Source organism: Cimex lectularius, unplaced genomic scaffold (assembly GCF_000648675.2).
Source record: "Cimex lectularius strain Harlan isolate CLEC.00 unplaced genomic scaffold, Clec_2.1 scaffold177, whole genome shotgun sequence".
Taxonomy (NCBI): Eukaryota; Metazoa; Arthropoda; class Insecta; order Hemiptera; family Cimicidae; genus Cimex; species Cimex lectularius.
Window position 1 is genome coordinate 215,599 of NW_019392787.1, and position 61,232 is coordinate 276,830.

General features: G+C 33.6%; 7 protein-coding genes across 13 annotated transcripts; 4 read left to right on the plus strand and 3 right to left on the minus strand.

Moving 5' to 3' along the window:
* Positions 1–4,194: 4,194 nt before the first annotated feature.
* Positions 4,195–10,161, minus strand: LOC106660822 (ubiquitin carboxyl-terminal hydrolase MINDY-3 homolog). Its single transcript, XM_014383782.2, has 9 exons — positions 9,847–10,161; positions 7,259–7,398; positions 6,999–7,189; positions 5,665–5,779; positions 5,437–5,590; positions 5,237–5,374; positions 4,982–5,141; positions 4,758–4,917; positions 4,195–4,690 (listed from the first exon to the last, which is right to left on the minus strand). Exons 1-9 carry the CDS (start codon positions 9,953–9,955, stop codon positions 4,544–4,546), a joined length of 1,314 nt encoding a protein of 437 aa, XP_014239268.1. The 5' UTR covers positions 9,956–10,161; the 3' UTR covers positions 4,195–4,543.
* A 1,382-nt stretch (positions 10,162–11,543) lies between these two features.
* LOC106660821 (rapamycin-insensitive companion of mTOR) lies at positions 11,544–26,277 on the plus strand. Of its 6 annotated transcripts, none has more exons than XM_014383780.2 (28): positions 16,594–17,192; positions 17,255–17,326; positions 18,043–18,337; positions 18,402–18,559; positions 18,626–18,833; positions 18,891–19,041; positions 19,160–19,671; positions 19,729–19,915; positions 19,986–20,084; positions 20,162–20,353; positions 20,410–20,627; positions 20,683–20,772; positions 20,842–21,052; positions 21,113–21,282; positions 22,116–22,266; positions 22,332–22,554; positions 22,609–22,715; positions 22,794–22,878; positions 22,941–23,073; positions 23,135–23,248; positions 23,330–23,433; positions 23,492–23,612; positions 25,183–25,289; positions 25,355–25,489; positions 25,555–25,644; positions 25,701–25,796; positions 25,866–25,992; positions 26,059–26,277. In XM_014383780.2, exons 3-28 carry the CDS (start codon positions 18,054–18,056, stop codon positions 26,240–26,242), a joined length of 4,257 nt encoding a protein of 1,418 aa, XP_014239266.1. In that variant the 5' UTR covers positions 16,594–17,192; positions 17,255–17,326; positions 18,043–18,053; the 3' UTR covers positions 26,243–26,277. The 6 variants fall into 6 exon arrangements, with proteins under 6 accessions (XP_014239263.1, XP_014239261.1, XP_014239267.1 ...); XM_014383778.2 differs by having other exon boundaries at positions 16,594–17,001; positions 17,096–17,326; XM_014383777.2 differs by lacking the exons at positions 16,594–17,192; positions 17,255–17,326 and adding an exon at positions 11,544–11,761.
* A 149-nt stretch (positions 26,278–26,426) lies between these two features.
* Positions 26,427–31,401, minus strand: LOC106660895 (protein CLP1 homolog). The gene is made up of 8 exons (XM_014383924.2): positions 31,132–31,401; positions 29,330–29,491; positions 29,035–29,260; positions 28,637–28,807; positions 28,378–28,568; positions 28,095–28,314; positions 26,707–26,800; positions 26,427–26,645 (listed from the first exon to the last, which is right to left on the minus strand). The coding sequence occupies exons 1-8, from the start codon at positions 31,231–31,233 to the stop codon at positions 26,534–26,536; spliced, it is 1,278 nt and encodes a 425-aa protein (XP_014239410.1). The 5' UTR covers positions 31,234–31,401; the 3' UTR covers positions 26,427–26,533.
* Positions 31,402–32,727: 1,326 nt separating this feature from the next.
* On the plus strand, positions 32,728–34,245 carry LOC106660896 (retinal rod rhodopsin-sensitive cGMP 3',5'-cyclic phosphodiesterase subunit delta). The gene is made up of 5 exons (XM_014383925.2): positions 32,728–32,950; positions 33,570–33,632; positions 33,694–33,829; positions 33,887–34,008; positions 34,074–34,245. Exons 1-5 carry the CDS (start codon positions 32,904–32,906, stop codon positions 34,153–34,155), a joined length of 450 nt encoding a protein of 149 aa, XP_014239411.1. The 5' UTR covers positions 32,728–32,903; the 3' UTR covers positions 34,156–34,245.
* A 1,780-nt stretch (positions 34,246–36,025) lies between these two features.
* On the plus strand, positions 36,026–42,163 carry LOC106660842 (ATP synthase subunit beta, mitochondrial). Its single transcript, XM_014383819.1, has 7 exons — positions 36,026–36,372; positions 39,903–40,208; positions 40,285–40,437; positions 40,519–40,712; positions 40,782–40,918; positions 41,023–41,560; positions 41,735–42,163. The coding sequence occupies exons 1-7, from the start codon at positions 36,255–36,257 to the stop codon at positions 41,852–41,854; spliced, it is 1,566 nt and encodes a 521-aa protein (XP_014239305.1). The 5' UTR covers positions 36,026–36,254; the 3' UTR covers positions 41,855–42,163.
* A 1,195-nt stretch (positions 42,164–43,358) lies between these two features.
* LOC106660856 (venom acid phosphatase Acph-1-like) lies at positions 43,359–54,984 on the minus strand. Of its 2 annotated transcripts, none has more exons than XM_014383851.2 (7): positions 48,951–49,102; positions 45,788–45,886; positions 45,491–45,730; positions 45,240–45,422; positions 45,049–45,172; positions 43,648–43,850; positions 43,359–43,589 (listed from the first exon to the last, which is right to left on the minus strand). In XM_014383851.2, the coding sequence occupies exons 1-7, from the start codon at positions 49,026–49,028 to the stop codon at positions 43,410–43,412; spliced, it is 1,107 nt and encodes a 368-aa protein (XP_014239337.1). In that variant the 5' UTR covers positions 49,029–49,102; the 3' UTR covers positions 43,359–43,409. The 2 variants fall into 2 exon arrangements, with proteins under 2 accessions (XP_014239337.1, XP_014239338.1); XM_014383852.2 differs by lacking the exon at positions 48,951–49,102 and adding an exon at positions 54,890–54,984 and having other exon boundaries at positions 43,380–43,589.
* A 2,446-nt stretch (positions 54,985–57,430) lies between these two features.
* On the plus strand, positions 57,431–60,059 carry LOC106660857 (pre-rRNA-processing protein esf2-like). Its single transcript, XM_014383853.2, has 3 exons — positions 57,431–57,757; positions 59,495–59,660; positions 59,725–60,059. The coding sequence occupies exons 1-3, from the start codon at positions 57,490–57,492 to the stop codon at positions 60,026–60,028; spliced, it is 738 nt and encodes a 245-aa protein (XP_014239339.1). The 5' UTR covers positions 57,431–57,489; the 3' UTR covers positions 60,029–60,059.
* Positions 60,060–61,232: the final 1,173 nt, after the last annotated feature.

Genomic DNA, 61,232 nt, shown 5'->3' on the forward strand with positions numbered 1-61,232 from the left:
ATAAGTTCCTTTGTACTAAGAGAAATCTTAATGCCCTGTAAGGCAAAAAGTGATGTGGTGGTCTACAATATGGAGTCATCAAGTTGATCACAATATCTTTGTGTGAGGGATCCAGTCTAATCACTTTCTTCTTGAGAGCGTATAGTTGAGCATGAGTTCATAAGAAAATAAATATGAAGATCTAAGACTTATGAATACTACTAGTTAATTGTTTAATTGTTACGTTTGATAACTAATTTTACCACGAACAAACTTGCTCTGAGCCTCAAAAAACACAGGCAATAGGACGGTTGAACAGGCAATCGCAATTTTTATCGCTGGATCGCTTGTCGCACAAAATCAGTCTTGGAAGAGAGAGATCGTATTCAGTATGATGCTGATTATGTAGTATACAATTAGACCACCTCAGTCATTTGTCACATTCCATCATGACAGATCACTTTTTACCTTGTCAGAGCCTTAAATATTTATGCAAATTTGATCGTTTTCATTGCCTTTTAACTCACAAATCTTTCTTTGTTCTTAATGTGTTTTTACCTACAAGAAAAAAACAGCATTAATAATCGAAAATAGCTCCCAATGTTAGAGACCAATTGAAATTAAAATTGCCAAATTTATGATAAAATGTAGCAACACATAAAGGAAAAGTATCTTTAAAAATTAGGTGTATACAGATCAGTGTTCTAGTCAATTATTTTTTAAGTTTAAAACACTATTTAATGTTCAATGTCATTCAATTTTCTTAACTTAATTTTGATATACCTGATATATTGATACCTCATCGGTAGTAAAGAACTAAAGCCAGAACTTTCAGAATAGCATCAAGGCCCTGCCAGACATTGGGGAAAACAACAAAATTACCATTGTTTTGCAGAGAGGTAACAAGGAGGCCGATAAATTGTCCAAAGAAAGTTCAATCAGGACATGTATCAACTGAACCATTTTGCGGCTTACAAAATTGCCGAAGACATAGATCCATCAGATAACAGGTTAAGAATAAATCCTTGGTTCAATGGGATTGTATTCCAGGACAGAGGTCTGTGGAAAAGTTCATTTAAGGACCAATCGCAGAACTACTAAACCTAGGATGTGTTAGGGCTAGAATGATTGTAGGACTGCAAACTGGAGGCATGTATAAACTCAGACAAGCAGAAACAAGTCTGAGCATATATTGCCAGGAAGAAAAAACTACAGAACATTTCCTCCATTGGTTTTGGATCTGATAAAAAGCCGTAATGAAGAGCTCTAAATAATAATGGAGACTGCACAATACTGCAATATTGGTTGTGGTGCTTACGGCCATAAGTGGGTCGAATCCTTTTAATGTTAACCATATTTTTTCCAGTAGACCAACATATTTCATCAATAAGTATTCTAGACAAAATACTTTTACTGCAAAATGAGTAAGATTTCTCTGCATGCCCATTTGGATTTTTGAAACATGCAACAGAATGGGTAGTCATGGGGGCCCATGACTGAACGTATAAAGTAACGTGTGGTGTTTAGTGACCGTTAGTTTATTTGGAGATCGTGAAATGCGGTCTGGTGTGATGTAGGTTTAGAAAAACATTTTCTTTATCGTGCGTTTCGATCTTTATTGAGATCATCTTCAGGGCCTGGGATTTATAAACATTTAACAGCTTTCACCCACGCCTACAATTTACACATGACATCGAAAACAAAACAATACCATTTTTAGATACTCTCGTAATAACAACGTAAAGCAACCAGATGGCACATTAATCACAGATTAGTATCAAAAACCAAGAAACAGGTCGCTATCTCAACTTGAACATCACACCAACCTCTTCATACAATGATAAACACGGCCAAAGGCCTACTTCACATAATTATTACCCTAAGCCATGAATCTTTTCACCCCAAGAACATAAAGATATACAAACATATCCTTCATAACAATCACTACCCTAAACACATAATCAATAGTATAATCAACTACAACTCAACACTAACACTATCCACTACATCAAATCTATCAAATACAGACAAACCAATATACATATCCATGTCATTCATTCATGGCCTATCACATCAATTAAGCACATTTCTCTCTTCTGATAACTAAAATAGCTTTTAAAAACTATAAAACAATTCACACACTTTTTTCCTAAATTAAAGATCCCACACCGGTGACGTAATTTACAAAATGAATTGTTTAAACTGTCCGGCAACTTACAACAGAATTACATCCCAATATCTGGATAAGAGAGTAAAGCAATTATGACTGCAAAAAACCTAAACAAAATCTTACAGCACTCGCTACCCACCATTTTAAACACCAACACAGTTTCAACTTCAAAATTCAAAAATATTACACACAGAACAAAACAAACATAACTTTTTAGAAATGGTTTAAATCAATATAGATAAACACGGCATCAATTACAGAACGGACACATGTAAACTCAGTTGCAGTTATGCTAATATCATTAATCATATTCATTATCGATAACACACATATATCATCACATCATACAAAACATATAAAACAATCATTACATTCCTCACATCAAACATTTCTACATGTTCTTCAACGTTCTAATTTTTCAACAATTTGGCTTTCCTTTCCCTAATTATCCCCTTCTATTCAATCCTTCAAGGATAATTGGGCCGAACTATTACCTATTATTTCTCATTGTCAGTTCCTTTCACCTCAAAGAAGCTGACTCCTCAAATAAAAATGTTTTCTATCCCCACACAATCCAATGCATATAAACATAAAATATCAATATCTCACTGGCACTCTCAACACAACTCAAAATAATGACACATCTACACAGAAAGAAAAAAAAACATCAATGAGTACAAATACTTTGATTGAGTCTAAAATTGTGTATAAATTAAACAATGTTTATAAATCCCAGGTCCTAAAGATGATCTCAATAAAGATCAAAACGTTGGCACGATAAAAAAATGTTTTTCTAAACCTACTTCACACCAGACTGCATCTCACGATCTTCAAAAAGTATAAAGTAACTATACACACTTGATCTTGTTTGATGGTTGGCGAGTGATTTTTGCATGACTGGGCTGAGCAAACATATAAAGCCCAGCTTTGAATTTAACTGTCTTAGCAGACTCATAACGCCTTGTAGTTGATAAAAATTAAATTAATATCAAAAACAGCGAAAGGTATATTTTTAAAAAATCTTATAAACAATAGTTGACATTACAATTCCTTTAATATACATATAATTTAATTACAGCTAATGTAAGTAACAATGATTTAACAATAATCATTCATTGGTAATACGCATTTTAACAAAGCAAAAGCCAAAATAATTTAGTGTAAAAGCAATTGCACATATTATTTTTAACTTCAGAAAATATTTTGTATATTTACAAGGAATGGGGGTTGGTTTTGAACTATATGAATCTGAAAAGTCTAGAATTTAAAAACTGTGGGAAATGAAACGATGCAGTGCAAGTTATCAAACAGTATAATTTATCATACATGCAAAGAAAATAAACGGGAAAAATAAAAGTTTAAGGTTTAGCACAATTCAAAATATTTCACAAGCAACAGATTCAGATTTGTTTGGGTAAACTTACCAGCACTATACTTATTTGAAGAAACTTTTTGTTTGTATTTGTGTCATTTCATGATCAAAAGCTTTTAAAAAGCTTTATCAAGTCACATAAATCCATCAATTTTTATTTGTTTATTTTTTTTTTTTAAATAGTAATTGGCCAACATGATGTAGTTATGTTAAAATAAGTAACGTGAACGCTAAACAATTATATTTTAAACATCTCAAAGTACTTATATTTTTTCATACATTTATATATATATATATTTAAAANATATATATATTATTTTTTAAGTCAGATTTTTATAAATTATGTACACATTTATTATTTTAAATTATTTTACAAAAACAAATTGAGACCTTCATTAAATCAAACTTTAATTAGTAAAGTAACTGCAAATTTTCATAATAAATTCAATTAATTAATTACATAAATTGGTCATTGTAAGTTACAAAATCACCCGGAATTTTTCAGTACCATTAAACATCAGGATAATCCTGTTATTTTCAAATAGAATTAAATAGAAAATCAATTCCAGGGCGGCCTTCAATCACAGATTGAAGTTATTTTAAATTATTACAATAAAAAATAAATAAAATTACAAAAATAAAGCATAAAATCTAGAAAGAAAAAAAAAAGAAATCATTCTCAATTCTTTTTAATAAATGCATAAGGTGTTCATTTATGAGATTTGTTGAACGACAAATAAGAGAATTTCCCAATATTATTTTCACACTCTGGACAAAACATTAATCTTCAATAAATAATAGTCGAAATTATATTTACAAAATAAATTATTCAACGCAAAATGAACACCTTTCTCTTTTTCCAATCTACACTTTTTATTAATATTCTTTTTTATTTTTTAATGAATATTGTTAAAATACCAAGTTGGTCTGTACAATGTTTCACAACCTAATTTGTTTTTTGTTTTTTATGTTCAATTTCCCCTTTTCCTATTCCAAAATGTGATTTCCTGTGCAAAAAATTGTTAGTTCAGCGAGGGAGTCGACCCACCCACCCACTGCACCTCGATGTTAGGCCATTTTGTTTGGAGGCACGTCAACATCCCGTTGTTCTCCAAAACGGACAGCACATGTGTCTCAAGAAGTATAGCATTCCCTTTTTGGTAGACAACCTAGAGAATAGTAATAAATTGAATTCATGGTGTTTTATTTTAAAAAACAATTATTAAAAAACAGTACCTTATTGTTAGGGCAAGAACGGAGAAGACCGTTGTAATGGTAAAGGGTGAAAGTATCAGGGAGATGTACATTCTCTTCGGGAAAAAACTCTTCCATGAAACTTGATAAAAGTATAATTCCAAGGTTTTCCGCGTCTAACTTCTTTCTCATAATATCAACACTAAAAATAAAAAGAACAATATATATAAAAAATCTTTATATTTGTATTCTGGTAATTTTCATACTATTCAGGTTCAGAGACTAAATCAAGCATGTTAAGCACGTCTTGAAGTAAGTCGGCAGAAATAAAGTTCCGTCCCTCAGGATCAAAACTTTTAAAAACTCTTTTTGCCACTTCAGTTGGTGTCTCAGCACAGACCAGCCTACTTTCAAACGAGAATAATACTGAAAATACAATCAAATGGATTTAGGATTCAGGTCATTTGTATATTTTTAATAAAATGTAAAGTAGAAAAATAAAGACTGCAACAACTTGTTACCTGTGAGGTGAGTTTCACTTCCAAGAACCCAAACTGGGTTCATAGGATTTTTAAGAAATGAACCTACTTCGCAGTACCTCAGATGCTCAAGCAGGGTTAAGAAGCCAATTTGGCTTTGTTGTTGGATCCCTTTTAATTCTGAACAAAAACAAAAAATTTTCCATTTCAAAAATTTTGAAATCACTATCATGATATCATACTTAAGCCACAAATATCTTGGTCATAGTTCCACACATGAGCCACAGCCTTGCCGGTAATCATAAGATTGATAAGGCTCTGGCTTCCATAGCCAAATTCACTGTCAATAAAAGTCTCTGACGGATCAATTGCTTCAGTATGTAAAGCTTCTATACCCTTAAAAGACCATTAAATATACTCCTATTTTTTATTTTTTGTTTTTAATGTTACTAGTGAAATTAGGTCCTTACTTTGGTACACAAAACAGAATAAAGGAACAACAAGACCCCAAATGTCTCCCCGAGCATGTCTATCCTCTCAAGGTAATAGGCTTCGACCTCTTCAGGGCTCTCAAAACTCAGTGTTCTGCAAACAAATAAACATATTTATTTTTCAATCTAAACAAAGCGTGTGAGATCATGTGGAATAAACAATAAGTAACAAAAATTGTAATTTGATTATTAATTGTTTGTACAATTTAATTTTTAAATTAGTAATTAATAAATACAATTGTCCTAGATTCCATTAGGAATAGTATATAATTTTAATTTTAGACTTTTAAACATGTTTCTTAAGGGGCTTTTGTGATGGATAGCCCACCCAGTAGGGAGCAAAGAAACGTTTGGCAAACCTGGATGGCATAGAAACGCAACAGGCAAATAACTTCAATAAATAGCAAATCTCAAAGGGGCTATTTAATTTGGGAATGTCACAGGTTGTGGATAAAGTTCATCAAGCGAAGGGTCACCGTAAACCAATATAAAAGTGGATCATTCAAAAAGCAAAGACATTCAGTGGAAGGTAGTTGGACAGTCAGCAAGACTAAGGGTGAGGTAGGCACTCAGTTGACTGTCCAGGGCTGACACAAGTCAAATAGAGTCGACAGTCAAAGAGCAGCCCGAAGCAGGACGAGTTGAGTCTCTTTGAAGCAGTGGGCAGGAAGATAGGCTTGTCAGCCAGAGTCAGTGATTCAGTGAGAGCACACAGTCAACCAGAGGACAATGTGAGCAGTGGAGGACTCAGTCAAGCAGCCACATTCAGTAGGGTCTAAGCCAGCAAGAGCCAGAAAGGTACCTAGCAATTGCAGCAAGATGAATAGTCAACTGTGAGGATCTAGGAAGCTGCAGAAAGATCCTGGAAGTCGTTGAAGAATGTGATAGCTGGTGTTGGTGAGCATAAGTTGGACTAAGTCCTCTTCTGAATAATTTCTTCCCCAGAGTTAGAAATCTCTGAGTTGTTCTATTTTGGAACCTTACCTTCCCTCCACATAAAAAATAATTAATCACATGTGCTAAATGTTCTCCTATCACTTAGCAATAAGCAGATATACCAACAGCGCCTACTTACAATTGCCTATAAATTTATTCTTTGCAATGCTAATTTGAAAGCTTGAAATATATCAATTGTGATAAAAATTTTGACTATTGTTTAATTAAAAGCTATTTTGTTTGATGAGCTATTAAGAATGTTAAAACTCATTTTTTCATACTTTCATTTTGACTTATAATTACTGTTTTCTTAATAAAAAGTTTTTGAGTGCTAACACATGGTAACACTTTTTTATTACAATTTTATTTTATTTTACCTGAGTTGTGAATGGAAGTATGAATGATCCTTGGGTTTTTTAGCATCAGGAGATGGGGGTGTTTTCGTTGTCTCCTCGTCCAGTATACTATCAGACATCTGTACAAGTACAAATCTGTTTCCATCATAAGCCTGCCCTAATATTTCACAGAGGGCACGTATCAGCAGTTTCCCCACACATTCGCTCTCCACCTGAAAGAAAAAAAAATTATGCATTGGTAATACTACAAGCCAGATGAAATAAAACACTTTTAAACGGACCTCATTCCAATTAGGTGACTTCCTTTTTTTATCACTGATGAGCGATTTGATAATGTATGCCTGAACAGGAGCAATGACGGCACAGGGGCCGCCTTCATGCTGAATTAGAGCGGTGGGCTCATCTGTGCTAAACCGAAAACCTACAAATATGAGAAATACAATTTAAATGTTTGCTTGATCCACAAAATGGATAAATGAACTGTAAAAATAAATTTAAAGAAATAAGAAATAACTTTTTTTACTGGACACCAGGAACTGGAGGAGTTCCTCCTGAGCACTACAGCTGTAGTGTACAGCTTATTGTACTTCCTTCCTGGAGGAGGAAGTACAATTGGGGGCTTAATAAATTTTTGAGAGCTCACAGCATGAAAGTGAATTTGTGCCCACGGTGGGAGCTCCACTGAAGAAAATCCCGCACCATACCTTCTATTGATGAGTGCCGTGTCTTCCCCCCCCCCAATTGTGGCCACCGAGTGGGTCTGTATAAATTACAAATTTTAGGTTATTCACTTTCTCTAGCTCAGTCAGTGAAACTGATATGGCATCACTTCAGCCGTGTAGATGCTGGCTGTGTTTGTTTCTAGGTCCTTATTAACATAAGTTTTGGCAAAAACAATTCTTTTTTTGTGGTTCACCTCTGATATAAGAGGTTTTCTGCTTTGGACCCTGCCATAATAATTATGTTTGTGAATTACATTTCTTTTTGTCTGTACACAGAAGGTGGTTTTGAAAGGCAATGTGACCTCTTCTGCTAAGCTGGCGGCTTATAAAGTGGGCTCTTTCTCAACAATGCAGTGTATGCTCCTTTGTTCCCTTTCACTAGATTTTGACGGCCATCCTGAATGAGATTTGTTTAAAACCGAACCCTCCACTATAAACTTTTTTGCAATATTTCTAACAGTACTAAAACCAATTTCTAATATATTCGCTATTTGTTGGTAAATACGCCCTTTACAATGTAATTTAATTATCTGATTTTTGAAAATAACACAACATTCACTGGTTTTACCATACCATACCCATATTGATATGGCAAAGATAGAGCTAAGAGTTTTTTTGTTGTCATTGTATTATTGTCAATCCTCATTTCTAATATATTGAAAGAAAATGGATTTATTTGTTATTGCCATCACATCCCGAAACCACCACATTCACATTTGCAGAAGATACAGCAATTCTCTCTAGCAACACCGACTTTGTCATTTCCACTCGAAACCCTTAACAATACCTCACACTACTAGTCTTGGTGTAAAAAGAAAAAGATAAAATTTAACAGACAAATCCACTCACATTACCTTCACTCTTCATTAAAAAAATCTCCCACCCGATTTTCTTAAATAATATTCCCCCCTCAACTGTGGTCAAGGTGTGGTACTTCAGACAGTACATCGACAAACGCCTGATGTGGAATCTTCATAAAATATCATACGACTGAAACGTAAGGAGGTTATGACACGATATAGAGCTCTTGCACGACTTCTTGACAAACATTCTATTTACCTCTCAAAAAAAAAGGCTGTTTTACAACACCGTAGTTAAGCCGGTATGGACTTACAGATTGGAAGTGTCCAGCCAAACATTTCAACATCCACTGCATTCAAACTGTCCAGTCCTTAATACTACGAAAAATACTAGATGCTCTATTTCATATATCGAGCCTAACTACACATACAGACTTACATCCCTTTCATTCAAGATGAAATCCATTCCCATTACCGGAAATTTCATAAAAACCTCCCAACTACCATAAATCAGCACATCAGAAACCTCACATCCCAACGAATCCCCTCGAACCCACCTCGTCGACTGAAGAGACAATGGCCGTGAGATCTCCAAGGAAGTGATAGTGATGATAGTGAAAGTGATAATGACACAAATATCATTTAAACAGACAATATTTGGGTAACATTTGAGTAATACCAATGGGTATTTTCTCCACTCTTGTTTTTAATTTTGTATATATTACCTTGCACATTGTTACTGACCTACTTGAAGTTGTAATGGGAAAAAAATTATTTTGACTGGAGGTAATAATAAACATTTAAACTGTGCCAATTCTTTTTTGACACACAATTTACTCTGTTAAGTTTACTTTAAAATCTTTTTTTAAATAACAAACATTCATTGCTTCTAAAATCTAATTATAAAGGGCCAATTTTAATACAAATATTATTTTTGGAAAATATCTTAATAAATAATAAAATATTGAGATTTGCTGGAAAAGTGGAGTGCCCCAATATTTTTTGATCCACAGTATCCCATGACAATTGATATTTCAACAGCGCTAAAATAACCTACGTTGAAGCCTTCCTTTAATTTTTACTTTTTTTTTATATAAAAACCGATCATAATTATTGAATTAATTGTATTGCAGGTAAAGAATGAACAGAAGGCTTGAAAGAAAGCCTGGACAATTCGTTTTAAAATTTCACCGGCAGGAATGGCCGATTTTGTCGAGTTTTAGTTGATAAATGCTATTCTTGTTAAGAGATTTTCCGAAAGTTTTTAGAAACATCTGCTCCCGATTGATTTTACGAGTAAATGGTAAACTTGGGACAGTACCTCTGGGTAAAATTAAACAAAAATACCTTGTTTCCACCTCTGGAAAACGTCTTCTTTCACCTCATTGCCCCACATGAGCTTTATTATCGCGTCTAAGTCCGAGGGCGAAATCGGGCTGGCCGAATTAGCCGCCATCCTTTCTTTATTCGACGGTACCCCGGTTGTGAAAACTCAGAACATCGCCGGAAAAGGCTTTCGACGACTGTACGAACCTCACCGGGCCGTTGTACACACCTGGCTTTATTTTATTTATTTCTTTTTTGTCTATTAATAAGGTTAACTTGCTGTGTTGTTTGTTCGATAAGATTCAAAATGGTCGGGGTATCTGTGAGCGAGAGGGGGATCGAAAAAGGGGAGAGAAGCTGTCATTGAATTATGACTGAGGTTACTGCAGCATCGCATTCCCCCTTTTTGGCCCGTGAATGAGAAACAGTACGTCATTCTAGGGGGGAAGACATTCATGTATTTATTGATTTGAAATATTTTCACATTCAAACATCATTTTTAAAAAAATTTATTAGAAAAAAAATAATTTTAAATCGTAAAATTTTCATTAATTTTTACAAATTTTGTTCTATTACTAAACTAAACATTAATATTATTTTATTTCCAGGCTTAATATTATAAAACTATTTATTTATTTTAAAGGTAAAAATATGGCTTTAAACCCTCTTACATGTACATGTCGCACACCACAAGGAAAGTGCCACAGCTCAACAAAAGACAATTTTCCAGGAGAGACAGATGGAAATTTACTTTTCTTTACTTATGGATTAATTACACATCCTTAATTGGCAATAAAAACTCTTATGATCCATTTGTCCGTTTGTCCGAGACTTAAGCAAAAACACAAAACTAAAAATCCAGCTGAACTATCCCCATTTTAAGTTGTACGCTTTTACAGAAAGCAGACAAACCTAACAAACAAGCATAAATATCCATATAGTAAGTTTTAGTAATATTATTTTTGGCCCAAACTAATGTGCTTTCCGCCTGGAGTCAGAGACAAGTAATAATAAATCTTTATTTGCAAGAATGTACATTACATATAAATGTACAACAAAAGATAATATTTTGGTACATTCTTGTCTGCTGTCAAAAAGCAAAGCTTGTACTAGATAGCATGAGTTTTTGGAGATCTTCAGAGAAATAAAAAGCTTAATGAAAAACAAGCAATTAAACAAACATAATACAGAATAAACGTGTAGCATGAAAAAAAAAACCAAATTAAATCTTGGCGTTAAAATATCTTAACTTATCTCACTTAAAAATATCTTAAGTGAGTTAGCCAGCCAATATAGTGTGTCTCGTATATTCATTGATGTAACTAGTTACAAGATTATTTTTATACAAACATGTTTAATACAACACAAAAACATTATTGTTATTATTGATTTGTATGTTTTTTATTATTACTGGTATTATTATTTTATTATGTTTATAAAACTTAATTTATAACTATTATAAGTACATGTAAGAGGACTTAAAGCCCCATTTGTACCTTTAAAATAAATATATTATAGTACTATTTTTTCCATTAATTTATCGTTAATTTAGTAGTGTTTAATATGTATTAATCGGTTTAGTACAATGAAAAACTTTTTCTTATTTATTTATATTACTTTGTTAAGTAAATAAATATTAAATTAACAGACATCAAAAAAGTCAGATTCGTATTGAGGAGGGTCGTTAATGCACGACCGTGTCGCCAACTCAGTATTTTCCCGATTCGATTCGATTCCGTTTCCATCCGGCACGACAACCCCAAAACAACCTCGAAGGTTCAAAACTCCAGGTTCTGTTTTTGTAAGTCGAAAGTCGGGAAATTTGAAAGTTAAAAAAAAGTGACAGCTTAGACGGTCGACATTGTCCGGTTCAGATTAACACCCGAGATGAGCTCGTGGTCCTACCGTGTGGTCGGCGCCCACAAGACCTACAATGGTAATTTAAATCTTGTCATTTGTTCTAACCACCGGGGATTTAAACGACGTGTTTATATAGAAAAACTGCCTTTGTATTAAAAAATATAAAAAAATTTAAAAAATACTATTTGCACAAAATTTTCAAACTTTTTTATGATTTATATAAATTGACTTTAGTCACGCCAAGGACTTATTTTTGCGGTTTGTCAGGAATTTAATCTCTGATGATAATGATAACACTTGTAATAACCATCAATTTTAAAGTAGGATAATAAATATTTGAAAAAAATTATGGAAATTATAACAACAAAAAAATTCATTAGTCTAAAGGAAAAAACAAAACAAAAAAAACAGTCAGGTTTCTAATGGTGCATACATACTAAGCAAATCTCAGCCAACAAAAGAGACCAATATATTGGGCTGAACGTTGGTCGCCAACACATTGGCCATCCTAGGCTCATCCTTATCCAACCAGAGTTTGATCGAGTTGGGGGCAAGAAATTTGGCCATGTGGAATCACAGTTGACTCTTAAAACCAGCAAAATTTATAGATTAACCCATATATGTTTAGCAGTCATAATTGACCGTATTTATTATTCTTTTTAACTAAGGTCTTGGCTAAGATGAAAAAGCTGGAAAAAAGTGGATCAAAGTCACGATAGCTCAAGTGGTTAGAGCAGCGACATATTCAGCTGAAGGTTGTGGGTTCGAATCCCGCTCGTGACACTACCCTTTTCATCTCATCCAAGACCTTCGATAGGAGGCAATTCTTAGGTTTGTTGCTAGACTTTGGTCTAAGCCTTTCCATCTTCTATTTCCTTCAGTTTTCTGTAACCCTGGCCAAGATATGTACTCGTTTCTAAGAACTAGGACGAGACCTCTCGGAATCCGCGGTACTGAAATGTTGAGATTAGGAGGGAATACCTTGCCGGCGGTTGAGGGTTTTAAATTGCTAGATATCCCACCGTGGGCATTACCTACTACCACAATTATCGAAGATCTGGCCTTGTTGAACAAAAGAGAAACACCTTCTCTGATGATCAAGGCAGAATTCTTGCGAATTTTAAATAACTATCCCAATTATAAAGTTTTTTATACCGATGGGTCTAAAAATGAAATTGGTGTAGGGTGTGGGATATTTGCTGATGAGTATAACTTCAGCTGGTCTCTATCGAATGAGGCTAGCGTATACACAGCTGAACTTCATGCAATCAGAAGATCATTGAGCATTATAAAGGAATCGCCAGGAATTTGTAATGCCATTATTTGCTCTGATTCGAAAAGTAGTCTCGAAGCAATCAAAAATAAATTCTCGGTTGACCCTTACATCTTAGAAATTCACAAATATCTCTATGAAATCAGAACACTCAACAAACATGTGATATTTGTTTGGGTTCCAAGTCATGTCGGCATTTCTGGAAATGAAAAAGCTGATCAGCAGGCAAGAAACGCTGCAAACCATCCACAAAGAACAGATCAATTTCCTCTCCGTCCAGATGATATAGTCGGTTATGTTAAAAACATTATCAAACGAAAGTGGGCGGCAAGATGGAATGTCTGTAGAGATAGTATGAAAGAAATTAAGCCAGTTGTACATAAGTGGCCAACTGAGGAACTTGAGAGAAAAGAACTTGTGATTCTCTCTAGATTGCGAATAGGTCATATCAGGCTAATCCATAATAGGCTTTTAATAGGCAACAACCTTCCAACTTGTCCTCGATGTACGCGAAGTGGAGAACGCACCATTTTGACAGTAAAACATATTTTGGTCGACTGTCCCACTTTACAACCCTTTAGGCAAAGGCTCAACCTTTCGAGTGATTTACAGGAGTTACTGGGTCCCCAGTGTTTCTTTCGAAGAGCACTTTTCAGCTTTCTCAAATTTATTGGAATTTATAATGAGATTTAGGCCTTTTCCCAAATTGTTATACCATTGAATGCCTGCTAATGTTTGAATAAAAGTTGTGCGTGCAAGATTTCTTTTTTCAGAGGTTTTTGAGGCTGCCGGAGCGGAAAAATGAAATGGAAGAAAATACAAATTGCGGGGGAATAAACTGCAATGCCCAAAATCGCAATTTAAATAAGAAAAATAGCTCCCTCCAAAACAAAAAAAAAGAAGATAAAGATAAAGAAATGTTATTGTGTTTTGTTTCTTATTATTGTTATGTAGAATTAGTTTATGTATCATATTTGAATGGAAGAATAAAAGGATAAGGATGAGCCAATACTCATGCTGAGACTGTTGCTAGTCTGACTCCATTATTATTATTATTATTAGCCATACAAGCCTACGGGGAATTTTTAAATTATGGAACAAAATTCACAATTCTAATTAAAAAAAGAAACAGAAATAAATTTTATAAATTTATTAAATTTTATGCAATTTAAAATGGGAATTTTGTATGCATTTGGCCTTCCGAATTAAGAATTTTAAAAAGAAAAATTAAAGCTTGGATGGCAATAGGATAAATAAGATTACGAGTGAATGTTTGGAGTCAGAGCTTTATAGCACTCAGAAGAGATATAGCTAACCTAAGATAGAAGGTTTGGATGTTAGGGCGTGAAATGACCTTAGCCGTTAAAACGCCCTTAAAAATTAATAATAATAATAATAATAAGAATAATTAATTAAGGAAATTTGTAGATTTCACCAGCACTACTTCCAGTTTTATTTTCTTCTCTTTGTCTTTCACAGCGAAAAGGTGTCGACAAATATTCCATTTTATTTTTCACTTCGTTCACAGTACCTTCTAAAAGCTCACTTATTTCCTTCTAAGCATCTAATATTTTCAATTTGTTTTTACATTCATGTAGGGTCCCATAAACATACCCGTTTGCGATAAAATCCTATCAGTTTTAGTGCAGTCTCATCATTCCACTCCATATTTCCAGTGTTTGTCAGCACAAGAAGAATGAACCAAAGAACAATCAAGCCAGTGTCTACATTAGGAGGAAATCTTTAGGCCAACCAATGCCAAATCTTTTGAAGTTACCACCCGAAGTCCGAATCATTTTGTTGGCTCTGATTCGCCTCTCGTACACACTAAGCAAATCAGTTGCTTAGTTTATACGCACCTTAATACAAAACTCATTATAGACAAAACTAAACATAAGATAATATAAAAATTTGTTGAACAATAGTTTATCCATTGTAATGATGTAGTGGATCGATTAGGCAAAGAAGCGAAAAGCAAGGAGAATATTACAATATCAAGCTGCTAAAGACAGACGCAAAATGCCATACCAAATAGTTTATGAATGGAGCACGTGGTATGCCCAGGGAACTGCGGGTTTGCTATATAATAAATCCTCATTTCCAGAAATAAGATCAAAACCTGATGCTCTGGAATTAATGGCACAAATGAATTTTTCACTTAGGTATCCCTGATTCACTCAACCCACTACATTTGCAGTGCATACATGTATAAAATGAAAATTAAAAAATAATATTCATAAAGCATATAATTTTGACGTATCCAGAATACGAAGGCAAGAACGAAATTTTTCGACTCGAAAATACACTGAGAAATTTTGAGCGACTGTTTTGCTGAGAAAGCTTGCTGTCAACTGGAAATTTGGACGTGTATAAATATTGATATATGCATTTTTGAAAGAATGTGATATTGATATGTGGTATTGTGATTGATTTAATGTCATTGTATGTGTGTGTTTTGGTAATTATTTACTTATGTGTAAAACTATTTATTTCATTGTTCTGCATTCCTTGTTTTGATTAATTAATTTAGGTGATGTGTACTTATGTATTTATTGTATAATGTGTATATGAATGTACTATTGCTGTATGCTTAAAGCAAAGCTATAATTATAATTTATAAAAAATAATAGTATAATGAACAAAAGTGAAAACAAAATGAATAAATGAGATGAACAATATTATAAACAAGAATCTAAAGAAAAATTAATATATTAAACAAAACGTTTTAAAATATTTAAGTCAATGTCACCAGGTAGTTTATTATGAATTATGTCTATTGCGTTATGATTAGTTATAATTAGTTCTATGATAATGAATGAAGAAAGAATTTAGATTTCTAAACTTATGGCTGTGGTGAACCTTGATATTCTAAAGTAATTCTGGATAATCTTTTAAGTTCTGAAATAATTTTTTTAAGAAAATAACATTGTTTACCACTCCTAGAAGCTAGCGTTTCTAAATTGCAAAGGGAACGTGTATAGACAGTTGAACTTGTTGTAAGAGAAATGATCAATGAGCTATGTACAAATTCAAAAGTATTGACTTTAAAAGATAAAGAAAAAAGGAGATTATTTTGAAAAGTGCCTGATATGGGTATCAGTAGATAAGTTGTAATGTAGTGACTACAAATGGAATCTGGAGTGTACGCAAGAAAAACAATCACTATAAAATCATTGATAGACTGTTTATTGCTACCAGTTTCCCTGGTTATTAACTACAATTGCAAAATGGAAACTGCAACAAAAAGTACCAGGCATTTATGCATTATTTACAGAAATAAAATACTTAATCATGAACTTTATTAAATACGCTATAATTATTTTGGATTTGGAATTACATAGATTCAAATCCTGTGCTGCTTGTAATCCCTTGGCAATTCCAGTTTTTGCTATTTACAGTAAAGTGCAGACTCGAGAACCACCCACTCCGGGTGTTGGGAGTTTGAGGGCAAACCTCAGTCTTATCCACCCAGCCACCGAGGTTGGGCTCCAGGTGCTGTCAATTCGGCACCCATTGCATGCAGTTCCCAACCCATTCTTACTCTCATTCATTCGTAAATACATTCACTCCTATTTACATACCATTCATTCATTCATTTAATTAGGATGATAGAGTACTCAATATACCTCCATCATTATTTACATATCTTGTACAACTAACCTAATTGAGGGTCGATGGGGTACTCGATATTCTGCCATTGACCCTCTGACATCAAATATTCACACTAATAAATACATTCAATCTCATACCAAACTAGGTATATACAACTATTATTAATATATAAAATAGAACAACTTTTTTCGTTTCACACACGTTTTCTCCAAGAATCTGAATGGACCCAAATACTTGCTGCCGTGCTCAAGAACAATTCTCAAATCAGGTGGCATTCCTGCATGCTCCCTGTATGGTGCCAAGGAATTGCACCTTTCAATTAGGTGGGACACATCGAGCAGCCTTTCTCTGCATACCGGACACATACCCAGAGGGCTTTGGCTCAAAAGTAAATGTCCGTGTGCAACCATGCATGCCTTATTCTTAATCGGGTGAGGATGCTCTTGATAAATGAGAGCTTATTTGTCAATCTGGCCCATTTACACTGTCACATTATTTTAATAATGTTTTTTATTGCATTCGTAGCGTCAGAAGGCCAGATTGCGGTGGTTAAGTCCAGAGGTTGAGATGGCCTTAGCTGCCTCGTCCACCTTTTCATTACCCTCCAGATCTATGTGTCCAGGTAACCAGAACAATCACCCTTTTTCCAAGATGCTCAAGTTTGTGGTCTCTCTCCAAACATAGCACTACAAGAGGGTTGATGGAAAACCTGTCACGGACCACAGTAACCATGCTGAGGGAGTCGGTACAGACAAGGTAAGCAGAGGCACCATCCTCTCGAATCACCCCAAGCGCATGCCAAATGCATACAGTTCAATACAGTGTGGTGGGAGCGACCACAAAGTGGCACATGCCACATCCTCGCCTTTGTGAATATGAGCCGAAAACCAGCATACCTCAATCTAAGATCCAAGAACTTAGCTCGGTAAAGGTATGGCATTGTAGATGACTTGGCTAACACAGAGATCTTACCGAATGAGTACAGCTGGTAGGAACCAGGAAGGAATAGGCTGGTTGCTCAGCTCTAGGACCATTCCAAGTGTCAACCCCGCCCTCCTTAAGGCTTTGCCGAAGCGCATTGCTAGAAGTCATGTCTGGGTCAGAAGTCACGCATATCACTATAATTATTAATCAGTAATAATAAATCAATTATTAATAAATTACGCAAGTTTAATGAATTGAAAGTAATTGTGTTAAACAAAAATGCCTACAAGTCGTAAAAAGTTAGGAAGACAGAATAGACTGTGTTAAAAGTCAAAAAGAACCTGATCATTTTCAAAGATGTATTCTTATTTTTTCACATTCATTGTTCATAAATATTCACAATGCAATTAATAATATAAATATGGTGAAAAATTAGACAAAAATTCCAGTAATTTTAAAAGTTTAAATGAATCATAGCTGATTTCAAAATATAATTGTGCTTTTATAAATCAGTTCTTCAATGCTTCAAGTGAAGTTTTCATTTTCAGATCCTCGAGAGATGATGACGGACATACTGACCAATGTGACAATGAGGACCGGAGTGCCTGAACCTTCACGTCTCAGCTATATGAACGCTTTCGTCAAACTTCTTTCGAGAAAAGATTTCAAATATGAAGATCTTGGCTACACAGCGTATGACATCTTGTATTGTTTCCGTCCACTCTGTTTTCTTGAGTCAGTACGTATTCGAAATTCAATATTTCGAGCTTTGAGACATTTCATCAAGACTGAAGAGCACGTTGATATTTTCAACAAATTAAAATACGATTACCTTATAGCAAGGTTTGGAGAAATTATTTTTTAATGTATTGCTATCACACTCAATATTTGGTTGTGTTCTTTATAGGGAAGTCACTGCTGGTGGTTTACAACTGTGTAGGAGAATAATTGTGGTTTCTCCTCAAAAATTGACTCACGCTCCTGTGAGAGCTGTCGTTGCTTTCACCCATCCTAGTCACACTGATAACCTTCAGTCTGCAGCCCTTGCATTACTTGCAGAAATCGGTGATTTAAGTGCAAAAATATTTTTCCCAAATTCTCAATATAATCTATTTATTATTTTTTCATCAGCTTTATTAAATGCAGACCTTTTCATCACTTGTGGAGGCGTCAGCGCAATTATTAGAAATCTATCCTGCTTGAAATCGCCAAAAATGACCGAAGCCTTATTAGGCTCTTTGTTGTACTTAGTAAATAAACCTGAGACGAGGGCCAAAGCAGGCATCAATTTACAATGCCTCACCGGATCTGTTTATATGGACAGAGGACTGAATTCTAAGTAAGATAGTGATTTTTAACATAAAAATATAATTTTAAACATAATATTTGTTTTCAGGAATAACAGCACAACAGAATCGACTGTACGATGGTGCACGACAGCAATGGTCTGTCTTTTACGCTCTTGGACTGGAATCTTGCACCTTTGCCAAGGAAAACGCCAGGCAATCACATCAATTGTAGACAGCCTCTATGTCACACATCTCCAGGTAATGTGATTTATTGTTTAAAATAGTAAAATAATATACAAGGGCTATTAATTCATTCCATAAATTTTCTTAATAAAGAAAAACACTGTTGATTGACTTTTGGATAATTGCTCTACAGAAACCAATATTAGAGGTGCTCTACAAATTATTTGACCTTACGCAGCCAGATTGGACTGATGAAATTACAGTTGCTCTTGAAGCAGTGCATCCGTCAAAGTGGAGCGATAGTTTCAGAATTGCTGAAGGTTTCATTGCAGCAGAAGCACAGTCCTTGTTTCCCCATTTGGCCAAAACTCGAGTCAACCTGATCGAAGTACACCGAGCATTTGTTCTTTATCTCTTTTTGAAAGCGAATGTCCTAGAAGCCATTGTTCATGTAGTCGTCTCAGATGACACATTCCTCTCTGTTCACGCAACGATTCTTTTGGGCGAACTGCTTCACCTAGTCCATACGATTCTTCCTCCAGAGTTGATAAGCTTGACTCCAGGCCTGCCTAACTTGCTGTCTTATGCTGTTCGAGGAAGACCAGTGAATATTGTACCACAGTCGACAATATTTGAAAATGAAGAATTACCAAATAACGCTTACGAAGAACTCTTTGGACCTGGTTTCACCATGGACCAGTCACTGTTAGTATTTCAATTTATCGATGTTAATAAAATAAATTTATTTTAAATTTTTGCAAGATTGACAAACAGTGACGTTGAGCCGAGTAAAGAAGCTCAGGAACGTGCATTAAGAGCCGTTTGTGCAATGTCTTATTTACATAAAAGGCCTCCTGGGCCCAGCCTTTACCTTAGACATCTAATCTCTTGGATCAAATCATCAGAAAGCCCACTATCAGAAAAACCCCAACCTCTTGCAAAACACAGTGTGAGTTTAATCATCAATTATATTAATTTTTAAACAAAATAAATAATATAATAATGGAAATTTTGTATAGCCTCTGAGCAGTTGTGATGAAAGTATAAAAGAGTCAGGTGTTTTAGCTGAAAGGGATCCTTACACTTGGAACTGGGATGTTATAAGGGCAATATTGAAAGTTAGTACCTCAATTCCTGAAAAGAAAGTTCCATAATTAAATGAAAACCTTTTGCAATTTTATAAATGTTTTTGTAGAGACACGGAGAAACCCTGAGAAAAACGACGGATTCGAATAAAAAATTGTTTTTAAGAAGGCTGATCAATTTTCTCCTCCCCGTCACCGGCCAGTATGGACGAACTGAACTTGTTTCAAACCGAAAATCCAACAACCTTTTAACACTGGCTGGCCTAGATCTCATATCAATGCTACTCCTTGCTCCAGAAGAAGTAATACTAATAAAATAGATTTTCTTAGGACGAGGAAATAATATTAATCGTTCTAGTCCGAGTGTGAAAAGTTACTTTTTGAGTTGTTGGGTGGAATCAGGACGCAGTTTCTCGACTTGGCGCGATGCTCGACATCAAGATCGGCACATGACTGCCACCTATCACCTATCAACATATCAAATTCACTTTGCCAAGATTACTTTCTCATGGTTGGACACTTGTCTACGTCAGAACAAGGCAGGAAAGCACTTACAACAACAGGAATTTACACCCAGTAAGTTTCATTGTAATAATCAAAATCTTTTTAATAACATACTTTTTCTCACTAGGCTTCTAGATCTGGTTGCATCAACAAACCAAGACTGCTATATTAAATTGATAGTATCGACAATGGATTTTGCTAATGATGAACAAGCAAAGTAACTATTGTTGAAACTTTAAAAAAAATTAACATGACATTGAACACTTTTTTTTGTTTTGTTCAATAGAAATATTCTGAAAAAGATATTCGAATCAAAGTCCATTTCTTGTCGTCTCTATGCCACAAAATCACTACACGCTATGATGAGGATTGGTGTTGGACATGATAGACAATTAATGAGTTTTCTCGTCGGTCTTATTGTTGATCAGTTATCTGACGAAGACAGAAATGTAGCTGCTGTTGCACTCAATGCTATTCAAGAAGCATCACATTCTAAAGTAATTCAGTAAAAATATATATATAATATATATAAAAATCATAATTTTTCTTTTTTTAAGGAATATGTTGAAGCGATTGTGGAACAGAGACCTTGCCTAATGAGGCATGGGGATAACGGACTTTTAGTGTTGGTACGGTGCCTTTCAACCGAAGAGGGTTTCAGAAGGCTTCACCAGGCCAATTTTGTGACTGCCCAACTGGCCAAATGGGGAACACATTACAACTATAGGTATTTAAGAATCTACTGATCGTCAGGTTGTCAATATCTTGGTGACGTGGATTTGTGAGATTTCATCTACCTGAGTGTTTTACCTTCTCGATCATCTTCTATAGTGGGTCTGTGTGAAAGCACAAAAGCTGAAATAATTTGATAGACCGAAACAGTGAGGATAATCTTTATAAAAAGATAGTTCCTACTCATAGTTAGTTGTTTTCAACGATACTGATTTCAAGCTTAAAGCTCATCATCAGATTGAAGGAATTATACATACAAGGAATTATACATTGTTATAATTTTATTATAATTTATATTTAGATATAAATTATAATATAATATTAAATGTTATTAAATTATAAATAATATCAAATAATATTTATATTATAATAATATTATTTATAATTATATTATAAGGTAATATTAGTTGTGTTATAATTCCTGATTTTCACATGTTCAAAATAGAGCAGCATTAAAAACCCGGTTCTCATTGGAATGTCGCATTGGCGGGGGATCGGCAGGTTCATTTTTACAATTCATGTCGGGAGACATGGTTGAAAATTCCTTCAACCTTATGATGAGCTATAAGCTTGAAATCTAGATTGTTGAAAACTAACTGTGAGTAGGAACTATCTTTTATAAGATTGAACAACATACTCACTCCACCATTTTTCCATTTCTATTACAGTGAAGATATATCAAAATGATAGACATGACAAAGCTACTGACAAATTGATTGTTCATGCTCTCATCAGTTCTTTAAAATGTCCAAATGCACCAATATATCAGATCTGAATTTAATTGAAAATTTATTAAGAAAATATTTTTATAAGGCTTATTAATTTCAGGTATGTGAATATAGTAGAGGGTCTTCTCGCATCTGAAGGAAATCAGAGCACTGAAGTTTTCCTTCCACCCCATCTTTACCAACAGCTAGCTTCACATCAGACCGGCCTTGCTATGGTTCTTGCCAACGATCATGTCATAAAACTCGTCCAGGTAAATCTCTTTCCTTAGATATTTTCAAAGCATGTTACAGTTGGATTAAATCCAGTTTACTTCAGGTCCTGGAGCATGGAGACTGTTCGACGGATGAACAGATCCTGGAGATGAAAGCAGCTCTTTATGCCCTTTCAGGAATTGCAGGAGTCATGGATATAAATGTACTATCTTCGATGATACGTATAGCAACCCACTGCTTAGTCTACTCGTTGAGGGCTGTTGCTTTCACAGCAATAAGCAATGTTGCTACTTCAGTCCAGGGAGAGGAAAAACTGAAATCGCTTGGTACATTTTATAACATTTTCTATCAAGTTCTTCAATAACACATTTCATTTAAAGGTTGGTATTCTGTTAAACATGATCGCCATGAAATGTGGCCTCTTGTCACTCCAACTGAAGAAGACACTCCTAATATAATATTTGAAAGAAACGTTGTTGTACGCGAGGTAAATATTTTAAACATTATTGTTGAAAAAATAATATAAAAACATAATTTTTTAAAAATCCTGTATTTTTTAAATTAGAATAAAAGTCCTTTGTTTGACTTACCGGAGGAGGATGATAATCTGGAAGACATTGATAAGGAGGAATTCTTCTGGGGTGTTCCAGGTCTTTAATTATAATTTGTTTAACAAAAAATAACTTTTCTCACTTTTTAAATTGTTTCTTAGGTGGAAGGACTCAGAGGATAAGGGAAAGAAGGTCAGCAACTTTACCTCATTCCACCACTCCGTCTTCTTACTACCACAACCGCAGTTACAGCGAGAGCAAGGCTGAACATAGCGACTCTTCTGACTATACCAAGTATACATTGAACAATTTGTTTCATTGTATCAATATTAAAATGTAATTTAAAAATTTCAAGCGAACACATTGTTCACTACAAGAGCGAAAGTGGTAGAAAGAGTAGATCCAACAGCTATACAGACAGTAGCACAAGTGGAGATTCAACTTACGGCATGAGACATTACAGTGTTAGGTAAGCCACTTCTAATTGTTAAAAAAATTAACTAATTAAATTTTAGTGAATTATTAAATTTAAGAATTAATTTTGTTTTAGTGATCGGGTTCCAACATTAAGCCCCATACCTAGTGCCGGTTCATTGACTGCTTTTAATCCGCAGACAACTAAAAGAACAAGCCTTACATCAAATTTTTCTAGAAGTGAGGATATATATTTTTGTCTTTTAAATTTTGTTTTAATTTATAATTTTATTTTCAGGTAGCTTAAGAGGGAGTAGACAGAGCATATTAAGATCTCTGGAACAATCTTCTACTTTTCCGTTAGGTCTAATCACATACGGCGATTTACTCTGTTCACCTTCACCTCGCCAAAAACACACGTAAGTGAAATGTAGCACTTGCTAATATTTTTAATACATTTAACAATATAATCAAATAAAATTATACTCAAGATTTTTAGTGGATATATGTTGAAATTTAACAAAAAATGCAAGTAACAATTTGGCTGAATAATCTCTATATTCATTTGCTTTTCTCTAAGCAATAAGAAAGTAATTGGCACAAGTGCTTCACTACTTATTCATGCGTAGGGAAAGGTGAGGTTCTAGAATTTAATAAACCAGAGAGTATATTCTTCATCATTTATTTTAAACAATTCCGTATTTTAAATATATACAAACAGCTACAAAATCTTAATCTAAAAAGTCACCCACAACTTTAAATCTCGGATGAGTCTATTAACAAAGGGACTTATCCCGAATGACACTCACACGATTAGTGTCCACAGCATTCCCAACACCTTTACGGTTTCTCGACTGTTAACTTGATCTGATGAGTTACAAAGGCTGGTCCTCGTTGGCTCTGGCTGGCTCAGTCCCCTTGTTGAGTCCCAGATGGAGTGTGGCTGCATATGTTCCGAATTGACTACTGGAGTCAATTTACTGCCTAAAGTGAGTCTTTGGTCTTGATTGACTGGTGTGAGGACTCAGTCTTGACTGACTTTTGATTTCCAAATCATCCCTTTTTATACCAGTTCTTATACCGGAGAAGAGGTAGAAAGGAAAATCAAAAGTAAGGTAATTTCCACACTGTGGGTGGACTGGTGTTTCTCACCTGGTTGACTCGATCCCCCAATTTATGATATCCCACGTCGCTACATGTTTTTAACCTTGTGACAACCTTTCAGCACTAAATAACTCTGTTAGTTATTAGGTTATCCACAATTGCAACTTTAAGTTTTCCATGTATTTGGGAAACATCCTATGTCTCCCGTTTAGGTCTGCGACACTCTTTGACGTTCTTATTTATTTGTCCAACTAGTAATTATTGCAGGGCTATGTTTCCCTGGTTTATGAGGAATGTCATATCACTCCTGTCTGGGTGAATTAAACTTCTTTTTTTCTTACTTTAACAACTAGAACTTATTCTAGTTCTCTTTTTCAGTGCCCATACTGCATTTTCAATGGTGGGAGCCTTAATTGGTTTTAATCCTAAAAAGGGACCTGCAATTTAATAATGTTACCAAAAACATTTGTACAGTGCAATTAAAATCCTGCTAACTGTCCTTCAGAAGTTTCCATGGGAAAAGTGTCATTTCCAACTCATACATCTGGAAGACGCCCTGGATAGCTGGCACCTTACTTAATAATGTCCAAGTTATTCATTCAGATCTGGCAGGCAGTAATTAAAAATAATTCCAGCTAGCTTTCCACAAATATTCTTAGGAACATATTTTATCAGTGTTGATTGAATTTTCAGCCCACTTCAAATGACAAGGAATCTGTAAAACTAGACACTATTTAAATTTAAAACAGCATAAGAGGGGAGAGCATACAGCACCCCGAAATTGATTCATATGAATAAACATTTTTTTTTTAAATTTGCATTTTGGTTGTCTTAACCTATCAAATATAATTAATAATAAGATAAAAAAATATATCCATATTGTAGATTGAATGAGCTTCAATGGTCCGAAACTCCAGCAATAGAAGAACCAGATTTTTCCACTCTGGAAACATCATTGATTGACACGACATCACTTCAGTCAAACTCAAACGGTAGCATACCAAATAAATTAGATTATTTTACCTTGAAAATTATTTTTGGTTTGCTTAAATAACAGATGGTCTTGATGTCCCCATGCCGATTTACATGGGAATCTGCCTTCCGGCACAAATTGGCTGCCTTTTTCCAAAAGAAGAAATCAATCTTGTTAAAAAGCACGTTTCTTTCATTTCCGAGTCATTAAAGGTTCAAGGTAAATATTAAAACAGTTTTTTCATTTTATTGTTATATATCAAAATTTACAATTTTTTTTTAAAGGACTTCAAGATCTGAAAAATCCATCGTTCCATAAAGAAATCTGTTTCCTTGGACCCCAAGGGTGTCACAATATGATGGTAAACACATCAGGTATGTATATACTTTTTTCTTTTTTTAAGTCATGCTTGACTAAAGCCTTCTTTCAGAATGTGAGCCTTCTTACTTGGTGGAAGGAGACTTAGAACTTGACAAAGAGACTTTGGAAAATGACAGCGTCGATTCTTCTATGACCGATGTACAAAGTATGCAAGTTGACTATTAAAATTGATTTTATAGAATTTAAATTTAAATTATGGAACTTTCCAAACTAGGTTTCGTTGATAAACCGATGCCAATAATCTTTAAAAGCAGGATTGTAATTAGAAATGAACTGGCAAGGATGATAGAACAACTGTCTAACCCTATACTTCACAAAACCTGTAAACAGTCTCTCTTACAGTAAGTCTTGATCATCTATTTTTATTACTTCTTATTTTTACTAGATTAATAAATTTTTAATTACAGAATTAAACAAGCCCATGGTGACCTTTTTCAAGACATATGTGTATTTAGTGATGTGTGTCACATTTTATCAACGTGTCAAGTCAGAGTAGCATCTAGAGACTTCGTTAATAAACTTTTTGACTCGGCCTTTGATGAAATCTGGCATGATGTTGCTGTTTATCTCAAAGAACACATAACATATTAAAAAGAATTTTTTATTTATATTTATTTTGTGTATAGTTGTACATATTGTTTATATAAATTTTTTGTATTTATTATTAAAAAAATGTTTATTTTAAAATGTTGTACTTGATTTTAACTAAAAAAATACCATAAACCTATTTTTTAGGCAAAAGAATGTAAAAGAAATGGAAGAATGCTTTGAAAAATATTTCTCTTTAAGTTTTATTAAATTCAAAAACAATCTTTGCAAAGTTTAAAAAATATTTACACAAAAAACAGTCATATACAACGTTTTTCACTAAAAACAACACAGTTAATGACTGTCCATGAATTGTACTTCACTAAGAATAAACAATGTATCTGGTAGTGGCCTCGGCTGCGGTGAGAGGACGGTAAGCGTTTGGTTATCAACATCAACGTTAGTTCTGAATAAAAAATCAGATTAAAGAGAGAAAAAACAACAGAATTTGTAAATGGAATACTTACACACAAATGTATCCTGCAATATTTGTTGTTATGATGTCATCTTCCGGAGACGAGGCAAAACTAACTGCGAGCAAATGGTGCAACAGACTCGGACCTGTGATATAAAGGTTATGTTATTTATTTATTTTTTGAATAGTATGTTTGTTCATTCTAGTGAGATGACAATATACAGCAGGGTTTTTGGTTTAAAAAATTTTAATCCTTGAAAACCAGGCATCAATATCTCAATTAGATCATCCCTTTAGCAGTTTTTGGTGCTGCGATTTGTCTGACTACAACTGATTAGTCAATGACAACCTTTTATCTCAACTTTCATAAATATAAAATAAGTACATGAAACTGTACACAATAGAACATGGATTGTTACAAGAATAAAGTTGTGATTGACTCAAGAAACAACAGTAGTAAAACTAATAATCTTGCACCTCCTTGTTTATATCCCTGACATAACATGTGAATACAGTTACTATTAACCAGGCAATATTTAAAAAAAATAATGTTTTACTTTCCCTACTTTTACCCCTGACATCACACCATCTGAACACAAATCATCTTGCACATTTTCATTAACCCTTATTAACACAGACATTTAACACTCTCAGTATGCCATTGGGCAAAACTTGCTTATGCGAGTAGTGCAGCGTACTGGAGGGTCCCTGTTCGGGTACCACTTAAGTATACTATTTGGATTGTTGTGGGCAAATCGCAAATTTCATAGTTTTTAATAGCTTTTGCTTCAAATCAGTTATTTGTTGATTTCCACTTGGCACATTTTGTACACCGTCATGCATTATTGTGTCAAGGTGAGTATTTTTGTTTTATACTTGAAATTATTACCTATTTTTTATTCATTATGGTTTGAGCTGAGTTTATACTAATTTCTACACTCATTTTGTTTAGAGAAAGATATTTTTTGCCTGATGAAATTCTGATTTTTTTATAAGAACCAGAGCTCACAGAATTGAACGACCAATACCTCTTACGGGTTCAAAGAAGATTCCTAAGGAATAAATATATAAAAATCAGGGTTTTTATGGAAAAAGAGGAAAAATCATTAGTGCATAAATTGCACCAGTGAGCAGGCATATTATTGTAATCAACAAGATGTGTGGACTCAAGGATTAATTTCACACTTTTAAAATTACATGGATATGAAATTAAATTGGAATATTTTCAGATGTATATAAATGTTTTCCATTCATTTTCTGAAATATTTTTAAAGGCAACCCAATAAATGATTTATGGATAATCAGAGTAAAACAAGTAAATAAAATATTGTGTTCATTATCCACAGCATTATATATATATTTTTTATGACTATAAAAATTTTGTAGGACTTGCAAACTTATAAAACATAACATTTCATTGTAAAGTAAAATGGTTTTTACCAGGTTGCACCAGTACAAGCTTAGTCATATTATCCTCTGCTTTCATTCCCAATGGCATGCACGAGTCTGGAAGTGGCGGTGCTCCGATTTTGTATATTTTCAGATCGGACCACTTGACGTCAAAACTGTGTGGGTGGAGCGATGTCCTTTTCCCGTAAAAGTACTGCCTCACCTGGCTGTCCCTTCCTTCGGACCTGAACTCTTTCGTCCTCACAACAACCTAGTTGTGGGGAGAAAAAAAGTAAGAAATCATGAAATGATAAATTGGTGGGTATTTCCTCACCCCTCCACTTTTGGGCAAGAGAACAACTTTAACAAAATTAGGCATGTCTCTGACTAGCTCATTGTAGAGTTTCTCTTGGCCCAAAACAAGGATGATGTCCACTTCAAATGCCTGAGCCGCATGAGTAAGTAGTTTGTATCCTTCTCCTTTCACCCAGCCACAAGTGTTAATGATAACACCAGAAACATTTGCTAAATTTGTTTAAAAAATAAAATTATACATTTTTTAAAAAGAAAAAATAACAATAATAATAAAATACCCTTCTTATTCGCTTTCAGCCTTTCGTGGACAACTTCGGACATTTTACTCACTAGGAGATTCATAGTCTGTATGTTTTTTTGTGGTGTTGTATGACCAAAGTGATACACGAGGGGTGCCTGTTGTGAAAAACCCTCTTCCACTGTAGCAGGTCGTTCTACCAAAACTGCACCTAAAAGGACATTAAAAAAAAAAAAATTATAAAAAGGGTATTCAACTATAGGTTTATGTACCCTTGGGGTTCCAGTTTTTTTTTTTTTTTTTTTTTTTTTTTTTTTGGGGGGGGAGATTTGTAAGTTATCTTGGGTTTAAATTCAAGGCCGCTGGATTTGAACCCAAGAGTTTTACATTACAGAGTTGAGTTACCATGTCAATGGCTTAAAATAAATAAATAATTACCAATTGATCCAGGGACAGAAATTTGCCCTTGGCCAACATCCAGGTCCACAAAAACAGGGGTCCTGCCCATTCTCACGGCATAATTAAGAAGGATTCGGCATATCGTAGACTTCCCGACATCAGTCGGCCCAACGACCATAGTTATCGGTCCTCTTTTGACTTCATCTTCTTTTTCAGCTTTCATTCTTAGTTGTTCCAAACAAGCATGACAGTTCAAATAAAACATCTACAACAATTATTATTCCATTGAATCCAATCTATGTTTATTTGAAGATGAAGAATATAAATTATTTACCATCGGTGTCTCTCTTGCGATATAACTTATATTTTTTCTACCCCTGAACTCCAGAGTGCAACCCTGCCAGGTAAAAATGGCAAGAATGGCCCCGGTAGTGAATGTATAAGATTTCCCTTTGACCAGTTCAGTTCCAAATATCTCTGCATATCCACTTTTAAGCTAACACAAAATAAAATATATGTTTTTACATTTGACAAACTTTACATTTGGTGAAGATCACGAGCTACGAAAAGCTCATTTAGGCTCCAAAAACTTTCACTTTGGATAGGGACCAAACAATTGGGGCATACAATCATATAAAATCATATAACCGTTCTTAGAAATGAGGACTGACTATATGATCCCCAAAACATTCATTACAACATCTTATCAAGTCTCAACTGACTATAAAGGAGAGGAAAAACTCAGGAGAGCATCAGATACAATGATATGGTATACAGATGGCTCCAAAACAAACAAAGGAATCATACATGCCCAAAATATGAACAATCAAACTCATTAGGGAAGTACACTTAGGTCTTAAAAGAGGTAACACTGGCAAAAAAAATTGCATAAGATCGGATAGCCAACCTATTAAAGCTTTAGTGTGTAACATTGTAACTAGTCAACCCTTTTTAAAAAAGATGGTTCCTATTCATAATTAAGTTGTTTCGCAACAATCTGGATTTCGAGCCCTTTAGCTCATCGTCAGGTTGAATTTCATAATTCATGTTCTATTATAACTAGTCAGTGAATGCATCCAAAACCTGGGTAATTAAATCAACCTGATGATATCTTGGGTGCCAAGAACCAAAAGAATTTTGGGTAAGGAAAAAGCCAACACACTGGCCAGAGGAAGATCTTTAAGACCATATATACAGGCCCTGAACCTATACTTGGGATAACAAAAACAAATACAGAACGCTCTATGGATCCAAAAAACGAAAAGTGGATACACTAGGTGTGCTAGGCAGAGTAAACTTATGCTAAAACCACACTCAACAAAGCAAACTTACTGCTGCAATTGGAGAGTGCCAATTCAGAGGAGTGATAAGACTATCAACCGGTCACCGGCATCTGAGATAACATCTACATAACACGGGCATATTCAACAATGATCCCATTTGCAGATTATGCAATGAGGAGGAAGAAACAGCCAACCATCTTCAATTGAGAGGCAATGGATCAATTGGACTTAGGATACAAAAAAAAAAAAAATCAGGGAATGAAAGCTTAGCAGCAACAGTCAATGATAATATTTCTGAGAAAGATTGAGGTGACTGCACTGAATTAGGGTACTAGGAAGGTACAATAAGCCAGAAGACTGCGGTGCCTGGGAAGCACAAACCCCACTTCCTAGTATCCATCATTATCATGAAACGAGTACTGTACATTGTTCGGAACCTCCTTTCATGACTTCCAATGCAAAGTCCAAGTTGGACGTAAGCAAATTATTTTACTTTAAATAATGATTTGTCTATATTTTGACCTTTCTAATGAGCAGGCAAAATTCCATTCATGGGCGTTTACTGATGGGAAGTTCGACTGTAGAAGAAAAGTCTAGACGGTGATACAAGTATGATCAGACTATGAATGTAATATTTCTTTGCAACATTTTGCCAACCTGTCAGTTATAACATAAACTTCAATCTAATAGAAATGATAAAGGTGGAGTGAATATGTCTATGTATCTTTTAAAGAGATTAAACTTCAATCTTCAGAAATAGTTTGAAACCTCGAAGTAAAGTCAATTTGATAAAGCAAACTTTTTTTATTCTTATATATCTAGTTTTCTTTGATAGTATTTATACAAAACTCACCTCGACTGTTACTGTTTCGTTTTTGTTTTCGACTTCGAAGCGAAGTTCCGCATCTGCTTCGAGGGTAAACTCCTGCACCTCTTCATCTTTGTCAGCAGACATTGCAGAATTTAAAACTCAAGTAAAAAATGAAAAAACAACAATTAAATAAAAAAAATTTCACAAATTAAATTCATCGGTCAGTACTGATATGAACAAAATAACGGACGACTAAGATCGTGTTCAACTAACGAGGGAAGGTTAGTGAAGGTTAATCTCAGTTGTCAAAGCTGAAAAAATAACCGGCGTCTGTGATGAAGAGACCCTAATCTAATTTGACGAATTTATTGTATTAGGAAAATCTATGAAAAAAGTAACTATAATAAGTATTCTTATGTTTCACACTAAAATTTAAAAAAAGGGAAGATACTTTTCTAAGTAAGTTTTCTAAAGTTTCGACCAAATAAAGCACTTTCTGTTTTGGAACACGCATTTCTCAATTAGACTAAATATGGAGATTGATAGGCAAAAACTTAAGGGACTTTTTGAGAATACCCATGCTTTTGTAGGTTAAAAAGTGATAATAACAAAACTTAAAATACATAAGCAACACCGGGAGTACGCCAAGGTGACACAGCTAGCCTCACTTTGTTTAAACTTTTTGTACACGACTTAGAAAAATACGTCAAGGGTCGTGGTTCAAGAGGAGTATGCAGTGATGATGAAACAGATATTTTTCTTTTGGGATTTTTTTTTTAAATCGAAATATTAACGGTTACGTTCATTTTAATAAAATATATTTTCATGCAAATAAACAATTATTATTTTTACACTTTTATGTCTAAACAACCATCAACTTTTAAATAAATATATTACATTCTAAGCGTAGGAAAACAAAAATATCAATTTATGAAAGCCTTTCGCTTAATAAATATATATTATTGACACAAAAATATCAATATATTGATTCAGTTCTAACAACCATTCCGATTAACGAAATATTATTTTAAAAATAAGCCACCTTAAAATGTAGGTGTTATTTCGTGAAAATTGTTATTTGTCTGCTATTAAGTACTATTAACTAACTAATTACCATAAACCGTTAATAGTAGAACCTAATACGATTATGGTAGACTATAAGTATAATTTAAGGAAGAATTAGTTGATATTTGTCTGATGTTAACTATTCATAACTAAATAATTTCTATAAAAGATTTATAGTTCAGCCTAGTACTAATATAGTAGACAACAAGTGAGTTTAGTGAATATTAGTTGGTATTTATCTCTTACTAAGAACTAATAACTAATTAATTACTATAAACCATTAGTATTCTACCCTAGTACTGTTATAGCAGTAAATTATTGGAATTTAGTAAAAATTTATTTGGTATTTGTCCATTGTTAACGATTAGTAATTAATTCCTATAAAATATTTTTAATCTAGCATAGTACTATTATAGTAATTATAAGTGTCGTTTAGAGAAGATTTAGTACAATACTTGATAATTATTATTACAAACTGGCAAATTTGATTTTCGTTATTTTTTGGGGTGAAAATTTAAATTTCCCGCACAAATGAACTAATCGATTTAAATTTCTGTGATGATTGTTATTTTATAACCGTTTGCATTTTTAACCTCCGTAATTTTATAATATATTGTATTTTGTTTACTTGTAACTATTCAATATTGGGCTATACTTGACTTTTTAAATAAATAATTAGAGAATAGGTTTGTTTTCGACGTTGGCCCCTTCAAAAAAGTGGTCTTTTCATCTTTAATGCCAACGTCGGGATGGAGAGAGAGCAGAGGGCACAGGAAATACTCAACGGATTTCAACTGTAAGTTTCGGTTTTATTTGTAAAGTGCGAATGGTTTTATGATTATTTTCTTCTGGAAAATTACCTTTATGAAGTTTTTTCTATAAAGTAAGTAGAAGAATTGTAGCTAAAGTACATTAAGTAAAATACAACTCTTCATACACAGTGAGACACATTCACTTTTTGTAAATGATTCCAGCAGACTCCAAAACTGTGTGTAGAACCATCATTTACAAAAAGTGCATGACATGAATCACTCCCCTCTATTATTTCTTTTCTGTGAGTCGCATAGTAATAAGAAGTTAAAAAGTAATGAAAAACATTTTAAATAAATATATCAACCAAATATTTCCGAAAAAATGTATTTCTTTTCTTAAAAAACAAAAATAGGAATTGCGAAAAGCTTTTAATAATCTAATAAAATATATCTACAGAAGGACAGTAGACTCTCGTTATCTGCAGGGGATAGGATGCACCAAGCTTCACTGCAGATAGCGAGAACCGTGGATAATAGGAAATACAGTTATATTACTTTGGCTTACCTGAAAATCAGCTGCATTGAATGTGTTCAGATTTCTTTACCGGCAAATTACTTATTAATAATACATTTAAATAAATTGGTCTATTTTTATGTTTCTAGTAATTGGATGAATTTAAGAGATGCCGATACAGGAAAGTTATTATGGCAAGGAAATGACGATCTGTAAGTAGACATTTTTGTCAATGATCTTATTGCTCACTTATTGTTATAATGCCCTTTTTAGATCAGCGCCAGACAAAGAACACGAAGCTAGAGTGCCGAAACAAATACTGAAATGTCGTGCTGTGTCACGAGAGATAAATTTCTCATCAGTTGAACAAATGGAAAAATTCAGGCTTCAACAGAAAGTCCTATTTAAGGTATGTCATTGGTTTATGCACTTATAATCAATATTTAATCAATAATGACAATTTTAGGGAAGATGTCTAGAGGAGTGGTTTTTTGAATTTGGATTTGTGATACCCAATTCAACGAATACATGGCAGTCACAGATTGAAGCGGCGCCAGAATCGCAAATGATGCCTGCCAATGTCCTAAAGTATGTAATTTTATAAATGGTATTTTATATTTTCTTTTATAAATGTTAATTAATTTATTTTTCAGTGGTAACATACTCATTGAAACTAGTTTCTTCGATGATGACCTTCTAGTCTCTACTTCAAAACTTCGACTATTCTATGTATAAAAGACAAGGCTGTCTGTTAGTAGCTGGTCTAGTTTTTCAGTTAGGTCGTGAAGACAATCGTCAAGTCACAATTCGCACATGGAAGTTATATAAAACAAATATGAAAAGTATAAGATGAGAACACGTTTTCTGAGCACTTTTCTGTTCTATATGAATGTTTTGTACATTGCTTTTTATATTTTTTATTTATTAGGAAGAAGTGCATTTATGAATCAATCTTCTATCAAAACATTCCGATAGGCATGAAATTGTTTGTGGCAAAGATTAATAAGTTCTGAAATGATAATAAACTGTTCAGATATAAATGATAAAAAAAAAATAAAATAAAAAATATACATGGACCATTTTGCACAAAGATTATAACAATAAATAATTTGGAAGACTGATTTATAAGTAAAAATAACATTGAATTTATATTTTAACTAAGATGTACATTTTGTTGTCTAGATAAACAAAAAGTAAATAGATAGTTGTTTTGTCATTAGACTAAATGTATTGATATATTTTTAAAATAAATTTGTGTCTTTATTTTGCACCAAATTCATAAAATAAATGTTTTGGCAAAAGTCACAAAAAATTCATCCACTCTTTTTTTGTTTATTACAATCCTTTCTCTCCATTTGGATACGTTTTCACACTGTTATACGTGAATCCATAAACAATTGATTAGACATCAAATATAAAATTCAAGATGATCTTGCATACCCGTAGCAATAAACACTGCATAAAAATTGGTTCCTAAATTACAAAAGGTTAAGTTTTAATAATAGTGAAGACTTAAAAACTACTAAGCTTGAAGCACATAAAGTTTTGGTGGTTACATATATTGTACATCAAGGTTTTATTCTAAAACAAATAAAAACAATTGATAAAATGACTGCAAGAAAAAAATTTAGTTTTTAATAAAATGTATGTATAAATTTAATTGACAAAATAGTAAATTTGATTAGCAAAAGAGAGAATATAATTTTATTTTCTTCAGGGTCACTGACTACCAAGGTCTTTCTTCCACTGCGACTCACAAGATCTATTGTAGGTGTGAATTTAATTGTTAAAAGAATACATTTACCTGCAAAGGGTAAATTTAGTTTGCAAAAGAGTGAATTTGATAAGCTAAAGTGTGAATTTAATTTTCTTTTCTTCTGGGACACAAGCGACCAAAGTCCTTTAATTTGACTGCAAACCAAAAGATCTATTGTAATTTACTTGGTAAAAGAGTGAATTTAAATTATTTTGGGTCACAGGCAACCAAAGTCCCTTTCTTCCACTATGACCCAAAAGATCAATTGTGGATGAGAATTTAATTTGCAAAGGCTGAATTTAATTGTTAAGTGAGTGAATTTGATATGCAAATGTGTAAATTTAATTGACAAAACAGTGAATTTGGTTAGCAAAAGCATGAAGTTAATTTTCTTTTCTTGGGGGTCACTGACTACCAAAGCTTTTCTTCCACTGCGACCCACAAGATCTATTGTGGATGTGAATTTAATTGTTAAAATAATGCATTTATTTGCAAAGGTAAATTCAGTTAGTAAAAGAGTGAATTTGATAAGCAAAAGTGTGAATTTAATTTTCTTATCGTCTGGGATACAAGCGACTAAAGTTTCTTTCTTTGACTGTGAACCAAAATATATATTGGTGTGAATTTGAGTGGTGAAAGGGAGAATATAATTTGTAAAGGCTGAATTTAATTGATAATGGTGAACTTAATTTGAAAAAAAGTTAAATTTGATTTGGAAAAGGGTGAATTCAATTTGAAAAACTTGTAGTTTTAATATTTTAGTATAAAAATTTTTAAGTATGAAATTTGGGTGGGCTCCTCCGCAAAGTGAGTAAATTTCTAATTTCGCATAAGAGATCAAGATTTCGTTTCAAAACAGGTGGATTACAAAAATATGACAAAATGCATATTTTGAAAATAATTATTATATTATAATAAATAGTATTAGTTGTTAGTCGTTAGCTAATTAAAATAGGTAAGGGTCAGTCGGTTTCCGTTTTGACTTCTGAGCCAGGGTTCCAGGCTCGAGGTGAGAACTGCGCAGGTCCGGTCAAGGGGCGGTCACGTGATTTTTCTTTCAGCACCACTCTCGGCCACCATGTTGAACGCGGTAGCAAGGGCCGCCTCCGGCGTCTTAAAATTCGGAAAATCCGCCGTCACTCCTTCAATTTTGAAGAATGAAGTTTTCAGGACGGCCGGAGCACTGTCCGCAACGTGTAAGTAACGACAATTTTCAACTAGGACCGGAGAAAAGTTGGTAAAAAATCCCGAAGTCCGGACCGGAGGCCTCTCCCCGTCCCCAATCGGCCAACTCACCTTATCACTTTTTCCTTATAAATTTATCATTCCTTTTACCAATTATCCTCTTTATATTATAACTAAGGAAAAAAGGCACTATTTAATACTTTTACAATTTTTTTTCAACTTTATAAACTGTTAAGAAGTATTGAGAGAAAATATCGAAGCTTATACCCGAAAATCAGGCCACCTTAATTTCTCACTTTATAATTTTTCCCCGACTGTTTTATATTTTATCTCTTTAACAATTAAAAGACAGACTAAAAAATGTCTCGGATAAGTTTTTAAAAAAATATCGTAAAAAACTTCTCCCTTCTACAAATTTTCAAATTCAGTATTTCAAAAATGTTACACTCTTACTCAAAAGTTTCTTTATTTTTTATTTCTAATCGGTAGTAGTGTTTTATTTGTTGGATTTTACTTTCTCCAAATTATCAATACATATAGAAAACCTCGGGCATGTGGACCTACTGATAACGCATTGGCGTGTCGATCGGTCCTAAGGTTTTTTTTTCTTTTCATTAATAAACACCGGCCTTGCGGTTTAATCTAGCTTTTTTAGAGTTAATTAATTTTTCATTTTTTTTAGTTTAACCAGCCCTAATTTGGTACAAACTTTATCCTCGTATGTGCGGCAATTTTCCCCTGAAGAGTGTGCTACTGGTGCAACGTCTAATTTTAAATTTTCACCGATCTCCGAGAAATTTGTACCGATCAATTGAGTATATTCGTTTGAAATGATAAATTCGTCAATTTTTGGCCACGAACCAGAATAAAAACGACAATAATTATAGGCACTGTATCATAGGCCGACTTGAGCTTATTTTTAAGCTGTGCTCGACTTCACCTTATTTTTTTTAAAAGATATGAAGATTGATATACAAAGGAGGATTTTAAAAAAACTGCATCCTCACCGTATCTATTGTAAAGACTAGTTTAACACATTCCATGTTCTGGAGGAATAACATTATACCGACCTGCATGCAGGCTGTATTGCATAAAAGAATTAATCCCAACAAAATTTCTTCCTGGGAGGGTAAAAATTGAAATTCCAGCAAAGGTTGAATGTATTAAAACCTTACAGTGGAAAGTTTCTCAAGTTGGTTTCAAAACTAGCTAAGAATAATCGACTTCGACTGGAGATATCTTAATCTGATGTCCTGATGATAGTTTTGATGCCCCTACTTCTTTGCCGACTCGGCTAGCCTCTGATTTAAATTCGTCATTTTTTTAAAGGTATTCTTGTAGCAGGTTTTTTCCCCAATGTCACCCTGAGCAATAAATTTTAATTTTCTTGTGAGAGTTGTGAAAGTGTTTTCTACTAAATACTTTGCAATTTTAGTCCAGTATGAGCTTCTGAGTAACCTTCTGTAGCAGTTAGTTTTTTGTTTTTGTTTTTTTTACAATCCAGTCCTAAGTGAGAGAGATTTCTCCTTGTTTGATACAGTTGTGAAGATTTTTTACTAAAAACCTGGCATTTTACCCTAGCGAGGAAAGAATTAGTCCACTTTTCTAATCTGTGAAATTTCTTTACGGGGTTGCAAGGCAAAAGACTTAGCTTGGTCTTTCAGTGCTGTGTCTGATTGATGGCAAAAAGACAAAACATCTGTTGGATCTATTAAGTGAGGATTCCCCTTCTAAAATGTTCGGAAATTACCCTACTTTTCTCTTTTTAAAAAAGATGGTTCATCATTCATAATTTCTATTACTTTTCTCTTGTAAGCGCTGCATTGGCAAGCTTGCCTTATAGTGTTTCTAATTCAAGATTTCACAGTCACATAGGATATGGACTGAAGGCCCTAGCTTCGCAGACTTGGCTTAATTAATCTCTGTCTTAAATTTTGCATTTTTAATTGCTAGGTTTCTTGAAGACCTGACATTTTAATCTCGCATGATATTCTCTTTTGTCTTCATTCATTTGTTCAATAGTTTTTATCATACTAGTATACTCAAGGTGTGCTCCTGGCCATATTTTTTACCCTGAAAGTTCTTTTTCAGGTGTTGCCTTCCAAGTACCTAGTCCAGGACATGTTACTTTTCTTTTTAAAAAGACAGTTCCTGCTCTCAGTAGTAAAAAGTATTGGAAGTAAAAATCCCCACTCACTCCATCATTCATTATTTCTGTTAGACTCTTGTTTCAAATTGCCATGGTTTAGTCATTTTCAGTAATTCCTTACTAAGAAAGGAGATAGGGTTTTTTCTGGTTCCAACAAATAAACTTATTTTTTTAAGGCCTAGTATTTTATTCCAGTATGAATTCCCCTTTTTTTCATTAATTTGTTCAAATCGTTATCAGCATACCAGTGAACTAAGTTATGGTCATGGATTGGTTGGAGTGCTGTATGCCCATTTCATGGGTTGGTCAGCTCATTTCTTCATTTTTTCAATTGTCAATTCATTTCTAACAACCATATATCATGGCTACTTTATTAATTATTTTTCATAGGCATCAAGAAAGAATGTAAGGCACACTCGACCAGTTTGTAGCTAAAGATAAACACTTGCTGCTATCTGAGAGCATAGCACTATGTAAAAAATGCTCCTTGAGTCTTGCCAATACAATGTAGGAGCTCATTAAATGGACCATATAAGTTGGAAAAATTAAGAGAATATGGTTTTGGTAGGAATCAAATTGTTGTTTTTGTATATCTTTTCCCACATCTGGTTCACATTTTGATTTACTGGTGCTACACTCACATTAGGTTAATCTTGTTTCTTTTTCCCAAACACTGGAGGTGGTTTTTTTTTTTTTTTTTTTTTTTTTTTTTTTTTTTTTTTTTTTTTTTTTTTTTTTTTTTTTTTTTTTTTTTTGTGGAGGTGGGTGGTAACTAAAATGATGTTATTTTATTGCAATACTGATTTATGTAAGCTCAAAATTGCACATACGTACATACATACACCTGAGTTGAACCTATCACTTCTTGCAGCCTGCCCTGCTTTTGTGTAATTTGCAATAAATAACCGGCTAGCCTCGAGAATCATCCACCCCGAGTGTTGGCAATCCAGGGGCTATAAACAGCTACATTGTTTCAACTCCCAATGCTTCTTAAATACCCATTCACACTCTCATTCTAAAATAATTCTTTCTTATTACTTACCATTCACAAGGTCAGAGTGGTGGAGTATATGACATACAAATACATTCACTTTCAACACATGCTAGGGACTCAAAACTATCAGTAAAATGAAACAATTCTGTTTCCTCCAAGAATCGAACAGGAGACCCAGATACTGTCGTGCTCAAGCACAATTCTCATATTTGGTTGAATTTGTACACGCTCTTTATATGAAACCAAGGAATGACACTCTTCAATAAGAAGGCACAGGGGGTATTTTATTACGATAGAACTTTATAGAACCCTAGTATCAAATATAGATCATTTTAACCTTTGGTTTTGTACAGCTATTATATTTAGATATATAATAATGAAATAAATGTATGTTTCAGCCTATGCAACTGCACCTTCAGCAAAAGGCAAAGCATCTCAAGGAAAGGTCGTAGCTGTAATTGGTGCCGTTGTCGACGTCCACTTTGATGACAACTTACCACCAATCCTCAATGCTCTTGAGGTTCAAGACAGAGCGCCGAGGCTCGTTCTCGAGGTTGCCCAACACTTGGGAGAAAACACCGTCAGGACCATTGCTATGGATGGTACCGAGGGTCTTGTAAGAGGTCAGGCTGTCAATGACACCGGATTCCCCATTAGGATACCTGTTGGAGTTGAGACGCTAGGAAGAATTATCAACGTCATTGGTATGTAGAGGTTAAAGGAGAATTTGAATCCCGTGGTTTTATTTATTTTTTTAAATTTTGTATTTATTTTGTTTAGGTGAACCAATTGACGAAAGGGGTCCCATCAACACCGATAAATTTGCTTCTATTCACGCTGATGCTCCTGAATTTGTAGACATGTCTGTCGAGCAAGAAATTCTGGTCACTGGTATTAAAGTTGTAGATTTACTTGCTCCATATGCCAAAGGAGGTAAGAGGACTTAAGAACTAAAAAAAGTCAATTTATTCATTAGACCTATATGCCAATCTAATTTAAATTTGTTCATTCTAGGAAAAATCGGCCTTTTTGGCGGAGCTGGTGTAGGAAAAACTGTACTTATTATGGAACTGATTAACAATGTAGCTAAAGCACATGGTGGTTACTCTGTGTTTGCTGGTGTCGGTGAGAGGACTAGGGAAGGCAATGATTTGTACCATGAAATGATAGAGTCCGGTGTAATTTCTCTGAAAGACAAGTCATCCAAAGTAATGCAATTACTGAAATTTTAAATTATTAGTTAACTAAAGTGCTGATTCATGATTATCGTGTCTTAGGTAGCGCTTGTATATGGTCAAATGAACGAACCTCCAGGCGCTAGGGCTCGTGTTGCTTTGACTGGATTGACCGTTGCTGAATATTTCAGAGATCAAGAAGGGCAGGATGTACTACTTTTCATTGACAACATTTTCAGGTAATTAATGATTAATATGTAAGAATGTATTGTTAAAGTAGAATTAAGTTAAAATTAGGTTTTTGTTGTTTCTTGAATATGACTAACATGTGTGTTACTTGCAGGTTCACCCAGGCCGGTTCTGAGGTGTCTGCCCTTTTAGGTCGTATCCCCTCTGCTGTAGGTTACCAACCGACCTTGGCCACTGACATGGGTACTATGCAGGAACGAATTACGACTACCAAGAAGGGATCCATTACATCCGTACAGGCCATTTATGTACCGGCTGATGACTTGACAGATCCTGCCCCCGCCACCACCTTCGCTCACTTGGACGCCACCACGGTATTGTCCCGTGCTATTGCTGAACTCGGTATCTATCCTGCTGTCGACCCTCTTGACTCGACCTCTAGGATCATGGACCCCAATATCATCGGAGCCGAGCACTATAACACAGCTCGTGGTGTACAGAAAATCCTCCAGGACTACAAGTCCCTACAGGATATCATCGCTATCCTCGGTATGGATGAATTGTCTGAAGAAGACAAGCTGACCGTCGCAAGAGCCAGAAAGATCCAGAGGTTCTTGTCTCAACCTTTCCAAGTAGCAGAAGTATTCACAGGACATGCAGGAAAACTTGTACCACTTCAGGAAACTATCAAGGTAAATAAATACTTTAAAATAAAATAAAATAAAGAATTTTCAATGATGTCATTAAAAAATACTTTCGTTCTACTGAAATTAAAATGTGGACACAATTTTTAACTGAGTACTTAAATTTATTTAATAATTTTTTATATATTTTAAACAGAATTTTTAAAAATATATTTTTTCTAGGGATTCCAGCAAATCCTCAAGGGAGAATATGATCACCTTCCTGAGGTTGCTTTCTATATGGTCGGCCCTATCGAGGAAGTTGTTCAAAAGGCTGAAACCCTCGCCAAATCCACCTCGTAAAATCTTAACCATCTCAAATTGGGTTTTACTACAGTTTTAGAGTTTTTCACGAGAGTAGTAGCACGCCTTCGTGACATTCAGCTCTGGTCAAAAGTTTACTCCATATAATTAATATATTGTATTACAAAATGGGATACAAGAAAATACTCTCTGCCTACTGTAATTTAAAATAGACATTTCCATATGTACATTACATGAATTATGTTCTTTCCCTCCCAAAATTTCTTTTATTTGTTAGTTATATGTGTAATTTTCATAAAATAACAAATAGTGGTGATGAGTAATAAATTGTTATGTTGAAACACCACAGTTTATTGTTTGTTTTTTATTTATATTCCTTGCCCTTTAAATATTTGTCCTTCCTTAACACGTTCGTTACGGCACTGATTTGTAAAACTCCAGAGATAAGCAAAAATTTTTTTGTTCTGGAATGACATTTAAACCCTTCCCCAATAACAGCTGTAAAGAATTTGTTAAAAACAAATGTATATTTTACAATACAAAATGGTCTAGTGCCAGGCCCAATTTTAGTCCAAGGCTGAAGTTTTTTCTTAATTTTTTTTTAATGCAAAGTAAGAGTTGAAAAATTAGTGCCAATGAAGTAGGACTTGAACCCATGATGTCCAGATCCAGACTAATTGTTCAACTCCACCATACTTTGCATAAAAAATAATTACTACATTATATATNTATGTATGTATATATACATACATATATATACAATGTAGTAATTATCTTACTATTTTTTATGCAAAGTATGGTGGAGTTGAACAATATATATATAAATTCTTAAAGACCTGTTTTTTTTTGGGGGGGGCTTAAGTTAATTATTGGTTTACAGTAATTTATTGCAGCATTTCTCTTTTTAGCATGTTTACCCTCAGCATTTAATAAAATTTCACTACAGATTTAAATAATTTTATTGGCTGAATTTTGTGGTACCATCATGCAAAGTATATAGGGTATAATATATGTATAAATAATCTCATGATTTCTGAATAATTGTATAAATAATAATATATAAATGCAGGATAGGGTGTTGTACAGCTGACAGTCAAATAGTTTAGAATTTTTCAACAGCAGTAGAGCACATGATGTTACAGAAACAGGTGCAACTACGCACTATGCTTATTAGCAATTCCATCCTCAGACCAGCATTACATGAAATTATTCATACAATTTATGACCTGGATGGTAATTGACATTTGATGGTATCCAAATAGGTAGAAAATGTTTGAATGAGTGGGGAGCTGTTAAACCATCATGGCAAAGTTCCCGTAAAACCTTGTGTTTATTGGGAAATCTTAAAATTTCAATTGACTTATGTTGTGATTAAGAGTATGTTCTATGTACATTTATTTTTCGCACAAATGCCCAGAAGCTGTTTCACAACGATAAACCGTACCCACAGTTCATGTCCGTCCACATTGGCTAAAGTTGCACAGCATAAATCATTCAGTTGCTCTCATGCATATGGCAATTATAAGGAAATATAAGTTGAACCTTTTGAAGTAAAGTAATTTAATGATGAATCATTTGTTACATTTAATGCTTTCTAAGGCTGTGCATCTTTTGTTGGCACAAATTTTTGATTTTTGGGTTTGCATAACGTGTCCAAGTTGTTTGGCAGCATTGGTGCAAATGTTTGGTATGCCTTGTCCAGCGGGCATGGGCTTTCGCAACCTGGAATTACCAACTCTCGAGGCTCCTCGTTGATAGACTTCTTCAAGAAAACCTGCACAGGATGAATAGTCAAAATGACCTCGTAGCCACAAATGAATTTAAATACTTACCTTAAGTCCATGATAAGTCTTTAGATCGTGAAGCTCGATCATGATGAGGCAGTTGAAACCTGGGACCTCTCCATTCCAAACATTCATCGCCTGCATTAAATTTGCCACTGTTGAGTCATGTCCTGCATAATTGTACATCTTCATTTTAGTTTTCCCTTCAACTTTTGCTTTAGAATCATCTAGAATTTTCTTCAATAACGGTCCTAAAATTAAAAACTAAAATTGATTAATTATATATATCACAAATTCTTTAAAATGTATTAAGTACAAATTTATACTTTAGGTAAGGAAAATTAAAGAAAATGGCCAAAATTTAATAAACAGTCTAGTTCATCGTGAAGTGAAAAACTGCTAAAATAATGCTTTTCATAAATTGTGGTTTATCACCCAATATCATCATGCTCTGCATGTTCTCGGTTGAAAATGCCAAAACATGTCTAACAGAAAACAAAAATAGATAAGGTTGATCAAAGACGATTGTTGCTCAGTATCATCACTCTACAAGGACGTCAATGCATATTTTATAAACTATGACAATTCCTTATCTGATAGACCCTAACAGCAAGAATAAGCTAACAAAACTGACTGGAAATAGCCAAACTAAATTTTTTTAATTGATGTGAATTTTTCTCATATATTTTTTAATTAAATAAGTTAAGCCACAAATGAATCAAATTTGAATATCAAGATAACAATATTAATTAGCATATTAATCAAGAGTATGAGTGAGATTATCAGAAGAAGAATCATTCTAACCCAATACAGAATTTCCTATACGCAGTTGAAAACATGGACACTTGTTTTTGGAAGCCTGCATTTGTGTCTGTCTTGTAGGAAAAAGTTGCTCAATGTGTCCCAGTTAATTTAAGCTCTTTTTAGGGAGTGAGTAAGAATGCCTGAGAATGAGATTGTTCTAGAGTACTGAGGAAACTGGAGTTGCTCTGTAATATAGATTTTTTTAAATTATTGCAGGTAATCTTATTATTGTATATATACTAAGTTTGATGATAGGGATATGGGATAATGGGGTTTTGTAAGAATGTATTTATATGAGTGAATTTTTGTGATGGAATATCAAGTACCCATCGATCCTTAATTGGATTAGGTATCGTATGCATAGTTGTTTATGTATGTAGAGGGTTATGGAGGAATATCTAGTACTCTATGATACTACTTGACTGTATGTAAATAAAGAAATCATGTATTTAGAAATGACTGAGCGTGTTTATTGATAGCCCCTTGAGCCAAACTTTGTTGATCGTCAAGATAAAACCAAAATCTGACCCAGGAACACCCAAATACTGAAATGGGTGATTCTTGCGGCTTGCCACGATAAGTCATAGGCTTGGTTCTGGGCTTTAGATATAAGTTTAAAAAATATACATTTTAAAATTTTATTACCTCCCTTGATTTTTTTAAGTTCTTTCGAGCAAACATTTAGTTCAAAGCTGTAAGCAGTTACTTCCTTCATTTTATCTGGATAAACTGACTTGGTCCATTCAGGAAGTTTATAGTTCAAACCTTCCTAAACATAAAAGCCAAAATGTGTCAATAAAAATAAAATAAAATCCAAAATAAAACATAAAACTAACTTCTGCTTTCAATGTGCTGTAAATGTCTTCAACATCCCAAGGAGTCTTAACAGTGACACCGGTGTGATTTGTTAAATAAGTGTACAATTGTTCATAAGATTTAATTTTGTCTTGAATCGTCTTGTTTTTCAATGCTTCTTCAAGTGACTCAGAATACTTCGGGCATCCACGCACTAGGAGCAACTGAAACATTAATTAAACCTCAAATACCTAAATTAATAAAAAAAATAATAATGATAAAATAAATTTACCCGATCTTGTTTAAGGTGTTGGTAGTTCAGAGGTACTGCTTGCCATAGCAAATTCTTGTTCCAAATTTGAGGACCTTTAGGTGGAAATAAGCCAGCAAACATGTACTGGCAGCTTGCTTTGGTCCGGTCAACATCAGTGGACATAGCAAACACTTGGTCAGAGTTGAATTGGTCTCCAAGGAAATGTCCGTATCTTTTTCTCAACCATTGTCCCAACTTGTATTGATGCATCTTCCCTTCCTAAAAAGGAAAAATCAAACTTTTAAAACTTATTTGATAATATACTTAATAAATTACATTTGTCAACTGTCCCCAGCCATAAGGACTGAATGTGTCATTTATGTAAGGGTCATTTGGATATGTACTGGCAGGTGTCCTCTCCCCATGCCTGAACACCTGAAATATATAAAGAAGTTAGTAAATCAAAAACATATTAGTAATAATTAAAAAAAAAAAAGTAAAACATGTTAGTAATGTTTTGAAATGTTATACTGAGGTCTCACAAGATGATGGTCATTTCATTTTCATATTTTCGTTTATTAATTTTCAACCATATTACATTTTAAACAGTGAATTGCACATCTAGCCTATGTCTGCATATTTTCAAACCTGTCAAACATATTTTTAAATATTTCAATATCTTCCGTGATTAGTTTGCATGTTATTTAATAAATTTTGTTCTTTTTACAAGTTTATAAAATTGGACAGTCTGTGAGTGGTTTTGTTCTATCTTTAAATTTTTATTTATATATTTTTTTAAACCCTGCAAATAAGACACAGATATCCAGCCAAACGGGCAGTTATCTCAAAATCTAAAAAAAGCAAAGGTGACGGTCAAAGATGTGATTGTAGATTATGATAGATTGTAGACAAATACAGAAGAAAAAAAATCCTGGCATGTCAGTGTGATGGGAGAACCATGGCAGATCAAGACTAGATTTTGTCCTAAAATGTAGCCTTTCCATGCCTACCAAAAGCAGTATAATTCTAAGCAATATTGACTTCCACCAAATCAGTGTTATTGTGGGAAATAAATTTTTAGCCTCTTAATTAGGGGATGGAACGGTCTGGTGTTGTGCCCTCTGGGGGTCTTGCTCTTAGTGTCATGTGGGGTGGATGTATGATGCTGGGGTCTTGCTTTGGGGGCTTTAATCCCAGGATTATCGGACAGATGTAGATTTTTCCATAACTCTTTTTATGATGTAAATGGTTGTTATCCATGCTCCTATACGTCCGTAATACACAATCAATTTCTAAATTCAAACCCATTCACGCTCTCACTCACTCTTAAATATGCTCTTTTCTATTTACATTCCCTTCACTCAGTTAGGGTAGTAGAGTACTCAATATTCTTCCATCATCCTATATGCTTATTATATAACTAACCTAATTGAGGGCTATGGTGTACTCAATGCTTTGCCATTGGCCCTCTCACACTATACATTCATATACATTCACTCTCAACATATGCTAGGAACACAAAACTATCAGTATTACATACAATGAAACAACCCTGTTTCCTTGAAGAATTGGAATAGGGGACCTAAATACCACTCAGATGCTCAAGCACAATTATCACATCATATGGCATTCCTACATGCTCTCTATAAGGTCCAAGGAATTGCTCTCTTCAATTAGTTTGGACAGATTGAGCAAACTTTCACTGCATGCCAAACATATATGGGCTTTGGTCCAAAAGTCAGACTGCGTGACAACCTCGCATAGCCTATCGACACTTTTCTTGATATGAGCCAGCCAGTGAAAATAGTTGATTTATTGTGGAGTAAAGCCTTGGGCTTTTCATTGTTGGTTGTGGCCATTTATTGAGTTAATTTTCTTTGTATGGTATGTAGTAATGTGAAAAGTAAGTTATGTGGCCAAAACAATGAAGTAGACAGACCAAAATGATCTAAAACAACCAAATTAAATATTTATGACATAGATTCGCCAGTACACCTATATCTTGTGAAATTTCATCATCGCGCCGGTGGGTTTTTGAACCTGGATGTTGGATGTTTGTTGTTCTAAATAATTCTCCCTCTAGGGGAAGGGTAGATTATTAGATTATTATCTAGTTAATAAAAGAACTATTATACAGTACATTTTGATCTTACAATTAGTCAAAAGACCTAGAAGCAGAAAGAAATATGTATTAAATTAGTTCTTTTTTGTTTATAAATGGCAAACATTCATTCAAAACGATCAAATATTTCCAGGAAAATAGAATTAGGGGAAAATGAAAGTGGATTAACATGGGTTGAAAATTAAAAAAAAATTCAATAAAATTTTTCTTTTCTTTTCATTGAAAATAATATTTTAATATTTATATTTTAAAACTTTCTTTTAAAATTGTTAATATAACTCTTTTCTATTTCTAGTTCTATTAAAATAGTTAATGTAACTTCACAAGTGTGCCAAAATTAGATTTATTTTAGATCATGTGCAAGAGTAGTGCGACATGGAGTTTCTGTTAGCGATTATTTATATTGTGTAAGAATGTTTTTTGTTAGTTCATTGTCTCCTTGTGTCACGTTGAATGGTTAATTAATATGTCTCAGATAAGGGCAAGATAGATACAAATGAAAATTACCATAATTGGGAATATTATAACGGCCATTTTGTTTTGAAAAGAATGTCTGTGGGATCTTTGGGAATTTTTTAAATACAATTTTACTTAACAGATTCCCTAAAAATACTCGTTTGATAAAACTATGCTGAAACGAGCAATAAGAAGTTATAAATAAATAATTTCCGAATTTGTCTTTTTATTGGTTGTAAAATTCGTAAAAAAAACGAATTGGCTATGCTAAGTCAAGATTATTTTATTTTATTTTCAATTAAATAGTAATTTCATTTTTTTACTATTCCCCCTTTTGCCACCCGTAAATGAACGCAAACAAATGATTATACAAGTTTATTGTTGTGTGTTTGCGAGCGGCGTTGACAGAACAACTTTGGTGGTCTTTTTTTATATGCTGGATAATCACGAGAAGTTGGCGAACTTTTCAAACGTCTGTGGACGCCGGCGTCTTTTAGCTGTTTGGGGAAAAGTATGAGCAAAAAATATTTTATTCGATATATACCGGACATATTGAATTTTGTCCATTGCACTTTTTAAATTTTTTATTTGTTTAAACTTCTTATATTATAATCCGGTTTTTATGACCTTGGAATTGTAATTGTTTGCATTTACAACGCATATTTACCTTTTTATTTAATTAATCGATAAATAAGTTTCCTTACGACTATTTTATGATTTAAAGAAAATAATTGTGCAGAAGAAAAACTAGTTATTAAATCAAAGATCCATGTTTGTTGCATTCAACAAAATTCGAATCCATATGTGCAATATAAATTTTAAAAAATCGTTTGAGGATGAAATAAAATTTCTGGCTCGATAAACAGTCAGTAAAGAGTCATTAGAAGATAATGAAATCTTTATAGTTACGTAATGCATTACCAGATGTATAAGACTGAGGCTGTCTTGGTGGGCCATGGTCAAGTTGGCTAAAACAGCCAGTAAAAATGCCTGAAACATTTTGCCTATTTGTTGAAAGTAGCCAGGGAAGAATCAACCTTGCTGAACCCCACCACGTGCAGAAGACAACTGGTTTACCGAAACCGATGTCTTACTTTTTTGTTTTACAAGTTTCTCGAGATTGGTGGGAGAATTTGTAGTAAGGAAATGTACAAGGTGATCGCAATATGCGACAAGATTACGCGATTGATGAAGATAATTGAATAAATTCCGTGACTTGGAGAGATTCTTTTATGATCCTTTGCAGTTGTAGTTATAATTTACAAGGATTTTCATTCTACACGATTATAAAATTCGTACTGACCTGCAAAATACAACAGATATCTTCTACATTTAAAAATATTTGCAAAGCAACCAAGATGAACAGTAGGTTAAGGATGTAGATACAAAGTCGTATGAATAACCGTTTAACTCCGTTTACAAAGAACATTAGTTTTACAAAAATGTAGAAAACTCACTTTTGAAATACAAAGTAAAACTATACGATGTACAAAGCGTTTTTGCACGTGTAAAGTCGTTTTATAGGTTTTAATAATAATTTTTGTTGTACAAAGCATTTATAATTAAAAGTGAATAACGATGTAAACAGGATTTGGCGTTTACACAAAGTCCTATTTATGAGGGACAATATATTTTGGCAGTACATAGAAATACGCACGTGCAACGTATTTGAGAAGTATAAAGTATACGTAAAAAGTATAGTATAAACATTAATTAATTGTAATTTATGTATATAGATTGTATACAGTATTAGCGACGTACAAAATATTTACATTAAATATATTTAGGATGTGCATAGTGTGTGGTATTTATCACTATCTCCAAATAAGATGTGCATAGTATTGAGTAGGTATAAAGTATTTCTAACGAACAGTATTTAGTTGTAATTTATGTATTTAGGATGTATACAGTATTAGCGACGTACAAAGTATTTTCAATGAACAGTATATTCAGTGAGGAATCTTTGATGATCGCGCAATGCCGAAACGAGTTTGACAACATATTTAATCTACAGAAATACACAAGCCGAAATTATTTAACACACATTATTAACACATTATTAAATACGTACAAAGCATTTCTTACGAACTGTATTTAATTTCAATTATACATTTAAGATGTACACAGTATTAAGTACGTACATAGTATTTTTTATGAACAGTATTTAATTGTAATTTATATATTTAGGATGTATACAGTATTAGCGACGTACTAAGTATTTTCAATGAACAGTATATTCAGTGAGGAATCTTTGATGATGACGCATGCCGAAACGAGTTTATTTATTTATTTATTTTTACGAGGTTCGCAACAGCAGAGGTCATATAATCCCTCAGGGTGCCGGTGTTTTTGAAAAAAAAAACATTTGTAAGTATGTCGGGTTAGAACGCAGGGCCGCTGGATTCGAACCTTGGACCTTTACCTTACAGTGATGAGCGCCGTGACAAAGACTAAACCTTGCGGCCACCGACCCCCCCCCCCCAAAAAAAAAANAAAAAAAAAAAAAAAAAAAAACGAGTTTGACAACATATTTAGGCTACAGAAATACACAAGCCGAAATTATTTAAGTTGTACACAGTATTAAATACGTTTTATGAACAGTAACATTACAAACAGTAGTACATTTCTTACTAACTGTATTTAATTTCAATAATACATTTAGGATGTACACAGTATTAAGTACGTACATAGTATTTTTTATGAACAGTATTTAATTGTAATAATTTAATTAGGATGTATCCTGTATAAGCGATGTACAATGTATTTTCAATAAATCATACATTTACAGTGTACGTAGTATAGAATACATACAATACATTTAGTATGTTGACAGGATTTAATACGTAATTTTTTTCTAAGAAGCAATGTATTTAAGGTGTAAAATCTCTTAGACCTGGTTTTAATTGTAATATTGTAATTATTATGTATTATTATTCAGAAATCGTGAGATGTGGTCTGGTGTGATGTAGGTTTCAGAAAAACATTTTCTTTATCGTGCCAACGTTTCGATAAAGAAAATGTTTTTCTGAAACCTAATCACACCAGACCGCATCTCACGATTTCTGAATAATTATCGATTAACGGTCCTAATCACAACACATTATTATGTATATAGTATCAGCGGCTAACAAGTATTAAAATAAACAATATATTTACAGTACATAGAAATACGCATGTGCAACGTATTTGAGACGTACACAGTATTAAATATGTAAAAAGTATTTCGAATGAACAGTATTTAATTTTAATAATGTATTTAGGATGTTTATAGCTTTAGAGGCGCTCAAAGTATTTACAATAAATAATATATTTAGGATGTACATAGTACATAGTAGTAAGTACAATGCATTTAGAATGTAGACCAATTAAAGTCGTAGTTGACTTCTAAGTGGCAATTATTTCATCTGTAAAAACTCTCAAGGGCGTTTTGTTTACATTTTAATAATGTACATATTTAATATGTAAAGAGTATTATGGGTGTACATAGTATTAATGTGAAGAATACATTTAGGCTGTATGTAAAAATACACATATGTAATGTATTTAATAGTATTAAGTACGTACAATGTATTACTTATGAATTATATTTGATTTTAATAGTATATTTAAACAAAACATTTAGGATGTATAGTACATAGTATTAAATAGATAAGTATAATTTATTTATAATGTACACAGTATAAAATGAATACATAGTATTTCTTACGAGCTTATTTATGTACCCGCCCTATAAAGGACATAATTTACATCTAGCATTCCTTCTTCTATTGTTAGGACTGTTAGGCACGTACTCTCTATCCTTCGAATTTGTATAATTTATTTCCTCATGAAAATCGCAAGTTGGTGTTTGGGTAAAGGGGCACAGGTGGGATAATGAGATTTTTAGCTTCTTTTTTACACATGGGAAAAGGATTACAACCTTGTATGTTCGAGGTTCGGTCTTAAGAAATTTGAAATCGGCTATGAAAAACTTAATCTGTAGAATTATTTAATATTGTTTTGCTCCAATGATGACCTAAAATTAGATCGAAAGCTTGGCAGTACCAACAGAATTTGCTTTATCTCAATAACATACCGTGATCCAGAGTATTCAAGGGCAGAAAAGTGGTCGACCCTCGTTAAAAATTGTGCAATCAACTGATTTAAGGCAAGGCTGAGAAATTTCAAAAGGGTTTGCCGAAAATTGACTTGACCAGTTTACCTAAACACCAAAGAAGTATTGAGCAGATCTTAGCTTTAAGGCTTTTTGATTTCTTGTATTTCAGCGAGTTCTTTTTTAAATTACACGGGATATACAGTTGTGAAACTTGTTTGATGGAAACGAAACTTCTCTTGCCACCAGGAAGTGTGGAATCAGACTCATTTTGTTTTGAAGCGTCTTTTTCATTAGGAGAATCACAAATATTTCGATAACTTCAGCCTTAATTAACTACTTATAGATTTTTTCTAATTTTGAGATATCTCCCTGAATTTCGCGGCGTGATGAACATGATTCATTTCCGATCACTCTTTCGTTCTGGAAAACAAATAGGCAAAGCTGAAGGCAAAATAAGTCTGGGGAGAATTTATTCGCTTTATAAATTTATGAAAAGCCCGACAACAACGCAGAAGACCACTGAAGATGGCGAGAAGCTGAAACGCGTATGATATACCAAAAAAGTGAGGTCACATCAAAATGACCGAAAACGAAAAATATATCCATTATTTTATCATAATAATGGATGTATTTTTATGATTTTTCTAATTTTCCACAAAATTTGTTTTAAAATTCCACGACTTATTTTGGTGTTTCTTATTTAACATCTTATTTATGAATATAACCGATTATAGAAATAATTAGAGCCCCACCATGGACACTACCCTTAATTCTCTTTGATGAGGTGGCAAAATAGAAGAAGACAGATACACCCCCTCCCCAAATATACAAGTATATATATATGTTCAGTATACAACAATACACTATTGGGTTCAAGATGGCAACAGGTGTCGGTGCCGCTGCTTGCATGGAGAGTGAGGTAGAAACGCTGACATTCCTCCGTTTGACAAGTGTGTACATGGTGGAACTGAATGCCACATCCCTTGTGATTGTTGAAAGAAAACAAAAAAATACATTCATAATATGCACAGACTCCCAAAGTGCAATATAGGAACTCAGGAGAAGAGCATCCATAGGTCCATTAATAAGAAAAATATAAAAGCAATTGAAAGGCATTGTTGTCAGTGAAAAAAAAGGTTGTCTTGGCGTAGGTTTCCGGGCACATTGGTATAACCGGGAACGGACAAACAGATAAGGCAGCGAAGTTAGCATGATGAGAACACACAACCCCACCTCCTCTACATCCAACAGATTCATGAACAATGATTGTTAATGCATTAAAAAAATGAATGGAGAAGCTGCTGGAATGAAAGAAACACATCCAAATTATACAAATATAAAAAAATTCAGTCCCTGGCCTGCAGAGGCTGAGTCTACAAGAGAAAAGGTCATACCAGGTTGCGCAAAAGTCATACCAAGATCACACACAATGGAGGTGAGACCAAGTAGATGCCTGTTATGTGGAGAACTTAACATTGTAAAGCACATAATAACAGACTGCAAAGAACTAAGTCTTAAGAAAGGTACAACATCCCGAATGACCTATGAATGGTCTTGAGGCATAGGAGCAGGAACAAATAGTGATCCAGTACCATAAATATTTTTTATTCAACCTTCATGTATGAGATATGTATTATATGTTGGCACAAATGTATTTATTTGTGTGAATGGAGGGGATTATTCCCAATTAACCCATGAAATATCAAGTTCTCTGGGTTAGTGTAAATTAATTGTGGGGTTTGATTGGAATTTATTAGCGTGAATGGAGGGGCTTATACCCAATTACCACCAGGGATATCAAGTACTTGTGGGATAGTGCGAATGCTAACCAGATTATTATGTTTTAATTTTTATGTGTATTAATGTTATTTTATCCACAATTGACAAGCCACTGAGCTATTAAAGCCTGTCGAGGCTAACTATAGGACCAACAGAACAGAGACAGTTACCATTAGGTCATGCAACATCAAAATAATATATATTATAAAAAAGGAAAACATCTCTCCAAAATAAAAGTATAAAACATTGTTGTCCAGTTGTTAAAATCCACTTTCATTCAGTTTATTTTTGGGGAAAATTATAGCTATCATTATAATACTTTCAACAAAATTTTATTGTAATGTATTATTTATCATAAAATTTTGTCATTTTTTCATTTTATTGCAATAATTTTATTGCAATTTAAATATTCTGTTTCCATAACCACATAATACAATTTTTATTGTAGTTTAGAAGCTGTCACTGCGGTTATTCTCATCTTCACCTGCATCATTCTACTGTTGTCACTGACAATATGTAAAGGAGTTTCAATTTAATGGTAAATCAGATAGAAGGCTATATAAATATAAACATGAAATTCAAAATCAATATGTTTTTAATGTGGGGATTAAGAGTTCAACATCGTATAAAGTTAGTTGTTTAATTATAAGGGAATCAAGTATATTTAAGTAAATTTTCAGTGAAAAGCTAAGATTGTTGATTGATTTTGTTGCTCAATTATTACTATGATATCAGGGTGCTTAAGATGATCTGTACATTTTGACTAATTGCGATTTAATAAGAATTTTATTTTAACTTACTAGATACCTGATATATTTCTATTTTTTATTATATTTTTTTTAATGTGGATTTTGTAAAGATTTTCTATTTTTTATTTATATATATATATATGTTTTTTAAACTTTTCCATAGATAAAAAAATAGTTTTGATTAAACATCTGTAGAGACATTCCAAAAATATATAAATAATAAAATTACATATTACCAGATGGACAAGCTTGAGGCTCTGGTGAGCCATGCTCAACGTGGAAGAAACTACATGAAGACATGCCTACAATTTGCTACTGTCGTAATGTCGACTATTGTCATCGCATATAAAATAAAAATAAGAACATGTCTGTTTGATACAGTTTTTTTATTAATAAACTTCTGAGGGTTCTAAGAATTTTGCCATATGGTCAAAAACTGGTTTATAATGATGTAATGAAATTTATTTATAAAAATAATATAATAATGATGAAACAAAACATGATTTATATAAACTATCATCATTTCTATTCCTAGAGAACTGATTAAAGTCAGTTACAGCATATTGTACATTACATTCAACGACTTCGGATCTCCTATAAAAATATTATAATTAATTAATTTACTGTGATAATTATTGTTATTGTTCTTTTTTTTTAGATGAGTAACTGGAAAGAACAGACAAAGTATTAATGTATGAATGTGAAATATTATATTTTAGCTATTAGATATATTATTATTATTTATTTTATATTATTAATTTAGCTATTAGATATATATTTTAATTATTAGATTTAGTGTTTAGCATTATGATTATGTGATTATTATTGTTCACAAATAATCTGGATCACAGAATTTTGTAGACAAAAAAACAAATTCCCTTGTTATATGCCAAGCTTTTGACCTATTTTAAGGTCATCTTCAGTGCAAAACAATGTTGGGACTGAGTCGATCTTCAAAGAAATTGGAAACCATCTATTAAATACTTAATCATGTCACTTTGCTGACTTTTAAAGATTGTTTTGCCCTGATGATGACTAAAGATTGACAGATAACAACATAATTTTTTTTTCATCCTGAGATCCAGATTATTAACGAGTAAAAATGTGGTCGATGCATCTAACAATAGAATTATTCTTCTTCTTATTTTTTGAAAGCAACCATGTTATGTTAAATTATTATATCTTTTTGTAGTATCTAAGCGATTCAGGGCAAAAATTTTTTTCATTTGCAATATGATTACAAGTAGGCGAAAAAAAAAAAAAAAAAAAAAAAAAAAAAAAAACGGCAGCAAAGTTTTCAGTCGGATAATATGATGTCCACTAGATTTTTATGTTTAAAAAATAAATCTATCTTTACTTTAAATTTTTTTTAACAACTTCCTCTGACAGTTTAGATTTATTGTGAATTTTCTGTGGTCCACAGGGTGATGAACTTATAGTTAGGCAATTACTGACCATTTTGGTAATTTGGATGATTTGGATGTAATCCTTATAAAATGTTATTATAAAAAAGAATTGTTAAAGAATTACTTTTCTGGCTGATCTCTGAATCACATCATGAGAGTAGTCAGGCTTAAGGAGCATCAAATTGTCAATATTCAAGAGCCATAAAATTTTGGGTACAGAATGCAGGTATGCCCGATTACAGAATTGAGAGGATAGGACTATGAAGATTGGCAAACAGCTGAATTTGAACAGTTCAATTCAAAAGTTGACATTCATGTCATCTGTGTCCTAGTAGCATAACCAACTTTAATCATGGGACATCCATCTAGCGCTTAATTTCAATTATAAGCCTCAATTCAGGAAATGGAGCAGTCTGGATTCGGAGGAGCCCTATTTGCATTTCAGAAACAGTACAGAGTGGTTGAGGATCATTGGTCAATTTAGGGTGGCTTGTACCAACAAGATACAAAATACACTGGGCTAGGTATTGATTCTCAATTTCCTTGTCAGACATGTGAGATGGGAGAATTAACTTTATTTTAATTTGCCCAATATATAAAAAAATCAGGCACAAATACCTCTCGCTAAATATTCCTTTGATTAAAATATTGTCCCCTCAAAATAAAGAAGAAAATAATTTATTTATGATTATAGCTAGTTTACTAAAACTAAGGCATTTTATTATTTCGGAGAAGAAATCTAGCTAAGTTATTTTAGTTTTAGTTTATTGTAATATTACATTTATTTAATTTTTCTTTACTTCTTTTGTTAATATATATTTGGATTGTTCTTTTTTCTCCTTTTTCATTATTTTGTTATTTTTTGATTCTCATATAATATTGTAAACATGTAATATACATAAGCCTGTCCTATATACAGGGGGAAAAAAGAAAAAAAAGAAAAAAAAATTGATTGCCTATCACCACATTTTCAATGTTAGCAAATTAAAACATTGGGAAACGTGGTTCAAAAGTAAGTGTCCATGTGTCAGCCTCGCATGGCCTATTCTTAATCGGCTGAGGATGACCTTTCTTCCATTTTCATACAATGTGTTTTTGTTGTTTTATTTGAAGACTTATTTTTTTATATAAATTTATTTATGCAAAATAATATTCCTTGAAAAAGTATATATTTGTAATTTGGATCTTTTCCGTTTAATGTATAAATAACTCTTCCTTTAAGAAGAAGTTTACTTTTAAGTGCAATAATTTAATATTTAAGTTCTAAAATTTTATATTATAACAGTGTTAATTTTTCAAAAATCATCTCAGTAAATGATGTTTTTCTAATAGTCACAGTCGACTATCGCCCAGCCCTAGGATAACATCGATATTCGATGCTCAACATGAGAGGTAATGTATAATGTTTATGTTATAATAACACGCGTGTCATGTTCGTTGAGGAGCCGATGCCATTGACAGAAGGAGGTGAGGAGAACGTTCCTGGTGAAGATGAACAGCCTGAAAACGACGTTGCCAGCCAAAAAGACGAGGAGGACGATTTATGGAAGAAACCGAAGGAAATCTTCAAAAGAGGAGTCGTCTATCTATCTTTCATCCCTCCAGGAATGACCCCAACTGTCCTCAGAAACCTGCTCTCGAAGCATGCACCTGTGGGCAGGCTCTTTCTACAAGAGGTGAAAGAGAAAAGAGGGAAAGGTTTGTCAAATCGACCTTTAAATTTTTTGTAAAAATGTTGTCTTTAACGATTTTGAAGCTGTTGACTTGCTTCTGCATGAATGAAGAATTTTTCTTGGGTGAGGTAGTCACAGTAAACAGAACTCCAGATTGCTTCATGTGCCTAAGCCTTAGCTTTGTGCCAAAGTTATTGGTTCAATAAAATCAGGCATGCAAGACAAACATGACTATTTGTACAAAGTTCATAGTGTGTTTACAGTTTGGCATTACATTAAAGACTTCAGTTGATGTTGACGTTGAAACGTGCTGAGCTTGCTTTGTGTTCTGCCTCAGCCTGAGCCAATCGGGTGCTGGTTCCTCAAAATCAGGCACAAGTCAAACATATTTGTGTAAAGTTCATAGTGTGCTTATTTCAGTGGTCAGTTTAGTACTTGGGGCATAATGTTAATGTGTTTATTAAAATCAGGCGCAAGTCCTACCTATACATGGGTTATCATCACTATTTGTTGGTATTTTGATAGATCGAGGAAGCCAAAAATTACAAGGGCAGAAATGTTTGGCTCTTAAACTAAATATTCAGAGCACGTATACTTCATTTATGTTACGTGTACTTCAGTTTGATTAGAGGCTATTATGCTGGCTACCCAGGCAGTCACTAGGGCATTAAACTTACACATCATTTGCATATGAATAGTGCTGAATTGCAAAAATAAATAAAGGACACGGAGGAGGAGAGGGGAACGAAGAAGTGGATAGGCCATACCAGGCTACACATGGACTCTCTCATTAACACGTTGACTGCATCCTATGCATGACCATTTTGGTTGCCCACATCGGAATCCAATTTGTCCCTGTTATTTCAAAATATTGTAAATAATTTTAAGTATTTGTATTACGTTTATCTAAGTGATTTAATTTATATGACACAACAGTTGTGGCTCCTGCAGCACTAAGTAAACCAAATTTGGTGTGTAATTGAATAAAAAATTGAAACGATTATACACCCTTTCTCAGGCAGCCCTAGGAATTTTAAACGGATTTATGTAACGGGTAAAGTGGCAGGAGAGTTTAAAAAGCATAAACAGGAGAATGCAGACTGTCTGCCAGATAGAGAGTTGGTATGATGCACATGTCCAATTGTCCTCAGTACTAGTAACTCTGAAGCGTAAAAATAATAAAAAATATTAAAGGTGGGGTGAGTATGAGTTTGTACTGTTTTTGTGAATGATGGTTCTACTCTCATTACCATAAATTACAAAACTGTGAAGCATATTCTAACAATGTGTGAACAGCTTGTGCCACACTGGATCAGGAGTGGGCATCTACAAGTCTAAAAAGACTTTTGAAATACGCCACATATTACTTCATAAAATTAAGTAAAATGTGTGTTCAGAATGAAAGTTAGGCAAGTAAGTAAAGTAATTCTCATACTTAATGTATGGGTAACCATTGGGTTCAGAACCACTTTACACATTAATGTCCACATTAATTTTAAATAAAATTCCAAGGGCTATGCTGGGACACAGAACCGCTTGGCCCCCGTGGCCCCTTATAACCTAAATGCTAATTCTCACACAGAAAAGCTCTTGGCAATATAAAAATACTGCTTGTCATGCTGACCCGTTTTTATTGTCAGACTGGAAAAAGGCAGAACAGAAAAAATCTTGTTTAATGTTTTCAAAAATTTAACAATTTTGTTACTTTTCTTTATTAACGTTCTCTCGCTGTTTAGTTACACCACACTTTTAATTATTACAGTAAAGAAAAAAGCATACAAAACTGAAAGCTACACAGAAGGATGGGTTGAATTTTTGAAGAAACGACATGCCAAGAAGATAGCAGAGTTTCTTAACAATACGAAAATCGGAGGGAAGAAAAAGAGCAAATTCCACGATTATCTTTGGAACTTGAAATACCTACCTCGGTAATTTATCACATATGTTATTTAAAAAAAAGTCCGATAATCAATTAGTTCCTTTTTTTTACAGATTCAAGTGGGTACATCTTGTCGAGAGGCTTAATTATGAATCAGCATTACTTAAGCAGAGGATGAGGAACGAAATAAGCCAGGCGAAGAAGATAGCGAACCACTTTAAAGACAACGTCGACCGTGAGGAGAGGATAAGGAGGAAGAAGAAGACACAAGAAAACAAAGATGATACTAAACAAGAACAGAAAGAGGAGAAAATACCACTTAGGAAATTCGCACAGAGGAAAACTATGGAAGATATCAAAATGAAGAAGAAATCACAAGAAAACAGGGAAGACTTTCTCAAAAACCTTTTCGCTTGATTCATTGTTTATGGCAAGCAAATGTTGTAAATAACTATTTAATTTTTGTAAATAAATATAAATTTCTATGAAATATCTTTCTTCTTATTATTATTTTGACGAGGGTATTTCAACTACGAGGTTATATGCTGGTGTTTTTGAAAAAAAGCCCATTTGTAAGTATAAGTGGCCCTGCATTCAAACCTGGGACCTTTAGCTTACAGTGATGAGCGCCATGTTAACGATGTACCACCATAGCTAAAAGATACCGACATCCCCCTTATAAATTTATAGCATGTAGAACCTATAAAGGCACAAACTTGACAAAACATAGGTTATCTCATTAAAGATGATATAAGGTGAAATGAGTATGAGTGAAAATGTAGACCAGTGAGAATAGACAGACCCAGTAAAGTGATCATTGTTGAACAGCTCAACATCATACACGCGTTAAAAATATATTAATTATAATTAAATATAACATTAATTATAAATTGTATAGGCTGCAGCTTCCCATATTTTAGCCATATAACCAGTGATCTTTTTTATTTTTTTATTTATTTATTTTTTTTGTATTGGCTTTATAGCCATAAACCATGTGTAGCCATGCCGCAGCCAACGCGGACCGCCGGAATGGGGGAACCCATCCACCCACGGCACTGCACCCCCATGGTGAAGCAGTAGACCCCCACATACCAGCGGCCCCCGCAACGCCCGGCCGCCGCCACAACCACCACTCGATTCTAATGCTTCCCTTTATACATTATGATTAATCTTAGTTAAATATTTAAATAGCAACTTATACACATTTATACTCCCTGAATATAATAACGCCCTGTAGTCAAAAGGCGTATCCACGATTTTCCCTAGCGCATCAAACAATTAATTTCTTGTCTGTCTGTATTTTACACATTTCGTAACTATACGCTCCATCGATTCTTCTTCCATGCAGTACTCGCAGAGTGCTGATGGAAGTAATCCTACTTTTGCTAAATATTGTTTGCATACAGCATGATTACACCTTAACCTATTTATGGTTTTCCTGAATGCTTTCCCTACCATGTCCTTTTTGAACCAACTTTCTGTACAAACATTTGGTTGAATCTGCTTGTAAAATTCACCTTTCGTCGATCCTTGATATCTTATCTGCCATTCTTTCCGGGCGAATTCTCTAATAATTGGGATCAGATCCTCAAAGTGAACTTTAAAAAGCGCGTACTGCCCC

What these genes read in the sequence shown, in the direction of transcription:
- LOC106660895 (XM_014383924.2), bottom strand. Translation starts at nt 31,233, where the DNA reads ATGTCTGCTGACAAAGATGAAGAGGTGCAGGAGTTTACCCTCGAAGCA. An exon ending in TCGCAAGAGAGACACCGATG is followed by an intron (nt 29,261 to 29,329) that starts GTAAATAATTTA and finishes TAATTGTTGTAG; the next exon opens with ATGTTTTATTTGAACTGTCA. An exon ending in TTCTGTCCCTGGATCAATTG is followed by an intron (nt 28,808 to 29,034) that starts GTAATTATTTAT and finishes ATGTCCTTTTAG; the next exon opens with GTGCAGTTTTGGTAGAACGA.
- LOC106660821 (XM_014383775.2), top strand. Translation starts at nt 16,087, where the DNA reads ATGGAATCTGGAGTGTACGCAAGAAAAACAATCACTATAAAATCATTG. An exon ending in GGAACACATTACAACTATAG is followed by an intron (nt 21,283 to 22,115) that starts GTATTTAAGAAT and finishes TATTAATTTCAG; the next exon opens with GTATGTGAATATAGTAGAGG. An exon ending in GGAAAAACTGAAATCGCTTG is followed by an intron (nt 22,555 to 22,608) that starts GTACATTTTATA and finishes TTTCATTTAAAG; the next exon opens with GTTGGTATTCTGTTAAACAT.
- LOC106660896 (XM_014383925.2), top strand. Translation starts at nt 32,904, where the DNA reads ATGGAGAGAGAGCAGAGGGCACAGGAAATACTCAACGGATTTCAACT. An exon ending in TGGCAAGGAAATGACGATCT is followed by an intron (nt 33,633 to 33,693) that starts GTAAGTAGACAT and finishes TGCCCTTTTTAG; the next exon opens with ATCAGCGCCAGACAAAGAAC. An exon ending in AACAGAAAGTCCTATTTAAG is followed by an intron (nt 33,830 to 33,886) that starts GTATGTCATTGG and finishes TGACAATTTTAG; the next exon opens with GGAAGATGTCTAGAGGAGTG.
- LOC106660856 (XM_014383851.2), bottom strand. Translation starts at nt 49,028, where the DNA reads ATGTTTCAGGCATTTTTACTGGCTGTTTTAGCCAACTTGACCATGGCC. An exon ending in AACACCTTAAACAAGATCGG is followed by an intron (nt 45,423 to 45,490) that starts GTAAATTTATTT and finishes TTAATGTTTCAG; the next exon opens with TTGCTCCTAGTGCGTGGATG. An exon ending in ACAGCACATTGAAAGCAGAA is followed by an intron (nt 45,173 to 45,239) that starts GTTAGTTTTATG and finishes TTTTATGTTTAG; the next exon opens with GAAGGTTTGAACTATAAACT.
- LOC106660822 (XM_014383782.2), bottom strand. Translation starts at nt 9,955, where the DNA reads ATGGCGGCTAATTCGGCCAGCCCGATTTCGCCCTCGGACTTAGACGCG. An exon ending in TACTTCCATTCACAACTCAG is followed by an intron (nt 5,780 to 6,998) that starts GTAAAATAAAAT and finishes ATTTGTTTGCAG; the next exon opens with AACACTGAGTTTTGAGAGCC. An exon ending in GTTCTTGCCCTAACAATAAG is followed by an intron (nt 4,691 to 4,757) that starts GTACTGTTTTTT and finishes ACTATTCTCTAG; the next exon opens with GTTGTCTACCAAAAAGGGAA.
- LOC106660857 (XM_014383853.2), top strand. Translation starts at nt 57,490, where the DNA reads ATGTTCGTTGAGGAGCCGATGCCATTGACAGAAGGAGGTGAGGAGAAC. An exon ending in GAAAGAGAAAAGAGGGAAAG is followed by an intron (nt 57,758 to 59,494) that starts GTTTGTCAAATC and finishes TAATTATTACAG; the next exon opens with TAAAGAAAAAAGCATACAAA. An exon ending in AACTTGAAATACCTACCTCG is followed by an intron (nt 59,661 to 59,724) that starts GTAATTTATCAC and finishes TTTTTTTTACAG; the next exon opens with ATTCAAGTGGGTACATCTTG.
- LOC106660842 (XM_014383819.1), top strand. Translation starts at nt 36,255, where the DNA reads ATGTTGAACGCGGTAGCAAGGGCCGCCTCCGGCGTCTTAAAATTCGGA. An exon ending in CGGAGCACTGTCCGCAACGT is followed by an intron (nt 36,373 to 39,902) that starts GTAAGTAACGAC and finishes TGTATGTTTCAG; the next exon opens with CCTATGCAACTGCACCTTCA. An exon ending in TGAAAGACAAGTCATCCAAA is followed by an intron (nt 40,713 to 40,781) that starts GTAATGCAATTA and finishes ATCGTGTCTTAG; the next exon opens with GTAGCGCTTGTATATGGTCA.